This window comes from Centrocercus urophasianus, unplaced genomic scaffold (genome assembly GCF_019232065.1).
Source record: "Centrocercus urophasianus isolate 14NV4802_14NV808 unplaced genomic scaffold, USGS_Curo_1.0 seq_19, whole genome shotgun sequence".
Lineage (NCBI taxonomy): Eukaryota > Metazoa > Chordata > Aves > Galliformes > Phasianidae > Centrocercus > Centrocercus urophasianus.
In genome coordinates this window covers 6,673,372-6,745,460 of record NW_024884744.1, presented here as the reverse complement: position 1 = coordinate 6,745,460, position 72,089 = coordinate 6,673,372, and the positions used below count along the sequence as shown (strand labels likewise).

Below are 72,089 nucleotides of genomic sequence, written 5' to 3'. Positions count from 1 at the left end.
TAACCTAAATCCTTTCTATTTTTCAACATTAATGGAATCCTCTAGAGTCTTGCTGATATATATTAAAATATATTTATTGGTTAATTTGAATTCCAGCATTTTGTACCTCATTTCCCAGTACTTCTGTTATATCTGAACAGCTTGGAGCTTTAGCATTAGAAACTTACAAATTAAGATAAATACATCTGACAATTATCAGATCAAAACAACTTAACTTTCATTGGAATATATGATTGCAAATTTCCCTTCCTGATGAAAGAGAAAATGAGGACTGCCTGCTTGAAACAGTTAATTGGATTTGAAAGTACTGTACATTTCAGCAATCGGTGCAGCTTTTGGTTGGTCAATGACTACTTGACCTCCTGATTTTCCAACAGACAATTGGTTTTCATTTCTTGAGGGTCTTTTAAGTCCACAGTTCATGGTGACTTTAAGTTTAATTTTCTGTTAATGATATTATTTTGCTCTCTTAGGATAAAACTTTCTTGTGATGTGCTGAGCAGCAGTGGCAATCCCATTACCGGCTGAGGAAGGACGCCTCAAACCGCATCCTTCAGCATTGTCTACACTCTGTTCTAAATGTTATTTTAACATTTCTGCTTTGTAATTCTTGTGCATTTAAACTACTCGCTATTCCTCTCCTCGAAAAAACACAAATGCAAAAAAAAAACAAAACAGTCACAAAGCCTTTGTTGTCACCTGTCCAAAGCTCCCCTTTAAGTAACTGGGTCCTGATTCTAATCAGCTACTAGTTTAATGCCTTCCTCTGCTGTACTGACTGCTGATTAGTGGTGGTGTGGGTTTGTTTGGGCCAAGGACGTGCCCTACAGGTTTCAGGCTCAATCTCTCCATTTTCAAGCCCATTAAATTTGCATCCATACCATATAATAGTGCATTAAGCCCATCCACACAGCAGGCAATTTTCTAATGCTAACAACAATTTTGTCCATAGCTGACATCCACAGCACTTTGCTAAGCCCAGCCAATCAATGCTGGCACTGCTAAGAAGTCTCTGCAGCTCCTATACTAAAGCAGTTTTTCTGATGTTGAAGCAATTATTCTGCAGGAGTTTTTGACTACGTATATATAAAATGCATATTTATTTGTTATCAGATATAGGCATTGTTTTATTTCATGTCGTTCTCAGCAATGACAAGAGCCATACAGATGTGCCCACACCCTCGGGCTGCTCCTTCCCACCGGAGCTGTGCAGATCTGCCAGCCACCTGCCACGCTCCAAGCCAAGGGAAAATGTCCCAACTAACATGTAAGCTATAGTAGGGTAACAGCAGAACCGGGCTCTGAACTACTAAAATTTATCCATCATGTGTGCACTTCAGCGATGATGACAAAATATGCACACGTGCATCTTTTATTTCACAAAGGAAAACATTTTAAGCCCAACTGCCAACTGGCATTACCACTGTCACTCACTTGACTTTTAATGGAATAACAACTGCTGCCAGTGGACCTGGTATAAAGGAACTCTAAAAGGCAAAAAGTACAATTCAGGCAAAGAATTGCAAGGAACTGTTTCTGGGGTCTGTTCTTCATCTTGCCATTTTCTCACCCAGGGACCTTGGCCTACAATGGTCTCACCATTTCCCAAAGTAATCTTAGAATTATTGACATAAAAGTTGAATGCCTTTCTAATATGGAAAATGCTCAGATTCCCATCTCTACTCATTTTAGAGCATACACATTCTCTCTTATTTCCTACACTTCTGTTTGCTAAGCAAGAGGACAGGTGACCTGCAGGTTAAGTACCAGCTTTTACCCACACTGAAAACATTTTAAAACTCATTCAGCTCTTCCAAATATTGTTAAATTTGTCTCTAGTTCTGAAACTCTCAGACTGCATTTCCTTTCCTGTGTCCAGAATTACAACTTTGCATCCTTCTCTCTCTGCTTTTCAATGACAACTGAAATTATCAGAGGTGTGTGTATGCAGGAAGGTTCTCCAAATGAAAGTATATGTTGCAAAATCTTTGATAGGATGGGAAGAATAGTATGGTAGAGTGCCAGAGTGTAATACTGAGTTTCATGCATATTATTTGATTGTATGCTTCAGTAAAAGTGACGCAAGCTACAAAACATGACAGAAGGCTGTAGGGACGTAGTGCTCTCCACAACACCTTGTCTTCCCCTTCAGTTTCCTGTCCCTCCTGGCAACTTGCTGTCTGTGGGTCACACTGTGCATTCTGACACAACTCTTACCCTGAGCAGCTAAACTTCGTATTGAGGTCTTACCACGCACAAATGCAAAGGTTTTAGACAAAGCTATCTGACTAATCTGTGATGAATTACTTCAGTGTAACGTTTATATGATGGGAGGACGCAGGGATCCTTGTGCCACTACAGCAGATGGCAGACAAACAGAAAAAAATGCCACCCCTTCTGCAGAAAGTTTGCAATCTAGACATAAGTTGTAGATGCATCTCTGAATACTATAATGCACTATATAACTAGCTTATGAGAATTCCATAGACTGAAATAAATTCTCCTAATGCCAATGACAGGTAATTTTGAGCAATAATGAGCAATTATGTTTGTTTTGTTTGTTCAAATTGATCTGTTGGCAGCTCTTGAACAGTTCAAATATTCACTTTATGTAACTTAACCAGATGCAACAGGAAGAAATGAGTAAAAGCCTTTCATGAATTAAAAAAACGATATAAAACACATAAAGAACACCAAAAACTATGATTTATTTCTGTACCCTCTCAAGTACAGAGTGTCCTGTGCACCAGTAGAGGACATTCTATACTGTAAGACTGTTGAACTGCTATAATTAAAGGTCTGTCAGACTTTCCATTAAATCCCCGATTTTCAGGGTTTAATTAATAATAACAGTGAAAATTAATGTGAGTAGAATTAAAACCACTGTCACAGCCCTACTGCATATTAATTCGTGATTTTAAGTCTCTACAACATGTGGGACTGATCCAACTTTCCTTCTTCAGGCAGAGCTCCCATCACAGGGAAAACCTCTTTGAATGTAAAATTGCTCTTTGGAGACAGTGGATGTTTGTCTGAGCACAGACAGTGCGACTGGGTTCTGAAACACCTATGGCACTTTCATGGTAAGTCAGATGAACATTTCAGAAACTGGGGAGTTACAGAATTGAATAGAGACAAGGAAGAAAATTCCCTGAGAGTGCACTTGTTAAGCACGGTTCAAATTCATACACCACAAACATTCTAAATCCATCAGTTAAATCCTTCTCATCAATCAACTCAGTGTAAGCTTATGCATTTACTTTAAAAATATTTGCATTCTCAATTACTGCTAATTTTTCCTAAGCAAGAACCAAGGGATTTGTCCCATAATGGGAGATGTAGAATGTATGTAAATACTCGGAAATGGGCTTTCTCTGGAAGTATGAGAGCAAAACCAATGTTCTGGTACTGAAACAAAAGCTACTGCACTTCATCAGTTTGGAACACATAACAGAAGACAATTCCCTGAAAATAAGGGCTAGTAGCTTCCCATACAACACAAGGAAATTAAATCTTTGGCATAAAAAGATCAAATAAAACTACCTCAGTGTGGAACTGTGGAGAGGGACCTGGCAGAATACTAGAGGATATTCAGCTCTCTGAGAAGTAAATAGTATTACAGCTCAAAAATGGGAAAGCATGAAATTTTCTCAACACTACTGTGAGAAACAGACCCAGAAAGATCAGGGATATGCAAAATATTACAGCAAAGGGTGGAGAGACAGCACATTCAGGAATTGCTGAAAATGTTAAAATAGTTTGTTTCAGGTAAAAGCACCTATTATAAGACTTGTCCAGATTCCAAACAAATAGCTGCCATCATTTTCTCTTACATTAAAAACATACGTTGTAAAGTAAACCTCTATCTCATACTTTAATGGCCAATAGATAGAAAAGGGTTCAGAACTATTTGCTGCTAGAACTGTTAAGTAGGTCGAGGAAATTCACAATTCCATCTCATAAAGAAAAACTGATATTTGAAACGTAATATAATGAAACCTATGGCAACTCAGACAGAAGCACCACCAAAAACAAAGTCCACCTACAGAAAAATGGAAATTATGTCATAAAAAGTGAGCTGAAAGCAACAGCAGAGAACACGGTCTGTTTTCATTAAAGTTGGATACATCTGCAGCACAACACAAAAACTGTGATAGAATGTATGCAATCAAAATGCTTTAGCTACTCTGGTGTATCTACATTTTTGGCTTCACTTCTTCCTGCAGCTGGAGCATTTTGTTCCAACAGCTCTATGCTGTTTTGCGAGCAAAGCTGGCAAAATGCCACAAATTTATGAGAAAGTTTGCAAGAGTTTGGTATTAAAGACTTCTACTTTGCAATCAGTACAGCCTGAGCTGATAACACTGCTACTAAACGTAAACGGGGACATCTTACAAATATAAAAGCCAGGCAAATCTAAGTCTCTCTTTTCCATGCAGTTTGAGATAACACCGTGCTCTGTCAAAAAGGGAATGGAGAAGAGATGTAGGTACAGCTGGAAGATTGAACACGCATCCAGGTGTATGAAGTACTGGCTAATTCTGCAATAAGATTTTGATTCCATCAGAAATAATACATGGGAAGAGATCAGAAAACACATTTACACTGTAAAAGGAGGAAAGGAATTTCTAGCACATCGCATTTTAGCAGTCTGAACTTTTTTGGCTTGTTTACAGTACTCAGTTTACAGTACTTGTTTTACAGTATCTAATCCCTATTACTAATAAATAAATAAAAGACAAATTGCATTTTCTATTGCCTCTCAAGTGATACTTCAGCATGCCCCTACGAGCAGACATTCTACTCCTATAAGCCCATCTTCAGGTACATCCAGAGAACGATCAGTCACAAGCAGTGACTTCACACACTGCAAGGCCTTCCAAACACGTGTGAGCTGTCTCCAGGCAGTCAATGCTATGGAAGACGAAAGGCTCAGAAAGCACATCATGCTCATGGCTGCTCCAGGTGTGCAAGAGATACATACACTGACAGCAGCTGGTGAACAGCTACAAGCTGGTGAATGGCTACAAGTCAGAAGTTCAGCCCCGGTTTTAAGTCATTAAAAGGTTCATGGGTCAGGTCAAGCTACAGAAGCTGCAGCAGGCAACAAGGGGATCACTCATTTTTGTGACTCAAATTCTCATGTGATATATATATATATATATGTATGTAACAATTACAGAACTGCATAGCTTGCAGTTCCTCTCCTCTTACATTTAGGCTGTCTGTTCCTGACACAGCCACTCTCTCAGGCCTGTAGCTATGCTTTTGAATAGCAGAAGTAATTGGACACTGAGGCAGAGAACAGCTGCTTTTAACACAACTCTTGTAAAGAATTTGCTAGGAGTTTTCTTAAAAAAACTCTTCTTGGAACCAGAACTTTTCACAGGAATTTAGTAATTTTAGCAAAGCTTTTAGAGAGAGAAGTCTTTCACGTCAAAGATTTCTGACAAAGAGCAGCTTGATCAGCACCTCCATATAGTACATACAGGTACTAGCTTGAAGTGCCAAAGAGCATTCAAAGTTTACATTCAAGGAAGGGTTTGTAAAGTTGTACCGTATGTTCTGGAATACCTGCATTCTTCAGACTGTCACCAGACAAGAAGCTGCCTGGATGCATGAGACTGCTACATACCCTAGTCCTGGACAAAGATCCAAGCTACAACCTTTACAACATGAAAACCATTTCAAGGGCCATCTTTCTCATCAGGGCCAGGGGTACAGTGCTGTCTGCATGCTGAATGCACGTGTCTAGAAAACCTCGATGTAAGGGAGAGGTAAACAGAAGTTTACTGCGAGTCTGAGAAGCAACACCTGGAAAGTTGCCTAAGGACTCTCCAAGTGCTCCCTCAACACCCATTTGACAACAAAGTTCATCCAACGAGTTCAGTGAAATTACCTGTACGGAGGAGTCTGAGAAAAATGAAGCTGCTTAAATGGTAAAAAACCTTCCTTGAACACCTCATTGTGCAAACCAAATAAAAACACAAACACAGCAAGTGGAAAAGCAGTCCAAAGATTACTCACTGCCTGTAGGTGGAAGTCATTTATGTTACTCAGTGAGACACAATAATGGACATTATTTTTCACTTTGCCAGCTTAAATTGTGACACTGGGGGAAGGCCAGGCTGTCAAGTTTTTGGGCACAGTGCCTGATTTCTCACCACACTCCTCCTGCCCCCTCTCCATTGTGTCAGGGGTGCACAAGGTGTTGGAAGGGCAATGAGACTCAACCAGTGGGTGGAGAGGCTGCAGCAGGGGGACTGAATTACAGGCAGCCTGCTGAGTCTGGCTGAAAGGCTGTGCGTTCCTCTTTATGACTGATACACATCTATGTTCCCCATGCCATATTACATGGAAGGGATTAGAAATATTCTAATATTAATCTAATCTGAAATATGATATTTCAGCTGACATGTGAGGAGAGATCACTCCACGCAACTGTCTATCTTGCAACTTCAAATTCACATATTCTGCTTTCTAAAGGGATTGTATATACTCTCATCTGTACTCCTGGGCGCAGAATCTTACACGTATGACTGATTCTGCAATTAAATGTACTTCAGAGTGTCTAAATCATAGACAATCTTTTGTATCTGCAGGTGTACCTTACTCCCCAGAAACACAATTGGCTACGTGAAATAGAAATAAGTATTAAAATAGCTCCAAAATCTGGGTATATCACAGCTTGCAATAGTATGGAAGTTGTTTTGAAAAGCAAACATTAACATCTTTCTTCTGATGGCTTTTGTTTGTTTTTTAGCCAAGAGAAGAAAATAAAACAGGAAAAAAAAATACCTTAAACTTGCTGTAAGTGCCAGATATTGCTGCCTATAAATAATGCTGTCACATAAAACTTAAAAAACAGATTCCTGCAACTATCAATACAGCTTTACAGTATCTAAAAATTCGGTTTATTTTCAAAGAAAACTACAGGATCATATTAAAAATATTATACTATATAATATTTTACTGTACATATAGCAAACATGACATCAAATATACACTTTAGAAATATTAATTAACTATTGCATAAAGACTGTAACATTTCATGACAAAGAGTGCAATAACAAGACTTAGGACACCTGATCTCTCCATACAAAACATTCTTAAATTCTCAATAGTTTCATGGGAAATGTAACTTTTTTTTATGCTTCCCTGGAAATAGGCTTTGAGGATTCCAACTGTATTATAGAGATGTAAGATATTCTAACTTTCCTGTGTTCAGGCAGTCAAAATTCCAACTCTACTCCACACAAAAATTGCTTGGGTTCTGCCCTTGTGCTAGAATGGATGATGTAGATTATGGTCATTTCTAGCACTCCAGCAATGATGTTTTCCATGCTGAATTCATGCAGACCACTGTCCACAGCAGATACAATTTAACATAGTTCTGTTGGTTCAGATGAGGTACTAAGGATCTGTTTGACTGTTTTTAGTAAGTTTGTCCAGAGTGAGAAACAAAATCTCCCAGTGAAGAGTACTACCATAAGAACCCAGCTGGTAGCTTAGACCCAAGGAAGTCCTTCTTCTAGAGTACTGAATAGTATCAAAAATATTAATCAGAAAGTTCCAGTTGCTAAAAGTTCTATGTACTAAAGAAAGCCACGCTGACTTTCTGTCCCAACATTCGAAAATGTGATTTATGCCAATATTTTCTATGGATATGTACACAACAGAACAGATACATTGAAGAGAAGATCACTTTGAGCCCATAAGTATATACCTGAGAAAATATTAGGATGTTTTTGTCTGAAGCATGAGCTCCATCTCATTATGTTGCACTGTGTATAACTTATTATCCCTAATGCATAAATTGATACCATTTGAAGAAAAGGGACCACACACGTTTATAGGACGAACAACAAAAGACCTTGGTTCTCTGGAGGATGTTCCTGCCACATTTCCTTCTGCTGTTCTCCATCAAAAGCTGCCTTGTTGCCTTGACAACTGTGGGGCATTTTCTGGCTCTATGTATGCTGGTGGGAAGAAGGCCAATTTCTTCCCACAAAAAAACAAACAAACAAACAACAAAAAACCCAGAACTGATAAGAAATAAACAATAACTGTTCCAGTTCCCTCAATATTACAGAACGAGGAAGAAAAAAAGGAATTTTATTAGATGTAGGTTTTTAAGTCAGAAGAAAAAATATTCAAGCACTGAGGGACTCATAGATGAAAGTGGGGAATTGAAGAAATAGCAATTACTTGAGATTCTAGCAGTGCTGGGAATAGTTGTGGCTAAGGTCAGGGCTCAGTTCTTCTCTTTGACCAGATTCCTGCAACTGTAATGCCACTGGCCTTCCATGGCATTGCCCTGGCTTTACTGTAACTCTGTTTATAAAAAAACAGAAGTGATACTACACATATATACAGAAAGGATCTGTTTGTAATTTCCACTACTTCTGCATACAGCCTTTGAGAATACTAAATACAATTAACTTTATCTTGAATTCTGTGCCTCGTTTTTCTGAGTCCAAGTGTTCTTTGCTTGACGCGTCTCCAAAGCAAAAAGAAGAGTAAAGAGATGACAGTATCTGCATTTCACTAGAAAGAACAGGAGATGGACACAATTTATTTGCAGCACAGAAACAACTATCAGTGTGCTGCCTTGAAGCTCTGGCCCTTTCTGTTTCCTTTGACTGACATGGAGATTTTCAGCTATGGAACATTCATTTATGTGGCTGTTCTGTACCAAAAAATTTAACACATCCATGAGGAAAAAAATCACATGCCTTGAAAGTCAAGGCTTCTACAAAGAAACACAGATATGCTGTCATAATCTTTAAATTCTTAACTACTTTAATCATGTATCATGGCTTTTGCCATTTCTCTTGAGTTATCAAACCTTAACCTCCTTTAAGGGTTAGTGAAAACACAAGCTACCTATCTTGCCAGTAGATATTTAACAATTACATTACATGCATTCTTTCCTAAGATTAAATTATTTTGGAAAGTACTCATTAGTAATTAGAGCTCAATTTTCAGTCAAAAGAAGCTAAAATTGCCTGTAATAAAAAGCAGTGTACTCTGTATTGCACAGAAACTGCAGTATATCAAGAGACAAATCTGCCAAATGTACCTAACACCACTGAAGTTCTAGTCTAAGTTTATTTACTGCATTTTATTCAATGAAAGGAAAGACAAAGGCTGTTGCAGTAACACCTCTGCTAGCAGCATAAATTCAACATGCAAACATTTATGGTCAGGATTCAGAATACATCAGCCTGCTAGTCAAACTAATAGCGTTTTTAAGTTAAATGGAAAGGGATTAGGGCAAGAAAACATCCTTTATTGACCACTGAACACATGACACTTTATTACATAAGAGGCAATTGCTTAGTAAAGATTCCCTCTGCTTTTGCTGCAGAAAACGTCTTAGTTTGCCATTAACCCTTCTCCCCTTACAGGATGGTCACATATGTACCAGTGCTCACAGAAGCATAGGCAGCCTTCTGCATGATTGAGGGCAAGGACTTTGTAATGCACTACCTTTATCTGTCATATTTTGGTCTACAGCAGTAAATTCTGTATGCTTCTACAGACTACTCCCCAGAAATACGGTAAAGATGTGGCCTTTTGTACAAAGATAAGGTACACAAACGATATCCAGAGAAAATACGGTAATAGAAAATAACAGGCTCAAACAACAAAGAACAGCTCACAGTCAAATCCAAAAGCATTAGAAGATTTCAGGCTGTGTGGTAGAGTACAAATCCATCTTGGATCAAATTATTCACCCATTTTCTGTGGTCCCTTGCTTGGCCTGGCAATTAGTTCAACTGTGGAATGGTACTTACGGGTACATTCACAATCCCTACATATTCTCTACAGCACAAATGGACTTCGGAATGGAAGAACTGGATACAGGCTATCCCAAGTAACCAGAATAGCAATTACTTTTATACAGGATGTTATATTTGTGTCTGAAAACAAAATGCAAACATGCTGGGTCTATGTGGCAAGATTTTGGTAGCAGGGGGCTGCAGGGACACCATTTGTGAGAAGAGCTCAGGAACTGCCCCATGTCAGATCAGAGCCAGCTCCTAAAGGAACACAGCAATGGGCAGAGCTGAGCCAATGAGCAGTGCTGGCTGTGCCTCTGGGAAAGCAGATTTAGGGGAAAAAAAACACTACTGTGCAACAGCAGCTGAGGACAGCAGAATGAGAAAACGAGCGAGAAACAGCTATGCAGGGCAGTGGAGAAGGAGGGCAGGAGGTGCTCCAGGCAGTTCTTGAAGAGTTTCAGCCTGTGGGAAACCCATGCAGGATCAGTTTGAGAAGGACAGCATCCCATGGGAGGGACCCCATGCTGGAACAGGGAGTGGCCACGGAGGACCAGGAGGGAGGAAGTGTTGCAGACTGACCACAGTCCCCATTCCCTTGCACTGCTCAGGGAGAGGAGGTAGAACAGGGTGGATGGAGGAGAAAGGTGATTTTAGTTCGCTTTTAGACTTAGAGCAGTGAGAAACTGTCTGCAATAGGAAGTAAATTATATTAATCTCCCTGCCTTGAGTCTGTTTTGTCCATGACAGTTATTGGTGAGGGATCTTCCTGCCCTTATCTCAAACCTTGAAATCTTTTCCACTGTTTTTTTTTTCCCCTCATCTTTCTTTGAAGACGAGGAGTGAGAGAGTGGTTGTGGTGTAGTATGAGAGTGAAACCACCACAGCGAGGAAATAATTCCCATCCCTTGCTTGGTGTTGCAGGCAATCTGAGGCAAGTTAGTTGACCTCTTTGTGCCTCTGTTTCTCCATCTTTGTATCAATTATCATACAACTGCCTTTGTGAGATTCACTGTTTTTGGCTCTAACAGAGTTAACTTTCCTGTCATGTGTAACATACATGTATGTTTAGCAATACAGATAGAGTTTAGCAATTCTACATGCTACTGTAAAACATTGTTCCCTTGTTAGGCCATCTTAACATGGAGAAAACTCTTCTACTAAGCAAAAAGTTACGTTAAGAAACTCACTTGAGCAGACTGAAAGTAGAAATGAATGCTACTGGACAGGCCTGATCTGCAGAAATGGACTTTTTCCATTCTTTCCAAGAAACAAAAAATCAGGAAATGCTATTTCTGGAATTACCAGTTCTGATTTACCATTGCATGACACCATTTCTACAATAATTTGCAGGGAAATGTTGCAATTAGTCTAATCCTGTAGTGATGTAAGCTACTTTATGAATGTGTAAATAAAACCATTTCAGTCTAAGCAGCAAAGCCTCAGTCTCTTCTCCAAACAGTCTAAAGTAATTTTGGTATAATTAGCCACCCCTCCAAATGTAATTATTCTGACAGACAATTCTGCAGTAAAGCTTCCCTTCCCCTCAGATGGGTTTTAATCAGAAAGGTCACTTTGGCTAATAATTTCTATGACCTTTTCTTCCCATCCTCCATAAAGTTGAAAGCTTGAGTTAACATATGATGTCTTTAAGGGGAAGGAACATCCTGTCTTCTTTGGACTGAGAAGCATGCTATAACTCTGACCTACAGGAATAACTTCTGGGAGAAGAAATACAATGCAGTCTCCTAAAGCAAGTCTTTGGCTTTACTCCCAAATTCCGGAAAAGGCTACTCTAATCACAGCATCAAACAAAAGGGTGATTTTTTAATTAGTTTTGTGCTTATCTAAAGCAGAGTGCTGCTTATTCTTTGACATTTGCTGACTTCCACCCAGTTTAAGCAGTTCCTTAGCTGCCTTTCAGCTGACCAGTGTCAACAATAACAACAATACTTTTTTTATACACTTGAATCTAAATGCAAGTTAGCACTGCACATGTATGCATGTGCACACAAATGTAAGTAAGATCTGAACATTTCCAAAGGCAACAAGTCTCTTTGGAATAGTAATGAATAGAGAAATCATCTTGTGCCCTGCATGAGATAGGTGCACTTCAAGATTTTCCTATATAGCTTCCATGAAAATTGGCCCCTAAGCAAGGGTGTGAGTCATTGATGAATGCAGCTCTAAGGCTTCACGCTGTGCAGCAAGAGCTGTAAAAGGCATTAGAGGAACACAGGGGAGGAGGAGGAGAGAGAGAGAGAGAGGTTAGGAGGTTGTTAAATAAAACCTAGTAATGGTTTTACATGGACATTTTCTGAACAGTGTTTTGAAAACCTAAGTCCAAACCACTGGGCACTGACCAGATTACCAGCTGCAGCGCCCTCTGCTGGCGGGCGCTCACGGGGGGCCGTGCAAACCCTTCGCTGCCATAGAACAAGTTGTGCCGACACTTGCAAGGATTTGTTGTCCCAGCTACACTCGTAATGCCTCCCAGTAGAAAACTCCACTTGTAAAGGGAAAACTACCCTATGCCACTGGGTAAAAACCATGCTGGAATATTGATTTCTCCTCTGCACCCATATCCACAATATGAAAGTCCACAACTACAGCACTGTAACAGCAAAGTCACTCTTTACCAGCGTAGTTGTGCAAAAAGTATGGAGCAGGTCAAAGAGAATCTATTGCTGACTGATCTGAACTTCAAATTTCAGAGGTATTTGGCTTACACTTGTCTTTCTTTCCTTAAGATCAACAAATTAAAGCTGCTGTCAATTCATCTCATTCACAGGTTAGGAAAGGACTATACATAACTGATAACACATCTGTCTTGAATTATGAGCAATTCAGCTTTTTATATATCTGTGTTTTGCCTATCCAAGTTAGAAGATCCAAGTGTCAATACAGACATAACATTTTTAGTCAACATGCAAGACACTGTCATGCCAGATTCCCCATCCTTCATGCTTTCAACACATTCCGTCTTCTACTCACCGCTGCTGTTTCCTCAATCTCTTCCCATTTTTGCTTCTTCCCTTGTGTTACCAGTCTTGGGATATCCATCTGAAAGAAGAGATCCAATACATCCCATTGAAAACATCTTGAGACTTACAGATGAAAAGACTTCAATGTGAAATTTAGCATAAGCACTGTCTAAATGACAGCAGCTGGCTGTGCTGAAGTTTTAAACAATCTAACAGACCTTTAAATGGGTCTTTTTCTTTTTTTCCAGGAGACACTCAGCCAACAGACCTTCCTGTATTTTAGATAACAAAAATGCCTTGTTGGAAAACAAATCATAAGAACTTGAGAATTTAAAAAAAACCTTAGGAACAAACAAAAAATGAAACTTTTTTTCTCCCTCCATAAGACATAAAAGAGGAACAACACATTTTAAATGCAGTAAAACAGTGATTTTACACTTATATCTTTTGAAGAAATAGGTGTAGTGGTCTACATCACTGAAAACTCAATCCAAAAGGAATGCTGAAACAGGAAAATAGTGTGCCACATTGCAATTATTTTTGTTTTTCCAGACAGCCTTAACACCTATACATTTTAAAAGAAAAGAAAAACCTTGGTGTACTTACTGATTTATTTTTTTTTTTTAGGACAGAAATTACATTTCCCTTTTTAACTAAAGAGTTTGATAACTGTTAAAAAAAAAAAACCAACAAACACAAACCAAACACAAAACCGTCACCCTGAAATACACAGACGTGCAGCACCATCTGCTGGATCAGCATCCCTGCCAAAAATTTCTGCACTTAGCAGAAGATAATTCCACGGGCTAAAAAGAAAAAAAGCCATACAAACAAAAGTATGTAGTACATCACAGACAGTAATTTAGCCAGTAACCAGCAAGCAAAGGGAAGGAGCACGGAATTTCCATGAAAACTGCAAAATAATACTCTACTCATACAGCGCTTTCCACATCTCAGACGCTATTTATAAAGTGCTGTGCTTAAATATAAACACACCACACGTGGGTGCAAGAATTCAGAAGTTTGGGATGCATTTTAACTGCATTAAGATGATTTTGGTCTGGCTTCTTAACTGTACACGTCACATTACGTGGTTATAAACTAACGTTTCTCCGCTGAACGTTTGTGAACAGAACTGCTCCCTTAATGATAATCCAGTAATTTGCTTTCCTGTGGTCAAGCGCTGTGTGGTCTCACATTAGTAGTACAGAAGCTCTTTTAGGATGACAGCAGATCATCACTACAATATCACATTTCATCACAGATGTTGATTTAAAATCCCTGCGAGACAAGTTGTGAGATGAATTGATCCTGGGTATGGGGAGAAGGGGCCCTTAAACATATCACATACCACAGCAAAGCTCTTTCATAGCTTCTACCGTCAACCCTTCCCTTCTATCAGGCCATCTAACTGCAATCTGTGAATCCAGCTCTTGGTGCACTACTTGCAGCAGGTAAAAAAGTACAGCCCTCAGCTGGCACTCCTTTCACCCAGCACCTTCCCAACAGCTGTGGATTCTGCCTTTTGTTCACAGCAGCAAATCACACTTTATACTGATTTGTTTTCTGATCATCTTCATTTCTGATACAGAACTGACACTTGTTTGTCCTAAGAATTTATTCTGAAAAGCCAGCTGCCTTCACATCATTTTTCAAGTCTTTTCCACATATGCTAGAACCAAGAATGCAAGGCCTTAAGAAGCCTGAGTTCAAAACAAAGGCAACCACAACTTCATACATTCAGAGGGCAGACAGAACTGTGACAGGAAGCTGTGTGCAGTTAATTTCTGTCCCAAGCCACAGACAACCTTTGCCTGCTGCACATTGGCGCTGCTAAGCTTGCTTCTTCAAAAACACATTTCAGCACAACTCAGAACCACTCACTGTGCCACATAAGACAACAGAGATCCTCCTAGTGGCATATTTGTTTCAGTTAGCTTGCATGCTAGATTTCCTGCAGCATTCCTCTTTGTAAAAACCCAAGTTGCCTCCTAGCACTGTTTTTCTGTTTTCTTCTGGTGCTGTAAAGAACTTGAGTGACTTTTCTCAGGGGTGAAGTAACCAACAACGGAATACCCACAATAATCCCCCAAACATAGCATGTTGCCATTTTAATATATTCACAGCAGGCCTGACTTCCACTGTTTTTCAGTGATCTTTTCTTCTCCAGAAGCATTACATACAGCTGTCTACTAACATCATTGCTTCTCAATACGGTCACTGTTGCTACCATGCCACAGAACCATGTTCTGTTTTCAAACTCACTGCAAACCCCTTCCCCAAACCTTCTCCAACAAGCACGTTTTAATTGTGCTCCGATTAATTTATTTCATGCCTTTTCACCTATTAAGCCTTCAAAGACGTAACAGTACTTATTTAACCTTCTAAGGATATCTTCTCCTAAGGATACAAAGTCATCTTTCTTTAAGCTGGACTCCTAGCAGCTACTTCTACATAGTTTCATCTCTCCTTTTTGAGAGTAAATGTTACGCTGCTGCAGGAGAAGATGAGTTAATGCTTCAAGCAGACAACAAGACAGTTACCAACAGAAGGCTTCTGCAGCAAGATTATATTTCCTTCAAAGTCTGGAATGCCTTTCTTCATCCAGGAACAACCAAATTCAGTGGTAGGGGATGCTTCCCAACCCAGAAATATAAATAAATTCAGGTTCAAGACACCTGTTAAGAGATATCACTAGCAGCCCGTTCAGAAACAGGACGTGCAGCAGGCGCTCTATGGCAATCTATTCTTTGGCATTACCAGTAACAGGCGAGCTGAGCACTCACACCGGCCCAGCTGTGATGGAGCATGCTGGGGCACAGAGCACTGAACCAGGTGGGATTCTGACGGGCTGTGAGCAGCCTGTCTGCTGAAGGCATTTCAGCCTGAGGAGTTCAAGTTCAGTGAGGTTACAAGCAGTTACAGGTAAAGTTGCCTTCAAATAATTCTACAAACAGCCCTGCTCGTGCCTTGCTGCAAGCTCTTAGAACTTTCTGGATTTCGCACCAGTGGACAGCAAGCTTCTCCCTTACCTTCCTACCGACCAAGGAAGGACTCACCTTGCAGCCCTCGCTTTTCCCGCACCACAAACATACAAGCTCAAACCAGAACATAAACCTTTGCTCTCCACCTACACTCACTTCACCTCGTGCTGCCCAGGAGGTACCGCGGCCACAGCCTTGTGATGCCTGGAAACGCAGGAATAAAGGGCACCGGGAGCCAGAGGGGCACAAAAGGAGACAAAGGAGGGAGGAACAGCCTGGAGGCGCTTCTGGTATCAGAGCTCACCCAAGGCGAGGGGAAATGCTGAACTGCTGCGTTAAGAGGCAGGCGGATTTTTGCTCACCAATCTAACGAGCTAAACAGCTCTTTTCCTCTTAGGAGTCGGGCTGCCTGTGGTACCAACCGTGCAGCAAGAACCCCTGGTGAGCAACCAGAATCCCTCCGCTCAGTAAAAAGCAGCCCGCTCTGCCTGTTAGAGCCAAGGAGGCAGAGAGAACTGCAAAATAAATAAATAAACGTGAAATTGAGAAAGACCTGCTGTGTTTTTGAGGTCTCATTACACAGAACATAAGCTCCGGTGCCGACGAGCCGACGCTCTCGGCCAGGGAGGCGCGAAGAGCGCCGCGCGCGCAGTCGTTCTCCCCGCGGGGCGGGGCGGGAGGCGGCTCCCGGCTCTGCACTTCCCGTTTGGTTACCAGGGCCGCGGTTGCTAAGGCGCTCGGTCGCCTTCCTCCTCGTACCCGAGGCCATGCAGAGCACCGGCGGCCGCTCCACCGCCTCGGTGCTGGCCGAGCTCCAGTGGGACGATGGCTACGCCGTGCCCATGGCCGACGCGGAGAACAGGGCGCTGGAGGACGACGTGAGCGCGGGCTGCGGCCGCGGGGCTGTGGGGCGGAGCCGAGGTTCACACACGGCGGAGGGGCGAGGGAGGCTCCGGCAGGTCGGCCCGCGGAGCTCGGGAGCGCTTGGGACACGTCTGTGTGCTGGCCGCTGCTGGGTGCCGGCAGCTTCGGTCACCTTGATCCGCAGCAGCACTTAACGGCTGCTTTTGCCGCTTGTTTAAAATGTTTAAACATTTCACTTGGCTTCTTTGAGCAAGAAGTTGCAGGTAAAAAGCACTGCCCTCCAACGGCTTTATTGACAGTTCTAACTCTTAAACAGCTACAGAAGATGGAGAGAGAAAAAACGAACCTGCAAAATCAGCTGACTGACTTTGAAGAGCGTGTGGAAGCGATGACATCTCACTTGAAGAACGTGAGGCAGGAGTTCAGCTTCACCCAGGTAAACTGGCCACCCGGCAGGCCTGTCACTGACACTCTGGCAGCGCTGTGATCTGAGCACCTGTCTGTGGTTGGAGTCCCTGTGTGGCAGCTTTGCAGGAGTTCCTCTGGCCTTTCATCTGGGACTTTCACAAGAAACACAACTCAAACTGTGGCCTCCAGTGATGGCAGTTGATGGTCCATAAAAAGATCCTTCCTGGATCAAATGATGGTACCTAGAAAAAAAGCCAAAAAGGACACAGTTTAGATGTCTTTACTTGTAGATTTTAGGAAAAAAAAAAAAGAAAAAAGAAAGAAAAAAAGAAAAAAAAAGAAAAAAAAAAGTCAAAGAAGAAAATGAGTGTTAGGGAAAAGCATTTCTAACCTTTTTAACAGTCAAGAGTTAATTGTCAGATTCTAAAGAAGAATGAGATGGTAAAGGTGCAAGACTGCACTTTTGTTGTGAGTTAATTGGCTAAAATGGGCTGCTTAGCTTTCTAAAGAGTTCCAAGTCACAGCTGCACACCTCTAAAGTTGAGAAACTGTCCTGCAGCTGAACAACTTTCCTGTCACTGTGCTAGCTGCACACTTTAACTGGCGAGTGAGGAAAGAGGCAGCACATACCATGCAAGAGAAGCCTCTAGAAAGTGACAGATTTGTATTATGTAGGGGAAAAATCCTGTCAAATCACTTTGTCAGAAAGATTAGACATGATACTGCTGTAGGCCAGCCTGGTGGTCTCTCTCAACACAAAATAATAAAAGCATTTAATTCCCTGTACCTTATGAATCTTACTTAAAGCTGCTGTGAGATTAAGATTTTTATTCTAAGACACTAAGATTTAGACTACTTAGACTTCGGAAGATCAGTGTCCTGAATTTAGGGTGAAATATCTTTGACTTGGGTTCCTAGGGCTATACATGGTTGATCTGGGGTATCTGATACAATGTGTATTATAAATATATATATAATATTTACATAAAAATGCATTTACATGACAAAATCATGTCCTCTCTTTTGGTTGATTGGTGATGAGGGCCTGTTGTCTGTTGTAAAATGCTGAACTCTGTTATTCTCTAGTCTCTTTACAAAGCCAGAGAGAATGAAATTGAAACTGAACAACACTTTAAAGCCCTTGCTGAAAGAGAACATGGACGTCTTAAAAGTGAGATCAAACGTCTGGAAGATGAGACTGTTTCCTTAAGAGAAAAGAAAAACAGTCAAGAAGTAAGTTTCAAAACTTTTGTAGAAGAACTTCAGTATTGCAGTTAAATTTTATTACTTTTGTCCTCACTTGCAGTTAAAGAAATAATATTATGAGATTCAAGAGAGCTGTCTATAATTAAAATTTTTAAACCATAATAAGGTAAATAAAATGACACTTAGGTTCTCCTTGCACAAACTGGTTGAAACTTAGCAAATATTAACTAGATATTGAAAGATTTCAATTCTTAATGCCAGATACACAGCCACACATCTGTGCCCCTATCTTGATAACTCTGGAAGTTGTTTTCTTTATGGTTCACAGATTAGATTGTTGGTGGCAAGTCTTCTTTCCCCCCTACAGTAAATTCAGGGTATGATTTTGAAATGCAAAGGTTGCTTTACATAAAGAAAAAAAAAGATTAAAATTGTATGCAGTATAACTACAGCATCTTCATATTTTACGGCACAGTCTCTTATTTTTCTACAAATTATTTACATTTTTATTTTCCACAGTCTCTTTCTTCTTGTTATGTCACTTTGTACTCTCCACTCTCTCAGACAAGGTAGCAGAATGAAGACATCTTTGCTATTCAGCTGCATCCAGATACTATCATATTTATATCAGGAAGTCTCTTCACAGTCATACGGGACCATTTGTAAATTCATACACAGGATAAGGATCTAAGAACGAGGCGCTGAATGTGTGAGAGAGAAACTTCCCTGTGTTGCCTCAGATCAGTTTATTATGTGGTGCAAACATGTTGCACATGGGTGTCACTTGCAAAGAACTGACTTTTCTGGTTAAAATCGTTTGCATTTTAGGTTTCTGATAACTTATTGCCTTGTTTCTTCTTTAGGACATATATTAGCACTTCTCAATTATTGGACACAATCAAAAAACAAACAAAACCAACTCAAACTACTTATCGATTCTATTGACAACAATATGTGTGTAAACTTGCTACAGTGCTTGAAGCAGTTGTTTCAATTACTAATCAAAGAAAATATTAGCTATTTAATATCAACCCTTAAATTTATTTCATGTTTTATTAGAATACCATAAATAAAACCACGAAGAAGTTGGAAAGCTTAAAACAACAGATGAATTGCGATGAGGAAGTTTTGGAGAGTTGGATAAAGGAATCAAATCGCAAAGATAATGATATTATCACAATCCAGAAATATGCACAACAAGATGAAGGGAAACTAGGAGTAAGTAGAAATGACTGCAATTTTCAGAAACAAAACCAGGAAAACATATTTCTTTTTTTAGCAGCTAAAGACTTTGTTATGTTGTCAGATCAGGTAAGACTGAGATTTTGTACAGTTTAAACTCATGATTTCTAATTAGCACAAGAGTGCTTGAAGAAGGCTCATTTCAAAGATAAGAGAGAACATGTTTGACAAAAGATGAAATGCATTACTGAAGACAATAACTTCTTTCTCTATAAGGGTAACATTTAAGTTTGAAATTTTCTGAGAAAAAGCACAAATAGCTAGTAAAAAAAAATTAGACAGCTGACAATTACACTTAATTCAGCGGGAAGTTTGTTCAATATGTGAGTCAAATTTGGAGAAGTAACGTAGATTTTCTCATTAGAACTAAAATTTTTAATATTACTTAGTATAAAAGACGGCTATTTCATGCAAGAGTAATGAATATTATACATGCATATAAATAGACACTCCCATCACAAGTTCAGACTTCCTAATGGTTCGTTCCCAACTACAATATTAATTTATAAGTATCCCTTCTTTTTAGCTTTGAAATACAGTAGGGAGAAACCTGCTTTTTAGTCATTAAATATTTAACCACAAAACTTCAATTTAGACTAATAGTCTCACTGATAACATCTCCATTAGCAAGTCACATGGTATGCTAAGAAGAGTTGGGTGAAACAGCTGGTGGCGAGGAGTCCTCACGCACATTATGCACGTGGTGAAAAGGTTCCTTTGGCCTAGCTCCAGTCTGGGCCTAGGGACATAAGATTATGGCCTCTTGTACGAAGAAAAATTTGGGTTCTTAGTTCTTTGTTCTGTAAAATACAATAAAATGGATGCCTCAATAACTCCATCCTCAGTTGCTGCAGAGTTTTAGAAATTTAAGATTTTAAATATAGTTACTTTTAAATACAGACTATTTTCATATCATTTTATTTCAGGCACTAATCCTTCAGGTAGAAAAGTTGACCATGCAAGCAAATCAGAAACGCAGAGCTCTTGATAATGAGCTTACAGAAACCATAACTGCTCAGGTTTGTCCATGAGGTTCTTGAAGTATCTTTTTATATACAATTTTTTTAAAACAAGAAATCATAGGAATGCTTTTACTAAGCAGATGGAGCTCGACAAGACAGCTGAAGATTTTCGCAGAGTTCACCATGAAAGGCAAGAAGTCATCAGGCAGTGGGAGAACGCAATACAGCAGATGCAAAAAAGAGATCAACAGATCGATCACTGTGCTTTGGTAAAACTGCTTTGCCTGATTTGTATCACTATGTCAGCCTACTTTTCTATCTGCGAGATTGAGAGAAATTTTGCCACTTCCTCATGAGAACAATTGTTTGGTTTTTTTAGATGCTTAGTGTTCTTTTTGTTGACCTCTGTATTTTATTAAGGTGTTTTCAAAGTCCATCTATTTGTGAAACGTAGTCAGAATTTATTTTGAAAGCATTCTCTCTCAGTGTAAATAATAGTGCTCTGCTTGATGCTGGATCAGGTTTAATTTTCAGTCTGAAAATGCAATGCATGCCAGTTTCAGTACTGCTCTTTTGTATGACCTAAGAATCTAAGAAGCGACAAGATGGAGTGTTATTTATTTCTTAGAGTGCAAAGACAGCAGCGGTGAGGGGATTATGTCTGGGCTGTGATACAAAGAAAGGAAAAGAAAATAGTGAACCTTTAGAATTGGAAGGAGTTAGCATTTCTACATCTGTGAACAAATGTACAAGAAGTCTTAACAGTAATCTGTCTTTTGGTTTTGCTCTAATCTAACACATTACATAATGTAAGAAAACCTAAAATGTTTTTCTCCCAATAGCTACTAGCAGAGTTAAAACAGGAGATGCGAAAGAAAGAAAGTGTGCTGAAAGAGAAGGCTTCCTTTTTAGTGAATGAAACTATTAATAATATGGAATATGAAAAACGAATTTCTGTTGCTGAGCGAGAAGCAACCAGTCTCCGGAGAGAGTATCAAACTCAGGATGCTTACAGAGTTCAGCTGGAGAACGAGGTGAGGATGTCCAGTCAGTGCAGAAAACCAAACTGAAGCTATAATTTCTTAATTTTGATTAGATGGAGGAAATACATGAATAGCATTTACTTTTCTGTTCACATACTATGCTCTTCAATAGTTCAACAAAACATCTGTTCTTCCCAGTTTGCTCTTGATTATTTAGATCTTAAGCCTGAATTTAAACCCCTCAACGACAGCACTGAAGAAAAGCAAGCATACAGCCATTGAAATGAGCTTGTATTCTCTGTGGTGATGGAATTAAATGAATTCATTTGCTTTTAAATGATATAACACTATTAGATGCTTCAGATGGATCTTGCCTTTACTGTACCTAGACTCCAGTATTGTATACAGATCAGAGAAATGTCTTCCGAACAATTCCTGTCCTGTACTGCCAGAAATGAGCATTGATTGCCCAGGGAGTCAGATTAAAATTCTTGAAAAACACTTTCTCATAGCTTTCTAATCAAAGGCAACTCTCCTGTGAATAGGAAATGTTTGATGCTGTTTATACTTATATTAAATCTGCATTTAGAAACAGAAATGAGCCACATTGCTTCATTACTTAAACATCTGTAGTAGTTGTTCCAGGAGGTAGTTCATGAATCTGTGCAGGAGGGATACACTTAGATTACCTGAGTAAGTTTTCTCTCAGCAAGAAAATGGTTTTACTGGGCTACTCTGCAATCTTGGCAACTTAAAAGTTTAATAATTTAAAAATTTAATAAAATACAGTTGAATTAAGTTTGGACAGGTTTTCCATACCAGGTGGTTCATGTACTGATTTCCTAATTAATTTATTAGCTGGACATTTTGAAATCCACTGTGAACAGAACTGCTTCTCATCTGGAGTCTTTAAGAATACAGGTAACTAATATGAAGAAAGAAATTGAGAAAAAAAAAGCCAGGTAAGAAACAGACTTTTAAAAATACAGTTTGTAAGAATTACAGATATACTCAGATCCTTCTTCTAGCAAAGAATCTTAAATAATGTTAATTATTAAAGCCTCCCAGCTTCTGGTTATTTCATGTCTACTTTACTACTGTGTACAGTAATTTCTTAAGTTAGAAAATATTCCTGGTAACCACTGTTCATTAAAGGGAGTGAAACAGCCAGCTAGGACCGTGGTTATCACAGCTTCCAGTTCAGTCTGTGTTATTAGGCAGCTGCTCAGTAAGATACTTGATATTTGATTTCAGAGGTGTTTTAAGTGCAACATGCATGCAACTTGTTAAATCATCTATTTTTGTTTAGACTGAGCTTTCTTAAAGAAAGAAATGCAGGTCTTTCCAACAAGTTGAAGCTTGTAACTGAGAAGACGCTCAGTTCAGAAGACAATGCTTTGAGAATGGAAGAAATGCTAAAGGAAGAAGAGAAAACATTCAAGGTAAAAATGTTTTTATGGCTTCTACAAACGAAGGTTCATTTGAATTTGCAAGCTCTTTCTAGAACAAACACTTAAGTTGGAATAATAAAACACTCCATTAAAATGAAAAACCTACTTACTGCTACTTAAAACTATTACCAGGGTGGCTAAACCATTAGCAGGGTTTCTCTACTCGCGTCTGTGGCGGATAACCTAAGATGACACTGAGCTTGGCAGCTCTGGAGCTTCAGGGTAGTATTTTAACTTGGATGCGCTATTCTTGAAGAGTATTTTAATGTATTAGTCAGAAAGATGCTTTCCATCAACATTAGCTACACATGACTTTTTGTGGCATCTATTAATTTGCTGTGAAGAGATACTTACAGGAACAATGTGGATGAAATCTCGCCATTTTACGCTTTAGTGCTCTGATACTTCTTCTTCTGTCTCTGCCAATACACTGTTGTGCCACCAAGCTTACTGAATATCCTTGTGCTATTGACAACCACATTTAAAGAGAGGGGGGAAAAATTCTACTAAATCATTTAGATATGCAAGAGAGACTACGAAAATAAGGTCAAATCTTGATCCAGTTTCAGTTGATGAATCAGTAATTATTTCCACTAGGTTCAGAAATATACCTCAAAATCAGACACAGGAAATTAAAAAGCTTACTTCTTCAGTTCCTCTGCTTGAGTATGATCCAGGGTCTGCTGAAGTCAGTGCAAAATACTATAGTCCTTAATAGATTCAATACTAAACTCGCCTTGCTTTTTCCATCCTGAGTTTTTGATTAGGAATTACACTTGCTGTCAAGTTCAGCTACAAAAAAATCTGATGGGTGAATCTGGTAATGAACTTCTAAAGGATCTAACTCATCTTACAACGTTACTAAAGCCAGCAAGATCATTCACAAGCAAAATTCACAATGCATACTTATAAAATCAAAAATAAGTGCACTTTTAATCAATTTGAAGAGTGAATTCTGTAGTGTTTTGCTTTATTAATTAGAATGTGCGTATTCAGACTCTGTAATGGAGCTGTACTAAAGGTAGTTGAGCCTTTCAGAACAGGACTCTCAAAGGCAGCAATGCCACTTACCTCATTTTTGCAGTGTACCTTACAAGAAACAAGTATACAGACCTGCCTGAGCTTTGGAAGGTCTTTTGTCATTTGGGGTGGTGGTGGGGAGTAGTGGAAGGATGGGAAGGAAGAGAGCTGCCTTCTTGTTAGGGTTACTCAAAAAACAAATTCTATTCTGTTTCATAACATTCCTGGTTCCCTGAAATGTTCAGCACTGTCTTTGTCCTAGCAAACCCTCCTCAGACCTCGTTTACTGGACCGATTCATGTGTCAGTGGTAACTTACCTCTGTGGATAAGGAAGTGATTAAAAAATGTGTACTTAAGTTCATATAATAGCAAGATAAGATCAAAGTTAAGGCAAAAAACCTTTCCTCTTGAGTCAGTTTTTTTCATTGACAGCCATTTTGAAGACCTGTGAAATTCCATATTCTTATTAATGGATATAGTATTGAAATTTTTTATCTCCCTACATACGATTAATAAATCTTCCCAACTTACTTAACGATTAATTTGTCACTAGGAAAAAGAAGCAGAACTGGACCACCTAAAAGAAATATTTTTCAAGAAAACTCAGGAGCTAAAGGTGCAGATGGATAAGGAGAAATGTGTTCTGGCAGAAGTTGAGGGAAGTCGAGCATCACTTAAAAATCTTAATAGCCGTCTGCGCAGACTTGATGCAGATGCATTAAAACAACAGGAATTGATATATAACCAGGTAAAACTGATATATAACCAGGTAAAATGTCAACACACTTTTCTATTCTGATTGTTCCCAGGTATAATGAGAGTAAATTGCTCAAGTTCTGTAATCCCTGTCCGTCCTTTGAAATTCTTGCAGTGCTGTGCAGTGTTAATCTGAAGTCTGCATTTCTGTCTCTAAATGTATCAGTAAAATTGAAATAACTGAAACTTGCTGTGTATCACCTATGTTATGTTCATATGTATCTTGTTACTTTCTGGATCTGGTACTTTTCCCACTAATTTCTCAAATCAGTTCTTTTCTTTGATCCCTGTGAACCATGGACACCTCAGGGTAAATTTTTAAAGCAATACAAGAGGTACATGCCAAAATCCTTTTATTTACTAATTGGATTTTGTGCAAATTTCTTACGCACTACTTTGAAAATTTGCTCTTTTATATTGGCATCCACTGGTAACAGCAAGATGGCAACTATGCTGTAAGCCTCCCTTAGAGCAGACTGCTGAGCGTGCTTTGTTATTCTTCTAGCAGATTACTTCTGAGCCATCTCTGCACATCAGTCATCTAAGAATATTCTGATAATGTTTTACATTTATGAGGTCTATAAGCCATAAATTATTATAAAACAATAGCTTAATTAGGTGACTATCCTAAAGCAACATTTAGATCCAGCATTCTAGCTTTATAGGAAGGCTAGAATTGCTTATCTCAGACTATGAATTCACTTTCAAATATTTTAACAGGATTTTTATATTCAGCAAGTACAGAGACGTCTGTCACGGTTAGAAGGGGAGGTTAATGCAGATGAAAAACAAGTTTTGGAAGAAAAAGTTACTGAACTTAAGAAAGCCTTGGAAGAAAAGAAAAGTGCATATGATGTTTTAAATGCACAGCACAAGAAACTTCAGGTATCTTCCTTAGAACATGAGGTTGACTGTGTTATATGTTTATAGCCTGCAGTATTATTGGAGTCAGATAGTTTTATGAAGATGAACTAAGAATATCAAAGTCATGGCCAGACATGACTGCAGATCTTTCAATTTTTTTTAATGGACCAAAATACAAGATTATATTAGTACTGCCTTATTGGCTGAAGTATGTATGTTGTTTAAATAAGAATTAAGTACTAGACTCCAAATGAAGCAATGACATCAATACTGCAACAGCACTCTCCATCAGGACTGCAGTGCTCTAGGCACTGCTTATGTGGCAGAATACAGACACATGGACAAAAGATGGTTAAGGCACCTGGCTCCAGCACTTAATTCTTTTCATTTAAATATACTAGTAGTTTTTTGTGCAACTTTCATTAACAGAAATAAATTAAATATAACTGAATTACATATAACTACATATAATTACATAAAATTGAATTAAACAGAGTGATGTCCATTTCATCAAAAGAGCAATGGATAAGACAGGAGAAGAAGCAAGTGGTCTGATGATCAAGATAAACGAACTAAATCTTTTCAATGAGAAATCAGATCAAGAGTTAAAAAAAGCTAAAGCCATTAAGCAGGTACTGTATTATTTTGCATTTTTTCTAATACAAGGCACTATTTTTCCCCCTAATGTACAGAAATTCATGTGAAGGTTGGTTGTCTATTTTATCCATAACAAACCCCTATTTTATAACGTTACACCTTCCATCCCCAATTTTTATTTGAAGTCATTTTCATCACTGCAATCTTACCTAAAAATGATACTTTCTTAGTTTGAGACCTTTCTGGCATTTGACAGGAGATGATGATTGAAGATAATCTCCTAAAACTGGAATTGAAGCGTCTTCAAGATACACTCTGTAATAAGACAGAGAAGGTTTTAACACTGGAAAAGCAGAAGTTGGAGTTAAAGAAAGCCATAGCAGGAAGGACTGAGGAAATTAAGATCCACAAGGCAATGCTGGATTCCCAGATCAGACTCGTGGATCAGGAACGGCAACGCATAAGGTAATGCTGATTTTCAAAATCCCCGGTGCAGCAACTCCAAAACAACATTACAATGTAAAACTTCATTTAAAAATACAAAAGTCCTAACCGATCGTCCAACGGTTCCTTCAGTTCTTTCATCTGAAAGTAATTGAGAAAAAAAAACAAAGTAAAAAATTTTCTCAAGTACCTTTTCCATGAGCTTGCTTGAAAAAAAGGCATTTTAACCAATTTTACCAGTTGGAGGAAGTGAGAACAAAGTACATCTTGCTGTTAGTCATGTACTGCCACAGCTGAGGCTAACAAGCAATCTTCTCTGAAAACTGGAGCATTAACCACTAGACAGATCTCTGTCTTTGCTGTCCATTCTCACTGATTAGTGAGAGACTACAACTCATTCTGTTACTGAAGATCCCCTACAGTATTGAGAAGCCTCAGTCGCAGGCATTTTGTCTGAAGCACATGTTGTGTGTGCAACCCTGCATTTTTCAAAATAATCAGGAAATGTGCAGTCAGTGGCTGGAGCACGAGAAAGTACTCAAAGAGTTTAAAACTCATATAGTATGGGTGTTCTTTTATTTTTACATTAAAAAAACAGTACTTAGTTATCTGCTCTATATAGCAAAAAATAAAATCTCAGCTATGTGGTTCTTACTTCTTGCCAATGTACTGTAATACAGAAGATGCCATCTGACAAAGCAAAGACATAAAAAAACCTTTTCCCTTCTACAATAATCACTCTGAAGCATTTGGAACAGGCTTTAACTCTTAAATGCCAGTATCTGTATCTAGTAAAAAAAATCAATGCTTTAGCAGCTGAACTCTGAAGTGTGGCAGGGTTTTTATTCACTCCTCTGCTAACCCCACCCCTCACAATAGGAAATTAGAATGAATTGGTGTGACTAAAACTTAACTGCTCACCAAGAGCGCAGAATGGGTGTTTTTTTCCTTTGGTAATTATGCAGCTAATTGATACTTCCATGTAATTTGATTTGAGGTGTTTGCTTGCTGTTGCTTGCTGTCATCTCGAAGTGGCAATATTAAGATAGGATCAGGAGGGGGCAGCTTGCACAGCTGCAGGATTTAAATGCCAAACCTTTAAACGTTTTCAGGGAGGACTGTGGCACAGCCCTTCATGTTATGATCTGAAATGTGAAAATAAATCTGACTCATTTTAGAACTGAAAACAGTAAATAACCAGAAAAACAGGTGACTGTGGCTGGGAGAATACAGAAAGCATCAAAAACCAGGAACAGCACAAATGCTGCCTTACCCGCATCCTCATAGAGAGGCAGGCTGCAGGTCTAACAATAATTTAAGCTGCTGCAGCAAACTGCACACAGAATGCTGCTAGACAAACATTTGCTCATCTCATTTGTTTTTCCCCCATAAAATTCAGTGCTGAATTTCAAGATCGCCTAAATAAAATTGATAAACTGAGATGCAGATATGAAATTCTTACTGTTATCATGATGCCACCTGAAGGAGAAGAGGAGAAAACTCAGGCCTACTATGTAATAAAGGTATTTTATTATGTTTATGTTCAACTTAGAATCACAGGATCACCAAGGCTGGAAAAGACCTCCAAGATCATCCACTCCAACCGCCCACCTATCACCAATATCTCCCACTAAACCACATCCCTCAGTACAACATGTATGCATTTCTTGATTTCTTAGCTGAAATCCAAAAAGATTTTATCTGCTGGCCTCTCTTGGTCAACTGGATAGGTGACCTTGTCACAAAAGGAAATTAAGTTAGTTAAGCAGAACTTTTCCTTTGTGAATCTATGTTGGCTGTAACCAATGACTATGTTGTTTCTGATGTGTTTTTCAGTAACTCCCAGAATAATCTCCATAATTTTATCAGGCAGCAAAGTGAGACTGTCAGGCCTGTAGTTACCAGGATCTTCTTTCTTTTCTTGAAAATTAAGACTCTTCCCAGCTTCCCATCAGCTGGGACCCCTCCTGATTCCCAAGACTGTTGAAAAATGATTGTGAGAGTTCTCACAAAATCATCAACCCTTCTTTCAGTAACTTGGAATGAATCCCATTGGGTCCCACTGACTTATGTGCATCCAGCTTCTAGTGTTGTAAATACCTACTTCTTCCAGTAACTCAAATTTCAGTCCAATCCTCACAAAGATAACCTCAGGATATACCTAGGATTTTAACCCCCTACATATCCAACATAATTCTTCTCTGTGTAATTGTCCTAATGTTTTTAGTATGCATTCAGTCACCTAAGATACCAGTTTTATTTTCAGGCTGCACAGGAAAAGGAAGCACTTAAGCGTGAAGGTGATGATTTAGATTCAAAGATCAGTAAAGCTGAAAATGAAATTGTTGCTCTTGAAAACACCCTGCAAATACTTAATAACTGCAACAGCAATTACCGAAACTCTTTCAAGGAAGTCACTGAGACAAGTATGTAAAATGTAAATTACTGTTTGCTGTGAGTTACAGATGATGGTATAACTGCTATACAGTGGGGAAATTCAGTGGCACGAAAGAATGAATCACAGCCAGACTAAACTTGTAGTAGCAAAAGGGAGTGAAATTGACACACTACTATTATTAGTTCAGCAAGGCTGAGCAGAGTAACCACAGAAAACGTTCACATTCTTCCATCTGATTTATGTGAACATCCTCTAGGCCTATATAAATACTGCAAAGGTACATTTGGAGGAAGCAGAGCATAAAGATAATTACTGGGAAAATCATTAATGGGAGAAAGGAATGACAAATGAAGTATGTAGATAGAGTTGCACAACACAAGAAGCACTACTTTCCCTGCAGTGCTGCATCTCACACTGTAACCAGCTCAAATTGCAGATACAAAACAAACTATGCCACTGATCAGCTTCTGGTGTCAACTGAACTAGCTGGGTCACAAGATACCCAGAGCAACTGGACTGCAACTCTAGCTCAGGTACAGCCAGCTTAGGTACATGCACTCCTAGTGAATGCAGATCCTTTAGCTAAACTATCATATATGGTTCTCACATGGAAGGGGAGAGGAAAAAGTAGTAACCTCTCATCCAGGAAAATGATTAAGAAAAGCAAGAGAAACTGCACTGTTTTAAGGTAGTGTCAGCTAAAATAATAAACTATAAACTCTTTTGGATATTGGAAATCTCAGAATTCTGAAACTTATCTTCACCTATTATTTCTGTCATAATCTTGTATTATTTTCAGTGGAACTTCCTTTATTTAGCTTATAAAAAGCATCATTATGAGCAATTATATAAATTTAATCCTAGAAGATATTTAACTTATGTCTTCTCCTGGCTCTGGGAACACTGGATTTAAAATCACTATCTTCCATAAAGCTAGTAAGTAATTTGGAACAAGTAAGGGAATGTAACAAAAATATCTTAAATCTTGAGGTATCTGTAACATTTTAACTAACAAAGTCATATTCAACTTATTTTGAAATGGAAACTGTGTTGTGTACAACTCTGCCTCATTGTTTGGGATCACAGGTGAGGAGTATGAGGAAAAACTGAAACTAGAAGAAGAGAAAAGGGTTGCTGATGAAAAATACAGATACAAACGAAGACAAGTCCGGGAACTTCAGGAATATCTGAAGGTAAAGTACAAGCAAAAGTTCCAGTCAGACATGGCTGCAGCATGTAGTTCAATCCATACAAACCATCTCATCAAAAGAATAGCAAATTCTGGAACAACTTTTGCCTCATTCTCTTTTACAACTTATACTTTGTATCAATATATGCAAATTTTTATGTAAGGCTCTACATATCCTTTAAAAACTGCTTATCTGCATTTCCTTGAGTCACAACTGAACAGCAGGCTTTTTAGTGACGTATGCCTTACAGATCCAAAATCCCAAATCCATGGTGAATAATGCTCTGCACTGGCATCCAAGAAAGCAGTTACATCTTTGTAGCACATTGTATCAACTTGTCCAGTATTGCAGGTTTTAAAATTGACCCATCTTGCCTCCTCTGGCACTTTTTTGTCTATCAAAGGTGCTCCAGTTTGTCTACACAGCATTACAGTTTAGCTTGAGGAAGCTAGGTGATTCTTCTAAGGAAAAGGATAATCTGTGTTCAGGCTCCACAATGGAGACTTCTCTTGGCTCCAGTTATAATTAGAAAGCATCCCAGACCCTTAAGAAATAGCATAACTTAATTAAGACTTCACACATTGAAATTAATATATCCTCAAACAGAAGAAACCTAAGGCATGCTGTTATACCCTACACAACTGTTCTAAGCCTGTAGGTCAACATTCTTTTTGCTTATTTTACCTCCACATAACATAGCTGTCGTCCCTCTTCTTTGATGTCAGAAATGTTTTCTTAAGCTAGGTTTGTCTTCATTGGGCATTAAATTCTAGGGAGCTCTTAAAGAATATACTTTCCTGCCTTTTTATTAGTTAACTGAAAACAGAGCCACTCTTATAGAGCTGGTTTTGCTCACTCCAGCTGCTGCATCCCATCTCTTTTCTTGGGAAACAAATGAATGTTATTTTTCTTGGGACAGCTCGCAAGGGAAAGTATGGCTCTGCAATGTTTGGTACTACACTGCATAAATCATTTGTAGATGCAACTCACAGCCACATCTGGAAACACATGCCTGTGATTTCATTATTCATACCTTTAAAGTCAGTGGGAATTTACTAAATTAATTAGTGGTCCTTTGTGCAAGTATTCATCCATTGAATAGTCTGAGAGAGCTGCAGTACCATTACTACTATTTGCTTGAGCAATATTTAGAAACAAGTAGTAGCAATAACAGATCCTCTGACAAAAACTGAAAGGACATCAGAACTGCTTTACAACTTAAAACTACTCTTCAAATGCATTTGCAGAGCATGGAAAAAAACTTGGATTCACTACTGAAGCAGGAGGCCATCTTTCAGGAGCAAAATAAGGAAAAACAAAGTGTTATATTGCAGCTGAACAAAGACATAGAAGAACAGAAGCCAAAACTAGAAAGGGTTATCAAACAGGTCTGTATGTTGGTTAACAACTTGTAACATTAGTGGTCAACAGCTGTACTGTGTTAAGACCCCAGCACTTGAACTCAGCAGGTTTCTACAAGGAAACTGCATCTCCATCACAGCATGTTTTAAACTTACTTATGTTAGTGTTCCAGACTCTCCAGAGAGATTCAGTCCCTAAGGAAAACTAAAACAGAAACACAGGAAGAGAAAGACATTGATCTCCGTGCACTGAAGAACTTCAGCAAAACCATCAACAAATTGCTAGCCGATGTTCTAAATGCAAATCCTGATTTAACTACATCCTTTCAGAAGTACTTTCACCAGGTGAGCTTTCCAGTTAACCTGCCAGTAAAATCCTGATTTATATCGAGGCCTACTGACAAGGTGTCTTTCAAGTGCAACTGCCTAATTCAGCAATGAAGTACAGTACTTACAGTACAACAGCAAAAAATGTGCTCATCGGCTTTCAATATACACTTAAATACAAAGCATTATAAACTCTCCTGCTGTGCTGTATCCTATTACACAACTTTTTTTTCTCCTCCACATTTTCTAGTTCAATCTAGAGCTGCCAACAGTTGTTTCTGTTGGAGGTAGTCAAAGTTCTCCATCGCCATCCACACAAAGCTCACTGTCTTCTAGCAGGTAAGTGCTAACAGTGTTCTTTTGTGGGGGGTGGGGAGGTGCTCATTTATTTTAAACTAAAAGCTAAAACATCAAAATTATTCCCTACACGATAAAATTCCTTACTCTTGCAGGTTTTCTCAGTCTTGCCTCTGCTTACGCTTACTATGAAAGCTTCTCCCTCCTTTCGGTCTACTAGATTATTTTTAGCACAGAATTAAGTTTAAAATTCACAGTTGAAAATCAATTGATTTTTCTGCAGTTATTGTTCTGTTCTTCTAATTGTGCTGTCACTTACAAGTGGTCTCACATACAACGTGGTCTTACAAGCACATATTGGAGCTCAACCAGACTTGGCTCTTAAGTTTGTAAGCTCCCTTTCATAATTAATCAGGAAAGACAGGCCTATACTATTTAATTGATATCTTTCTCCTCTCTCCAACGGACATTTGATTAACAATGCATGAAACATACTGAATCAGGTGTGATCTAACAGCATTTCCACAGGTTACTTAAGCCGTTAGTGTCAATGTCTACCAAACTTCCGTAGTGCATTTCCCTAGAACAGACACTGATTTTGTACACTGATGAATAAATTTTTGTTTTTCAGGTCCTCCAGAAGCACAAATTCAGCCTCTAGTCAGACTTCGTTGCTCAAAGTCATAGACTTGAACTTATCTGTCAACATTCCTGCAGAAGCAGCTGCTGCCAGTTCACCACCATCCAGCAGAACTAGCAGCTCTGACAGTCCAAATCACTACTCTTAAATAATCTTTTGAAGGCCACGATGAAGGCTTCTAAATTGCTTAAGCTGAAACTTAATTTATGCAGGTCTGCTGGCAATTAGACCACTATAACTTTAAAATAAAACTTAAAGTAAGCAATATATTATTTACTATAATGGATGTTTTGCATAAGTTAACCTTTAAATATCTTCCTGATTCTGCTGTTGAAGAACAAAAGACCTGCAAGACCTTTTAGAAACCAGTAATTCACATGCTCAATGAAAATAGCTTTAACATAACTAACATCAGTTTTAGTTAATTGGTATCTCACAATTACTGCAGTCTGCACAACTCAGAACTCCAGGTAGTCAGCTGACTGCATTATGCCTATTCTGTGCTTGCAAAAGCTGCAGCAGGGGCAATAAATCTGTAAAAAGGATCAAGCTTAATCTTAATTACAAAGATGTCACATATTTCTGTAACTGTCTTTCTTACCTTAACAGCAATGCGGAACATTTGCAACAACCCAGACAGTAGTTGTGCACTGTTTCCAGGTCACTCTTGACTTCTTACAGCCATCTTACCATAATCAAAAGATGATGGCATACAATAGTGCAGTTGAAGTCAGTAAAACACTGCTTTGCAAAATTACATGCTACCTTTTGGCAACTGACATATTAAGAATTACTCTGCAGAGGTACAGATGAAATGAAATACAACTGGTATTATACATCATTAGCCAGATGTTAGCTAGTCCTTCAGTACTAATAAATAATAATCAATTTCTTTTTACAGAAACATTAGAGAATGTGTTTGATATACCTAAAGAGCACAAGGCATTTGTCTTCTCCCAGACACTGGAGGGTTCAATTCACTAGAGCTGCACATAAAATAACCACTGCACCTCTATCAAATAGCCCAGCAACAGTAACAAAAAACCAAGACACAAAATTAAGAAAATTTATTGATCAAACGAGTTATATATGTTGATGGCATATGAATTTAATTTAGTATTCCACCTTCAATGGCTGGAAGTTAAAGCTTGAAGCAATAGTCAGTTGTATCCCAGGGGAAGAAAAACAAAAAACAAATTCCTGCTGTTAAAGTGTATTTGATGGAAGTTCCACAGCCACAGTCCAAGAGAATCAAATGATTTCATTCCATCACACAAAGCATACTGTACAGGAACATCTTGAGAGGATAAGAAAATTTGATTCTAAATAATAATCAATATCTTATGTAAGGTATCACTGCATCTCTTTCCACCACAAAAATCTTTACCTTAAGAACTCTTTGACATTCTGCAAGACAAGAAATTCTGCTTGTCATTTTTCATGTGTGTGTTCCCTTCAAAGAAGCCCAGATAAAAATGCATAACTACATCCAACAGAAAGCATTTTCTTATGTATTTTGCTGTTTCTTCTGCTTACTTCCTTTTTCCCGCTCAAACTCAGCAATCTGATTGAATATGTTAACTAAGTTCTGGGGCAGGTTTCTTTTAGTGCCGCCTTCTGTTTGTCCTGTATCATTTAAAGTAGATTCCCTGTCTGGTTCCTTTGTTTTATTCATCTCCTCATAACTTCTTTCCCTGTTCTTACGCCCACTTTCATTTCTATGCTGAGTTAACTCCTGCCTATCACTGTCATAACGTTTATCACCTTCGTGTAAAGGAGTGCCAGAATATGATCTGTACTTTCCCATTGACTTGCCAGAATAGTCAGACCCTGCTGGTGACATGTAATACCTGTCCTGACCCCAGCCGTGCTTTTTATAGTGTTCTCTTCTCCCTTCTGCATCCCATTCCGACCTCCTAAAGTAATGCATCCTGCTTTTATCATCTGACTTATAACATGAACCTGAATATCCCCTTCTACTGGAGAAAAATCTGTCTGTTTTATGGTATCTTTCGGTTTTGCTAGTACTTGCCTGAGTTTTGGAACTACAAAAATCTCTTGAATCTTCAGACCTACCTCCAAAAGTGTCTTCATCATCACCTGAAGTCCTCGACAGAGAACAGTGTCTGTCTTTCTCTCTTACCTCTGTTTTTGGACATACTAAGCTGTCCTGCCTTTCCAGCAGTTTCTCCATTTCAAAATTTTGGTTAAGGAAGGAGGCGGAGGTATCAGCTGGAGGTGAATACCACTCCTCTTTCCTAATCTGATCTTTATAATGTGAGGAAGCTCTGGAAGAGCGTTTTTTGGAGCTATGGGATGACTCTGATCTATTCCGATGCTTTTTCTTGCGTTTCTTGTGATCAGAGGAAGAGGAGGAAGAAATTGATGCATCGGATGAAGAATCGGTTGAGGATGAAGAAGAGGATGAAGAGGAGGAGGAGGAGGAGGAAGCTGATCTTTTCCTTTTCTTCTTCAACCTAAAAATACAATTAACCTGTGAGGTAATCTTCAGCATTAGGCAAAGATTTTATCTAGAAAACAGTTCTGCACTCCCCATAGTCTGGCTGAGATTGGACTGTAAGGCATGAACAGAAACTGGGCCTGTCTTAGCAAGAGACTTTAAAACGTCATTTCTTTACCAAAAGAATTAAGATTAAATCCACTGAACAATGTATCACAAAGTGTGTCCTGTTCAATACAGCACTGCGCTTCAATACTTTACAAAGTCTTACAAAGTATTTGTAAACATCTGTTCAATAAAAGGCTGTGTAACTAACAAATGCTACCATTACATAGCTCATTTGAAAATCGATTATACATGGACTTACATGCACTTGCTGCCCTTCTTTTTAAAATCGTAAGGCCTATTCAATGGCTAATGTTGAAATAATAACAGGATGCAGATAATGACTCAAAATTTGGTAGACTGCTCATGTCAGAGCTCATTTTTCATCAGCCCATGTTAAAAGCATGTGGTTGGGACACAACCATGGAGCTGTGTTGCTTTATGTATTGTGATTTTTCTTCATTTAGCTCGTGCTGTCAGAAACTCTAGAATTTACAGTGGGCCCCTTAACAGTTTGTAACTTACTGGTTTGGGATGCTTTCTCTAATAGAAAAAAAGAGCTCACATTCTGGCTTAATATGCTCAAGAATCAGTACTGAATCAACAAAGGTTACCTTTTTTCCTCTTTTAAAAGCTTACGCAATTTTTCTGCACTTGTTTCTACTTGCTTTTCTTTCTCTCTCTCTTCTTTTGCAGCTTGTTTCTCCCTCAATTCCAAAGATTTCTTTTTTGAACCCAAACATCATAAAAAAAAAATTCATTAAAAGTGTTAATTAAAAGTTAAAGTTTTCCCCATGCCCCCAACGCCATTCAAATATATAGTTACAGCACGGATGTTTTACCAGGATTCCCAGATTGACAGTTAATAAGAAGTTTGGCATTGGCCATTGTTATGATCAGGTTTTTGTTAATGACCATATCGCAGTTTTTGATCCATTGGGAATGTATTTGACCAACCATTGCAGTGGACCCGTGATCCAGCACACCACGAAACACGTGGTCCAAAGGGTATAGAGAGCATATGCAAGAAGAACACAGTGTTAGCAGTGTGGAGGAAGAGAGCAGGAAAATTTGAAAAAAAAAAAAAAAAAAAAAAAAAGAAAGAAAGAAAATATTAAAATAAAAAAAAAGATTGGAGGGGAAATATTGTTATTGCAGTTTACAAGTAAAGTATGGCAGAGCCCATTGTAAAATGTGTTGAAGTTGGCCATGTTTGCATACAAACCATTTTGTAACAATTTCACAGACCAGTTTGATGCATAGTTTACGTAAGAAATCATGTTCCAAGGGTTTGTTGGTGATGAGCAGCACCAGATGTCAGATACAGCAACAATGGTCCAATTCAGAAGAAAATGCATTGAAGAAAAACACATAATCAGTATTACAGGAAAACACACTTGGTGTTGTTTCAGCCATTCTAACACAACAGTGACAGTACCAGACTTGCATATTCAAATGCATATAAATGCAAGATTGTGATTATCAGACGAATAAGATAAGCCTATTAAAATCTAGTAAGGATCAGACTTCTGCAATCTACACCCCTAAAGAGCAGCTCTATTCAGAAACAGAAGCAAGTCTGGTGATTTTCAAAACTTAGCAGTAGTCATAACAGATACAATAAAGGAAACCCTTAATAGAAGATACGGCTATGCAAGCGAAAGAAACAGCCCACGTTATGTTTACCTGCTGCATCAATGACCATAATACCAGAATTACAAAACGCTGAAAGAAAATGAAGTATTTCCTACTTTTACAAATATTCTTCATTTTAACCAAGGCTTTAAGATCTTTCTACTGCAGCCAAACATAGATAGTGCTCAAATACCATACAACAGTTTATCTATAATGCAGCTCAGTTTTATTAAAAAGGTTGTCGTAGATCCTCTTTCCCTTCTCTCAAAGCAACCTGTCAGCATTATGGCTTCACCAACTGAAGAAGCGTCAACTGAGGCCACCTGCCTTAGTCTCTTTACTTCATAATATGCAAAGCATAGAACACACCAAGCCTGCCCCTCAGTGCTTTATCTTACTATGATCCTCCCTGGAAGACAATACAAGTAAAGGAGTTAAATAAAAGGAAAATGGGGAAGAAGAAAAAAAAAAAAAAAAAAAAAAAAAGACAACAGATTAGCAAAAAGATTAACCAGGGCTCACCTGGGAAACATGCTGTGTGCAAGGGAAGGGAGGAAAAAGATGGCTAAGATTTTCAAAATCATCTGCCCACCCTCCCAGCCCACTCTTTTCCTTTTAATCACCTACAGATTCCCCCCTTGAAATCTTCCTGCACTTTGGCTGGTTTTACCTAAGGTTAATGGTTTTATCCTCTTTTCCCATCTCCACTGTTTGGCATTTTTTCACTACTCTGCTCAAAACAGTGGAGTCATCAAGAGGTACCTCTCTTCTGGTAGGTACAGCCATAATGCTCACTATAAAAGATTTACTATGGAGAAGGGAAGCAGAGAGCAAGACAAAGCATCACTGTCGAGCCTCTCTGTTCAGAAGACTTAAAATGATTTTTATTTATAATTATTATGATGATTTATTATATTGCTATTTATAATATTTTAATTGAGTTATATGAAGAGAAAGTAAAGAATCACCTGTATACGCTTACGGACTTTTGTTAAGGCCTCTTCTGCTTCTTGAAAAGTCTCATCCAAACTTAAGGCTTTTTTATAGTAACTCTCAGCATTTATTAGTTTGTCTTCCTCTTCCAACCTAACGTTTAAATGATAAAGCACATACAGTTAATTTGTATCTCCTCATGTCCTGGTCATCATCAGAAATAATACTCTGTATAATTTCAATTCCAGTTTCAAAAATAATGTGTCTCTTCTTAATGCAGATGCTAAGAAACCTATTCCCGAGTACTCCAAAGTTAATTCTTCTGATGCAGAGGGTAACAAATATGTCACAGAAGTGACAAAACATGATTTTGTTACAAATAATTTCATAAAAATATATACAGACATATATGAGAATATATATTCCTCTATACATAAGAGAGTCAACATTCCTATACACATGGGAATGTCTTCAGCCATTTCACAGCACTTTAAACGAGCTTGGCACCCTCCTGTGGAAAGATATCAAGAATTAAATCTTAACTATTTTGCAAAAGTTATAAGTAGGACAGAGCAGAAAATGTAAACCCACAGCAGATGTATTTCCAACATATAAATACCCAGGAAGGTCAGGTGCCAATCTGTGCCCCAACTAGGGCCATATTAAAAAATACTGTAAGAAAATTATTCTCAGCCAAACAGAAATATAATGCTAACTACACTTACTGCTCGCCTCTTTCCACAAGTGTCTGACAGAGATACTTCCTTGCATTCCTGTGTGTAGGACAGTTTTCTAAAGCAATTTCAAAATCACTTATGGCTTTGTTCAGACTTCCTTTAGTTGCGTACCTACAGCAACACAAAAGTTGCACAGGCTTTAACAATGTTTTTCTTTCACAAAGTAGGAAATCCAATGAGACAAGCAGACTTACAGAGCCCCACGAGCTACCAAAGCTTCAACATTCTGTGGATCTATTTCCAAAGCCTTGTTGTACTCATTCATGGCTTCCACGTGGCGCCCATCCTTGAAGCAATCAACCCCTGCCTTCACGCTAGAGAAAAGTATTTATAAAAACATCATTATGGTAAGGCTACAAATATTTTACTGCCAATAATTCAGGAATTAGTGCTCCATGCAAGCAGTTAACTTATTAGAAGGTAAATTACATGAATTAAATTTCAGAACTTTCTTTAGACACTATTATTTGTAATTTAAGATAAGATCTGTCATGGTAAATAATCTTTCATGTATTTAATTGAAGCTGCTACATACTACTGTTTTAAGAAAAAATGTTTTGCTAGCATAGAATTCAGAAATAGTAAATACTCATCCCCATTTCCCCCCCTCCCCCCCCCCACACCTAGTAACTCAAAAGAAGTATTTCAACAAAAAATTGAAGTGTGTGCTGTGGAAAAACTGGTTCAATGGGTGTTTTCCTTCAGGAAATAGAGCTGTAGCCTAACCTAATCTTACAACAGCCTCTGAAAAGAAATCAGCATACTGCATACCAATTCAGGGCCCAAGATTCAGACTGCTTTTTCCTCAATGCAGGGGCAAAATCTTCTTCATCAATATTTTTCCTTTAAAATAACAAAAATAAAAGTTAAAGTTGCCTTTTAACTCTGTAACATTAAAATTATAATACGTAGTGCATTTGAAATAAGCTAAAATATTACTTTTACAATGCATTGCTTCCCTCCCTCAGTCACGACTTATTTTTTCTGGATCCGCTTTTCCCAAACTGTTCTAACACTGCAACATGGCTACAGCACATTTAAAAAAAAATATATATCATATTCACATCTACCTTGGGGTGCATGATACCAATACATACATACACATGTCTTAAGTTTATTTTACTTACTAACAATCATCATGCATTTCAATCCAAAGACATTAACGAGATTGAAATAACAACCCACTACAGCCTTGGCATCAAACATGCTTGGGGACACGTCTCACTCAAACAATTTTAAACACTAATTTCTTACTCCAGAGGAGTTTGCCTTTAAAATATTAAAGGACACAGAAGCTGCAGTCATGGAAACTGAAATAAGAATGGTTGAAGTACCAGCGTCTATGACTTCCACTCATATCTACATTGGGATTAGAATAACAAAGTGACAGGGTAGGAACAACGTAAAAATCACTTACATTTGTAGACTTCTCATCAAAGATGGTGGATTTGATTCACTTATTCCTAGTTTTTCTGTTAAATATTCAATTAATGACGGATTTGCAAATCCCGGGGAACGATGCAACACCTCTTCAAATGTCTCTCCTGTTTTTGCAACTTCCAAGCTTCGCCTTCAGAAAGCACCAGCATACACAGAACAACACGGATGGACACGACACTGAATGTTATGCTCAGAAGATGTAAGCAGCACTGTCAGTATGGGCATACAAGCCACTTATTTCTACAGGCATAAGTTTTCCTACTGTTTAGCTATACTGAAAGTGGCAGAGACAGCAATGAGCTTCCCGCCAAAGTAAATTTTAAGGAGTTTAATATTTCAGTCCCAGAGTCACGATAACAACAAAAACAGTAAAAAGGAAAGCAGTTTTACAATGGCAGATACCTTCAGTTCTGCATTTAGCAAACGTAACTTCATTTGCTTTTTGCTTTTCTTGCATTCTGGGACAGACTGTGAAAAATCAACTACAGCTGATAAATCTAGAAAAATGTAAGTGACAGCAAAGACCAACAAAAAGACTGCAGTTACCAAATTAAATTGGAAACAATCCTGACAAGTTTCAAGGACATTCTATCAAAGACACTCTTCAGACAAGCTGAATATCTTTAGTTAGAAAGCCTGGACAGCATATTCTTACCTATAATGTAAGGGCAAGTCCTCAGTGGCAATTACTCCTAGTTTTGTACTAGAAAGATTGGGTGGAAGAGCTGAGCTGTAGAGTGATAACGTGATCTTCTCGTGGTATCGATCGACATCCTTAACAGCCGCTACAGAAACAATTCAAGTTAGGACACAGCACAAAGATCCCAAAAGTGAAACTGATTCCTAATTACACTCGCAGCTACTTGCCTCGAATAAGATCTCCAGCTTGATAATAAGATAAAGGATCTCCATGGTTGGTTTGAGAAGGCACATCTCTCAGTGGACAAAGAGCCTACAATACAGGAAAGTAGGAATAAAAAAAAGGAGGTTTAATTACAGAGCTAAATTGGCTGCATTACAGAATTTTCCATGTTACTGCCATTGACTCACAACTTCATCTGCTCAACAATCTTTCAACACACATTATATATAAGTAAGAACACTCCATGTGTACATGAACTTTTTTAAAAATGGAAACTCTTATCTCCCTGAAGTAAAACATGTGCTAACAACATCAAAGCCACCACACATGCTTACATAAAAGCATTTGAACAAAACCAGGCATTTTAGCTCCGCAAAATTAAGATGGAGGAATGTAAGTTTAATCTTCCCCCACATGAAAGTCATAATAATTGAATGCATGGCTTGGCTCAAAATACAATTTATGAATCCACAGATAATGAACATTTCCACTCTCAAGTAACACATTTTGAGCATGGAGTATAATGAAAGTGCTTGTTGACTCAGCCAAAGCATCATAAAATCATGAGTTGTCCACAAATTCAATTACCACTCCCTGTCCCAAAGCTCAGATTCACCTTTACTTGTACCACTGCATTATGACATACAATGTAAACCCGTAAAACGATCACAGTCAAATCTTACACTGATTTGTAAGTCATCAATCTGCCGTATGAAACCACTTCCCAGACACATCAACACCATGAAAAAGCCAAATTCACGAATGGAAGTAATCCTCCCAATCACGATGTCTCCACGTTCGATGTCTCGAAAAAATAACTCTCTCCTGATTTCCCCAGGAACCTCCATGAACTGCTCCAGGGGAGGCATCACAGCGTAATACTCTGCAACACAGAAGACATTCACAGTTCCAAAATGACCAAATTACAGCCTGAAAGCACAAAATGCTTCAAAACAGCAGAATGCTTTAAAACCTGGTTCATTTATAGCAGCAAAAGTTTATGCACAGACCAGAAAATGTAAAAGCAAAAAATTTTATCTGGGCTTCTAAATATACCTGGAGCACAGTGAGCAGTTTAGGGCACCACAATACAGGAAGGGCATAAATCTGTTAGAGAGAGTTCAAGGAAGGACTACAAAGAGGAGGAAGGGCCTAGAGAACAAGATGTATAATGAATGACTGAGGTGCCTTGGGTTTTTTGGCCCAGAGCAGAAGAAAGGCCTCAATGCAGCCCACAGTTCCTGAAAGGGTGTGGAGGGGCAGTGCTGAACTCTGCTGTCTGGTGACAGCAACAGAACCCGAGGGAACAGCAACGAGCTGTGTGAGGGGAGGGGAATTAAGGGAAGGTTCCTCACCGGAGGGTGGTGGGCACAGAACAGACTGCCAGGCCAGGGGCACAGCCCCGAGCTGCTGCAGTTCAGCAGGTGTTTGGACAACGCTCGCAGATGTAAGGTTCGGGTGGTGCTGCATGGTGCCAGGAACTGGCCCTCACCTTCATTTTCTTCAATGTTGTCGGCAATAGGACCATTGGGTTTCCACGACTGAGCAAAGAGTAGGTCCGCCTTTTTGGCGATGAAGCGCTGTATCTCGGCGTCGAGCTCCGCGTCTTCCTCGGCCCTGAGGGAGGAGAGCGAGCTGAGAACGGCCCCGCGCCCCTCCAGGCTCTCCCGCCGCCCCTAACCGCCCCTGCGATCCCTCACCAGGCGGACGGAGAGCGGGGGGCTCCGCGGGGCGGCTCGAAGACGGTCCCCGGGGGCGGCAGCAGCCCGCGGAAGTCGGGGTTATCGTGCTGCTCGGAGCGAAGTAAGGCGAGGAGCGAGGGGCCATGGTAGCTCAGCACCTGGCGCAGCAGCTCCCGCTCCATACCGCCGCCCCCGCCAGGACCGGAAGCGGAAGGGAGAGCACAGGGCAACGCGCACGCGTAGTGCCGGGCAGGAGAGGCCGGGGCGAAGAGCGGGACGGGGCAGCATCAGCGCCCCCTGGCGGGCGGGAGGACTCCGGGGGCCGCTCTGAGCGAAGCGGTGCGGCGGGCCGGGGGCCTTACGTTGGGTGCCCCGGCAGCAGGACGGAAAATAGAAACAAACGTGCCGAAAAGGCAGGGGCTTCGTGCGCTCCGCCCGAGCCGGCAGCGCTCAGGGAGCGGCGGCAGCAGCGGCGGGCCGCCAGGGGCCGCTGCCGGGCCGGGCTCGGGGGGCTGCATGGGAACAGCGGCTGCACGTGGGCTGCAGCCTGAGCGGGGCTGCTGTCGGGGCGGGGCTCAGCTCCGCTGTCCGGGAAGTTGATCTGTGCTTCTTAGCAAATGCAAAGAGCGAGCAATAAAAACTGTTTGCAACACAAACTTTGCTTTCGTAAGCGTTTCTCCTGTGCGGTATGCAGATATACATAGGTGTAAAAGTGTGGTGCACGGCTAGAGCTGAACCCCATGTGTGACGGACTTTTCCTACAGACCTTTTCTTCTGTGAGCAGAAATCAATTGCAGTTTAGGAAATTGAGCAATTCAAACTCTGCCGATGCACAGACTGCATCTGGTTGCCCCTCAACGTGAGGGTTAATTTCGTATTTAAGCAGTCCATTTTGTCTCCATGCTACCATCATTGCACAGGGACATCTGCCTTAGAGACAGCGTGTCAACAAAACAACGCAGCCCAGTGTATAATTAGCTATACTAGATTTTACCTGGGCCCAACAAATTCTTAAATTACCTTAATCAGATGTGCAAAACACGCACTGTATAATTCCACCTTTGGAAATAGCTTTGCAATAGCAGGCTGTAGGAGCATGAACTCATCATTTTCTTTCTTCATTTTCAGATTATAGGAATGAAATCCAAAGCAAAGCATGGCTACCAAGAACCTTCTGTGCACAGTTCCGTCACACTCAGGATGTACGCAAGCCCGTGCTGTCCTTTCTTGTCATGGGCTATTGCCTGGATATTTGCTGTGCTATTAAAAATCTCTGTATGTTCTTAGAGGTGGGTCTTTTCCCCCCCATATTTTGCTTGTTTTTCTTCAGTTAGCTGATAGGAAATGCTTGGGATAGGAGGATACAGCAGCCATCACATTTCAGTTAGGTTAACATTAAATGGGACAGTATGGAACAAATGTGGGTATGCACACAGCGTAAGAGATTCCAGGGCCCAGGGCTGGGGCAATCCTCAGTTCTGTTGACTTCTAGAACTGCCTGAATAAGTAGTGCTTCCTCCCTTGCTGAACAAAGGCAGAGTTGTGCACGACATCCCTGCTCCTGCAGGAACAAGTTACAGACATGACAGAGCAGCATTCCAGGCACTCTGAAACCAGCCTTGGCCAAACGAGTTAGATGTAAATTTTCTGACAGCTTAGCTCACTGCACGGTAAAAGGCTGCTTCTAAGATCATGTACCCTGCAGCTCTTTCAACACAGAGCTTATATTTTCACACCAGGCTACCTTTGAACCTAGCGTCCAGCTTACAGTGAACAACCCAAAACCTGATCAGCATGAAAGAATTTTAAAGCGGATATGTGAAACACTAAGCAGATTTTCATCAAACTCCAGTAAGCACAGCTTGAATGCAACAAGGTCAAGCTGCTTTTTCGTGTTCCCAGGTATAGCAGTGGTAAAGCTTACAAGAAAATTGCAGAGAAGAAAGGATTTTGTGTCAAGAAGCACATTTTATCATGACAGAAAGATCTCCCAAGATCATGCTTTTCAAAGTGTTATTTTCTGCAAAGTTTGAGCAGATTTAAGGTAAATTTTAGCCTTCTCCAAATGGGAGTGAAATGTTCAGCTAAATTTATTCTTTCAACTAAAGAAAATGAAATTAATGTTATTGATGACAACTAACATGAAGAGCTATGCTCCCAAATGTTTTCTTGGAGTTGTTTTTGGGAAGGCTCTGCCTGAAGTAGTCCTGCTGCCCAACCTTTCTGATCATTTATGAGACAGCAAAGGGTTTGTTCAAAGCTGATGTGATAGCCGAGATACTATTTTAGTTCAAGAATGGGGGAGGGATGTTCAGTGCAAAATAATTGCTAGCCAGCTAGCAGCTCTCCTTTGTGAAAAACACAATGTCTGCAGACAGAACCACCAAATTATGATGGAGGCGGTGTGAAAACAACACCACAGTGAGTGGCTGTGCAACCCAGGCTGTGCACATTCAAGCATTTCCCTTTTTAATATGTTCATCCTAAATCCAACTTTGGCGTGGTCTGTGAGAGATAGTAAGGTTTCAGTGGAGACTCACGGAGGTATGCTGGGCACCTGGCTGTGGTGTCCCGGTCTTTGCACATCTCAGATGTGTGGAACTGTGCAGGCAAAGAATACTTGGTCGCATGTCACAGTTATGCAGAGATGGACCCTGAAAACTGCTCAGGCTCTGAATGAGCAATTAGGCGCTGCTGGAGTACAGAAGAAATAATAGTTAAGAAATGTCAACTGAGCACCCCCTGCGACTTTCAGCAATTTCTGTCAAACTTGCAGGCAGAGGCACTGCTGAGCCTTTGTGAGGCTGCAGGGATTACTGCTCGTGCTGTTGGTGCAGCACTGTGTCTGCAGATCACTGAGGAGTGTTGGCAGGCTTCAGGTGAAACTGAAAATGTTGCTGAAGGAAACACCGACACTGATATTTTTTCACTTGCATGTGGAAAAGCAGGCTGTTGTGAGTGAAGATTGACTTATTTAACGGGAACGCCAATTAAGCAATTTAGTGATAACCATGACACAGACAATATGTGCACACCCACCTGTGCAGTTTGCAGTGTATCTGGAAATACTGCCTACAGAGCAAATTCCCATGGTACACGAGGAACACGAGTACATGAGGGACTTGGCGGAAGGCAAGCTGAGCAGGCTGATCACTGTGCTTCCTATGAACTCCCCAGCCTCTCAGAGTCCGCACGCTGGTGGTATCCGCTGCTTTGAAGCAAGGGAGTCATTCTGGCTTCAGAGTTTTAGAGTAAATCATTACAGCTCTGCAGCTTTCCACTCAGCAGAGTAGATCATTCCTTACAACCCACAACTTTAGTTCCAGCACATAGCAAAATACAGTGCCAATATTTGACTTCCAGTCAGCAATCACCACAAGACTTTTAACTTCAAGCATACAACTCTCAATTCTTATCCTCCTCTCATCCACAGTAGAACAGTGTTCATATTTTCATTGTAAAGTTATTCCACCAGCAGTTCTCATCTTTCAAAATTGCTGTATGCCATATCTGAATTTTTCAAAGAAGTTCAAGAAAAGTCCATAAAGTATTCTGAAAATGTGAATCCCATGGAATTTTCCTGTTCCTCTTGAAACTACCCATTTCTTTTTGTATCTCACAGGCGGTTGCCCTAACCCTCCATGTGTGCAGCATCTCTAATACTGGCTAAAGAGCAACTGACAAATGTTGGAAGTTATGTTCTTAATTGCTCACAATGAAGGGAGTTGTACCATTGCTGCAAACTAATCAGCAGCCTCTTTACGTTGTCACTCGTATTTCTCACTGTTTAAAATACACTAAATTTAAAAATAAATTAACTGTTTCAACTCATGAAAAGTTAAGCAGTCGGCAGCTTCTCACCACAGATTAATTATCTCCATGTTTGCTCGCATTTAATGCATGAGCATAGCTATATTTAAAGCAAACAAACAAAATGTACCTAAAATTGAATGTTGTCATACATAGGTGAAACTTTGATTGAAATTGATAAGCTGAGTTGGTTTGATATGATGTCCAATTAATTTTCATTTCCTATAAGAATTGTTTGAAGATAGAATGACTAACAAATAGCTTTGCAAAAAGAAAGAGAAGTTAATTCCCATATATTCTGGATGATGCATATCCAAAATTAATAGCCATGAACAGTGAGTTTCATGTGCAGCAAAGACATCCATTGGTCTTCTGACAGAAGGTTTGGTGTTCCCCTCACCTGGGAAAAGCTGAGACCAAACCCACAACACAGAAGATCAAACTGCCAAATTGATGTATGCATATTATGTTTGTTTCTTTAAACACTTGGCAAATCCCTCACAGCATTAAATCCAGAAAGCTGAATTGATTTGCAAGTAAATTCACATTCCATTAAAAAGAAAAAGCGTATCTGCTCTGAAATTTAGAAACATCATTTGGTTTGTAACTTAAGGAGAGGTTTCCAATTTGTATCAGCATTTTGAAATATCAACAGTTTTAATAGCAGGCAGCAAATGAAGTCTGTTGTTGTTTTGCTCATGGGAGAATTTAGAAAGGCTGTGACAGCCACAACTGCCACTGATTTTAATGGGAAATTTTGTGCTTCTGATGGATTTTGGATGAAGATTTTGAGGGCTGGCTTTGACTTCAGCAGGTTTTGGGTCAGCCACGGGAGTCAGAAATCTATCATTAAAATGTCTGTGCTTGCATTGCTGTCTGCAATTAGGAAAGCATTAATGACAACACATCCGTGCAATTGAGTGTCAGTGTGCAGGCATTTTGGCTGGAGCTGCTGAAATGTAAATAATATACATCTGCTGATTTTCTCCAGCTATGTGTCTTATTAAGGCAGTTCAACTCAAATACATGTTCACAGAAAACAGAAGGTCTTCAACAAATGAAATCTAATGGAGAAACAAGGAAACAACAACAAAAAATGAACAACAATATAAACAACAAATGTGAAAGAAAGCTGTATGCACAAGCAGGTAAAATCACTGAAGTAAGAGATCTATGTCGAAGCACAGCAAGAGGCAGAATTCATCTTTTTTTTTTTAAAATATATATTCCAAATCTAATGACAGGATATTGAGACAAGATATTGAAATGAAAATCATGTGTTCTGTTCATCTTTTTTCCTCCTATTTGTTATATTTTCTGTGAAACTGAAAAAAAATAAATTGTTTTTAAGGTATTTGGCAGCTAAAGGCACAGGATGGTGCCAAGCACTGTTTCCAAAAACAAACAAGTAGGTTAAGCTTGTAAATACCTTTGAAAATTCTGCCCTAAGAAAGAATGATAATTCAAGCCACAAAGTTCCTACATATGTAAATGGCATTGTTTGCTGTCACAGCTAATTACAGATGTAACTCTGTGCTTGGTTGATTGTGAGTGCAGAATAAACATACAAATGTAAAACACTGGGCTTTAAAACTCCCCTCTTGTATTGGTGGTGATGCGATCTTCCTGAAACTGACAGCTCTATACATGAGGGACTGTGGGTACATGTGTAGGAGCACAGCAAGTGGGAGAAAGGAATCTAAATTTCCCATCTGCACAAAATGTCAACACACTCTCTATAAAAAGCCATCACCAAAATCTTGATAAGCAGAATTCAGTCTGGTCAAGTTCTAATTTGCATCTTCACTGACAACGAGAGTTAATGAGAACTTCAGCACAACGTTTCATTTAGTTGAAAATTTAGAAGAAAACGGTGCTTTCAAAAAATGCAGTAGGACTTGGTTTATGCTGGACAGCACAACTACAACTACAGTTTAAACAAAAGCTCAGTAATCCAGGAGCAGGTTGGCCCAGCAAACATCTCAAGCCCATGTGGCTGAATTGCCATGTCAGCTCTCAAAGACACGAGGAACATTTTTTTCTACAAAAGCAGCAAATTCAAATGCATCCAAACAGCCCTTTGGGTCCCTGCAACCCAGAACAGGTGTGGACATTTCAAAGTGTGAGAAGGGTTTCTCCCATACATTTCTCCTTTAGAAACTGGGCTCCAATAAGAAGGGGAAAGTCTTCCCGAGCTGAAGCCAACAGTTCCTGCTTGTGAGTGATGGGCTGCAGAGAAACAGTTACAGCATCACGTGCTCAGAAACTGCCTACAGTCTGAGAAATCACTTGTAATAAACTGCTGTCCAAGACAACAGTAAGATAAACCTAGCCAAAAAACAAACAAGGGTGGGATGTAGGACAGGGAAAAGAGAGGTTAAAATACATAGTGTCTACAGTAGGGCCAAATGGAAATATTAAAAATAATGAGGTATTAAAATAAAAACAACTTACTAAAATAAAACAAGAGGGCTATAGTGAGAAGTCTAAGATAGTCTGTAATTGCAGACTTGGAGCAGTAGCATATTCCTGTTAGTAGCTAAAACGGGCCATAATCCTTTCTATTCTGCTTCAGAAGTTGTGTCTCACGCAGCTGAGAGATGAAACGGACATTTGGTCTCTTTAGTGGCTATGTTAGAAGCCACAAAAAATGGGGAATAGTGGCAGCTTGCATTGTGCCATTTACAAATCCTTTTCTTTTAACATTGACATCTTATTGCCTTCATACTTTAAAATAACTATCAGAGAGAGGAAAAAATATTATAAAGTAAGATAGAGTACAAAAGTTACTGAGCTTCACTGCTAGTGGAACTGCGTTATTTAGCTTGAGAAAAGGAAAGCCATCACTGGAGAAAATCTTAAAACGGAAAAATATACAGCATAAATATTTTGCATTTTCTGAGGGGAGCATCCTTTGGTATATCAAGCTCTCATGCAGCTTAGCAGCATGACACATCTTAGTGATTAAATGCCAGCTCCATGGCAAAACCCAAAAAACAAAACAAACAAATTTTTCAGTGGAAAAAGCCACTGTTCTCTAATCCTGCACCTCAGCTCTCACAACTGTAAAGGCACAGTGGCAGGATGGCAGAAATTAAATGCTATCAGCAGGTGAACTGCAGTCTGAACTTCACAGTCTGCCTCTATCTACCTTCAGTCTCATGTGGCTCCATGAAAAGCCCTGGCTCAAAGGAGCACCAAAGGAACAGGAGGGGCAGAACTTCGCCATCTGAAAAGTCACCTTAGGTTTGTTCCAAATGGTACAAAACAGTAACATGTTTTGGTGAGTTAGCAGTGTTTATCCATCTTTGTTTTCCTCACACTGCTTGTAGCTCAGTCATATTTGGCAGCTGACCATGAAGGATATTCTCCATAGATCAGACAGCTCCACGGGTGCAGCAGTCAGATGGGGGCTGATGAAAGGCACGCGCTGACACTTGACAGGATGATGATTGTCCCATAGTTTAATAATAACATGTTAATCATCTTAGAGTCATTATTCACTCTCAGGCACACTGTACTCCCATACTGACATTAAAAAAGGATCCACTAGAGAGAAACAACAAACAGGACATTTCTACAGGGCAAAACACACAGGAAATTTAAAAGGATCCTGTCAGTGTAAATCATCTCCTCACCTGCCCTAGGACACAAAACCAACAGAAAGGTGGTGTAGCTTTGTGCTACCTCCTGGTACTCACCCCAAATGATTTGGGTTATAAATACATAGCATTAGGGTGCTCCCACAGAGGAGATTCATACCAGAGCAGAGAGTAATTGAGTTGGAAAAAATTAAATCTGGAAAGAAAGTCACACTCTGCAAATGCACAAACAACAAAGGATGACAGATTACCTTTAAGATTTGTGCTCATTTAGAGTTGGCTATTGATAAAGTGAATTGAGTTAGTTCATATTCTAATTTGAGCTGATCTATGAGTTTAAAGGACTCTGGGGATACTCACAACTCATATGAAGGGTGGGCTGGTATGAGGTCCTGTCATGGGTCTGAATGGCAGTTGTTTGGGGTTTGCTGCGCCCCAAGCCAGGCAGTGACTGGCAGCCCAGTCCCTGCTGTCGCTTCATAAGGTAAATACAAAATTAATGGGAGTTTGTGTGAAGGTCATGTCCTGATGCTAATAGAAATAAATTACTTGCTGAAATACATTTAATCAAGACACTGTCCAAGTCTTCAAACAAAGAGGCTTAAATAGTTTCCTGGGAGAATTTTACACTGTCTAGTTCATTTCTGTATCAGAGTTTTAATCTTTGAGTTCAGAATATTTTCATCTCTTCTTTTCAGCACTCATCTGCCCCAGAACATCCCAAATAATTCCTCTTCCTTCTTATTGCTCATCCCACTGATAGACCATTGGCAAGTTCTGAAGTTCTCAGCCACTTGATCCTCCTTTCGCCAAGCTATATATATAGATCCACTTCAATCTTCCCCTCTATGTCTATTCAAAAATCCCTACTATTCTTTCTGCCCTGCACTGAATGACCTTCAGCTTGTTTGTTGTAATGTGCTACCTGGACAAGCACACGTTCTCCTAGCAGTCGTACAGAGATTAACAATTACCTCCTGTCTGATGCTGTGTGAGCACAGGCAATCCAACCATTTCTCTGCCCTTCACATCACTGCTCTACAGATTTGTCCCTCAAAAAAGTAAATACGTAAATCTTGAATGTTATTTTCTTTTAGATAGAATGGCTGTCATTTTCCCCAGTTGAATTTAATTTTTCTCGTATTTAATGAATTTTTTAAGAACTGCAAGAAACAGATTGATTCCCAGTTGCTTGCTTTCCTTTTTTTGTCACAACTCATCCAGAGTACAGCCAAAGCACAATCAAAAGGTTTCATTAATATGTGAGTTACTTCTTTCCCTAGATTATCAAGGAAATATTCTGGGAGGACCCACCAGTGATCTCTACAGTCAGTTGCATTATTCCATGTCAACATTTGTCCATTTATCAACCTGGATCTAGATTTCACTCTTGATTCATCACTAGCTTTAGGAAACAAACAACTGCCTGGCTTATTTAAAAGTTGCCATATCAGTTGGGAGTCTTCCAGAAATAGAGACATCTGCAATTTTGGTGTTATATATGCACAGATACACATGAAAATCCCTGTCATTCACTGCAAAGATTACAATTTTATATTTCATAGTCAAAACCATTTCATTTTGTTTCTACTAATACAGCAGGTACTGCAGCTGCTGCTGCCAGCAGCAATAGCTCATGCAAGTTTGCAGCCTTGAATATTGTTGTAAATTGCAGCCATAATATAAACTACCCTGGACAGTGAAGCAAGAACCTTCCACAAATGTCTAATAACAGAATTTGTCTTAGTAGCCATAGAATTACTTCTGCTTAATATCTATCTACAAAAGAACCTTGAAAGCCTGTTTGAGGGAGTTATTTTTAGATCAGTTGTCTGCTGGTAAGAAATTCTTTCCTTCTGCATCCCAGCCAGAGCATATGAGAAAGCACTGAGTGTTGGGAAGCACAGCCACCTGCATCTCTCTGGCCTCAGACCGAGTCGCTGTTTTGATTCCGACAAATGAGACATCATGTAGCAAAATCTCACTGTTTGGGCTTACAGCACCTGCTAACAACATCTGGTTATTGCTATTTAACTAGAGCTCAGATCCTTTTCTTTTCTGCCTCATGTGTTTCCCCACGCTCGTCCTCATAAAAGGTCATGGAACAGAATGAAGTCGTCCCTTTTTGTGATCCCTGTATAATCCTATTGGTTTGCCTGTTGTTCAGCTCAGTTAATTTCAATTTGCCTACTTATGACTATTTTCTCTCAAAGTTTATAAGCCTAATGCTAACCATTTTAGTTCCAGCTATCATTTATTTGTGCCAAACCGCAGGGGTGAATAACGAACGATGAACTCCGGTGCTGTGCCTCAGGGATGCAGCACAGAAATCCCAGCCCATAGCACAGCACGCCCAGATGGCTTCAACAGTGCTGGAGGCAGCTGCGGCGATGCTGGAGGACTGTGCAGCTGCTCCCAGGACGTGAGCACACTGGCTGACACCCGTGGTGGGTTCCTGCTGTTCTGTCCCCTTGGGAACACCTGCCTTGACTTAGGGCTTGATTTAGCTGATGTTTGACGAGTTCCCTGGGCTCTGACATAATTCAAAACGCACAGCCTGATCTGTGATGTGTCTCTCAATGCTGAAACGCCTTTTACATGCAAATCCTGCAGGCAGCTTGGCACGGCAGCATGGGGAGAGTCCATCAGCAGTGCTGACCAGCAGCAGCACATTCACATTCTGCGCAGTGCTGAGGCCCTGACAGCAGCGTGGCTGCTCTGATGTGGTGCCAAGGCTGAGGTCATTATACAGCTTCACGGGAGGAGACGCATTAGTTCAGGAACATTGCATTAAAGAAGTTACACTGCGCTCCGTTTCATTGTGTGGGGGAGATGTGCCCTTCATGGGAAGGGCTCTGCTGGCTGGCGCCCTCTGCTGCTATCAAGCTTCTGTTGGCTGAAACAGAACTGACTGCATCAGGTATGCAACAAAGGAGAGATCAGAATATATGGCGGTATAATCACAAGCCTCCGAGTCAGACTTATATTTAAGTGATATCTTAACAGAGCTGTACTGATAAGGAATGGCCTCTGCATTCTCTTGTGACCATCCTCTGAACGTATTCTGTCATGTTCCAGGGCTTCTGAAACATGATGAAAGCCCCACAGATTCTGAACCTCTGTCCCTCCCTCCCTATCTGGTAATACTGATACCGGAAGGTCAGCATTCCATGATAGCACAACACTGACAGAATCATCAATTTAGTCCAAATGCAGTAGTCCACAATTATATTTTCCAAAACTTTTTCAGGAAACTGTTTTCACACCCAAGAAAGATTATTCAGTATTTCTTTCTGTAGAACCTGAATGTTCTCTCTAAAATCCTCTTCCAGTGGATATCTGTACCAGCTGTAACATTTTTTGTTAGCAACTCTTTCAGCTCATCTCTGGATCTGAGACCTGGAGCTTAGAGGAAAAGAAACATTTGCAAAACAGCAGTCTCAGAAGCACAGTGTTAGATGACAAAGCAGGACTGAAACCTATCACACCGTTGCCTCCACTTTCAGTTAGGGCAAGCATTTTTCCAAGAAAAACAAATAGTTAACAATAGATCCCATACCAGCGTTGCTTAATTAGATCAGTAGCAAAGAGAAAACACAAAATATAATTGCTGACTGACTCAAAAATAGCTCCGGCTACAAGTAACAAGACACAGGTTAGAGCAAGGCACAGTGCCTGGAGATTTTGCCAGGCAGCAGAGCAAACAGCCAAACTCCTGACAGCCTCTGCAGCTCCCCTTCACCTGCTGCTTCCCAGAACGGCAGAGTCATGGGCCATTTGTGAGTCACCGGTCGGTTCATCTTTGCAAACCATTAATGGCACATCTGAACTACTTTCAAATGTCACAATGGAAACAGCTGTCATGAAAAGAGAAGGGAAGAGGAAGAGGAGGAGGATGAGGAGGAGAAGAAAAAGAAGGAGAAGGGGAAATGGGAGGGGAGGGAAGGGATTCACTGTACTTTTTGGAAAGGTTTTAGGAAAATGTCTTTCAAGTGATTGACAGGCCTACGTGTGGAAAAAGTTTGAGTGGAAATAATCTGTATAAAAGCCCTCCATATGTTCATGTAGAGTTATTTTGCCACTGACTAAACATTTTCAATATGATTGAGCATCAAATGCAACATGCCATTTTTTCTATGCTTGCTTTTAAATGTCTTCTATGAAGAAAATCAGCCTAGCAGTTGTAATTTCACTCAGTTCCCTGGGGAACTAATGCATGTTACTCCAAAGAGAAGCATGTGGACCTCAAACCCTACAGATGTATTTTTTGTACAACTTTACTTGCTGATTTTGTGCCTCAAGAAATAGAGTTCACAACAACCTTCTGTGTGCCACAATAATGAAGAAGCTGACCAGTGACTGCTGTAAAGGTACTGCTAATTGCACATGCCTGGCTGTCTGGGCTGTAATGCTTTGACTCACACATCTAATGAGGCCAAAGCTAAAGCATGCAGAGCTGAGGAGGAGTAGGGAATCATCATGTAGGGATGAAGGGCCAGACCCTCTCCTGGCTGCCAGCCCTCTGTGCTCTGCTGCACAGCCCTGAGCTCAGAAGTGTTCCTGGCAGTGATGTGGTGCTGTTTTCTCCCCCCCCCAGTGTCACCAGGGCACTATTTATCTCCAGCACAGCCTTGTTAGTGCGGGCTCCCCAGCTGGGAAATGCAAGCAAGGATGCAACAACAAAAGCTCACCTCTCTTGCTCATGAGCAAACCCTTAACTCAGCTCCTCAGATCTAATTATAGCCAAAAGTTCCCTCTCTGCTGACTGTGAAGAAGGATGGAGTAAATCTTACCTGACTCAGAGTTACAGCTGGACTGAAATTACTGCCTGCTGGAGACGTACAATAATATTTTTCTTAAGATACTTTAATCTCTATTTTCGTTTTGTGGATTTTTTGTTTGTTTGTTTGTCTGCAGCTTTTAAAATATTAAAAATATCATTAATGCTCTGAAATGATTAAAAACAGGCTACTAAGAAAATCACTGGAAGTTTCTCAGGGTAACACACAGTCTGACCTATTGCAGATAGCAATAATTTACAATCAAGGGCGGTGAGAACTTTACAAGAAGATTTTGTATACAATAAATCCCAAAATAAATCTATACATCCATATGGGAAATCATACAATCACAGAATCATTGAGGTTGGAAAAGACCTCATAATGAAGTCCAAATCCAACCCAGCCCCACCACAGCCACTGACCACGTCCCTCAGTGCCACATCTCCACAGATCTCAAACACCTCCAGGGACAGTGACCACCACTCCCTGAGCAGCTGTGCCATTGCATTTCCACTGTTTCTGATAAGAAATTTTCCCTAATATCCAACCCAAACCTCCCCTGGCACAACTAAAAGCCATTGCATCTTGTTCTATTGATAAAATAATTAACTACAGCAAAGAATGAATCTTGTATATCCACCAACTGCCCTATGTTTTGCCTAAAACTCTGCTTATCGCTTTCAATTAAAACCAAATTTTCCTCATTGTTAAGATGGATGCAGTGCACAAAGCAAATTCTGATAAAAGTCATATTGTTCTCTCGCACTTGCTATCTGTAGATCTCAAAGTAATCTATAAAAAAGAACAGTGTGATTATCTTCAATTTCTGTATGGGAAAATGGAGGCATACAGAGGTGAGGTCACTTGCCTGGAATCCTCCTGTGGGTCTGAAGTTTTTGTGCTGAAAGCAGATCTCAAAACTTTTGCAATAGATTTATGTGTAAAGAATTCCAGAGGAAAGACCTTCTATTCAGGTCAACTCATAGCCTACAAGTTAAAAGTTCTTGAAGTTCCCAAGTACTCAAAACAAGCACCTGATGTTCTCACTGCATGTTATCCTCCTTAACTAGGTAGAGGAACCTACTGTGCTAGGTATGTTATACAAAATCAGTAAGAATTAGTATCTGCCTTGAAGAGCTAAAATTATAATCCTTCGGTTATCAAACACTCTTCGTTACATGTTAAGAGTTTCACAATTTTGGCTCCCTTGCTGTTAATTACGTATCTCTTTCTTCAAATTTTCAAAGAACAGCTGCCTCAGAGATCAAAGCTGAACGACCTAAGAGGGGGTGCAGGGAAGGAGTTGCATTCACCTTAATACATTCATGGGGGTTTGATCAAAGTGGGAAGAGAATCACATTAAGAGGAGATTGAATTCAGTGGGATGCATCTATATTCAGCTGACAAATGGAAAAATAATCTCTTCTAGTTTATTGGATACAGAAGTCTGTGTTTATCCTTTCTGTCTCTCATCTTCATTTTTTCCCACGTAGTATTCATTATATATGTGTGAACTGAATGATTCAGTGGTGTTCAATGCGAGAGTCTGGGGTCACGACTGCCTGAACTTAATCTTCTCCGTTATGTTCTCGATTGCCAAACTCTGCCACCCACAAGGCAGAGCTGGAACAACAGCACAGTAATGAGCTGCATCAGAGGTCCTCAGCAAATATTGGAGAGCGATTGTTACTTCAGATAGCCCCAGGCTTTGCTTTTGTGAGCAGCAGTATTGCCCCTATGCACAGATCCACAGCTTTGAAGGCAGAATGCAGTGCTACAGATATTCTGCCTTGCTTAGGAAAGGGTCCAGAGGGTCAGTGTTGTGTATATATGAGACAGGAAAAAACAGCCTTTGTATACCAGAGAAGCAAGGAAATCTTTACATATCTTTAAATTTTTTGGTATACATAGGAAATTTGTATGAGAAAGTAGCATTCATTTAATTGAAGTCAGATTCCGGATCAGTGTAATTAGACTGACACAAAAGATTTTCCATATCCTATTATTTTAATGTGTAGTTTGTTGCTAACTAGAGTAAGAAGTTTCTAAAGCAGAGTAATTTGTTTCTAAAAATGTAATGTAAAATGGAAAAAAGAAATCAATCAAGTTGAAATAAAAGAAACCCATTTTTTTTTCTGCACTAGCTCAGACATCTTAGATTAAACTCAGACATCAAATGATACCAGTGCAGTTCTGATGTGAAGGTATGGATGTACATAAGTATGCTCATTAAAGACACAGCAAACTGAAAGGAATAACAATGACGTGAAACACGTGGTCACGAGGAAAGGTTGTGAATCTATCAGGCCTCATAAAACCCCTGATCTGTTCCTAAAGAAAGCCTAAAGCACGTGCATGGTAAAAATCTCTGACATTTTTGTAAAATTCTGTTGAACTCCTATTAAGTGCCCAGATTGCAATGCCTGAACAGCCAAGCAGTGTTCAAATTTCATTTTGCCCAGGCACCTACATTCTCCCTTTTCCATTTGGATCTCCTCTTCCTGTCCTGAACTCTGCTGTGACAGTTATTACACAACACTGCAGAGCTCTACTGCCCTCTCCAAAGCTTTGCCAAGAGGTAGATTATTATTCATTTACAGACAGATAGCTGCTCACTTATAAAGGGGCTCATTCTGCTTTTACACTCCCTGTAATTGTGTGAAACTGTATAGAAAATATATAACTGGTGAACAAATGGGGAGAAAGATAAGGTCATACCCGAACTGATGAGGTTCTCAAGAACAAAAAGGTCTTATATAAATAGCAACTTATATTTTCTCATTAATAAGAGTGTTTCTTCATCTTCTCCCTGGGGTCATGATTCTGCTGTTCCAGTCCTTGAGAACTTTTGTTTTCAGTGCCTAACTACGGTGTTTCTCAAAAGGTTTTAATAAACAGCAGAGATTGCAATTCATTCACTGGTAGATGGAGTGCTCGGGTGAATTCAGTGGGCCAGGGCTGAGCCCAGAACTCAGGCTGAAGAGCTGTGTGCTGAAAAGTGCTTTCATCTTAATGACCAGTGGCCAAATTCTGACTGCAGATTCCTCCCACATAAATCAAAAGTGGCACTGCCACAGTCGGGGATTAGAAACATAAAATGCCAATAAGCGAGATGAAAACAAAGCCTTGGTGGGGGAACTGTTAAGAAAGTGGCTTACGTAACTTTGAGCAACTATTCTCAAGGAAGCACTTGGGGACAATTACGTTTAATTAGGCTATGGCTCGTTCTTGTGTGGGAAGTTTTGTTTCAGCCCCAAACCTCTTTTCCTCTCACTGCACCAAGGAGAACCACAGCAAGCAAATACAGCTGTTAGGAGAAAACCCAACTGCAGGAAGAAAACTTCAGCAAGTGCACGAGGCTTAGGAAGAGGTTCAATTTGCTGAGAGATTTTTTCCAATTATTTTTCATTTATTTGGGTTAAATTTGAATCAGACAGAAAAAAATGGGAGTCTAAGAGCTGTCTCAGTTATATTTTGCCTTTTCCATATTCACCCAATTTTTTTAAATGTAGTATCCTTTACATGTTGTATCTGTGACAACAAAGTGCTGGAATGACTTCATATATAATTTAATGAAAATTTTTAAACTGTGCATTTTTTGAGTCATTTTCATGTATTTGATTGAGTTTAGCTTGCTTTTGGCTTATACTAAATTAAGAAATCTTGTACTGGATCAGGTCAGATTTGTATTTGCGGTGTGTCAATAAGAAGCCAACTAAGTTGTTACTAATTTTTGAAACATTCCTGAATTTCATTAAAATGAAATTGAATTATGGTGGTTTAAAAATCTAAACTTGCTGTTAGAATATTGATTTTTAGCCATGTTCTTACTGTCTCTTGATACAGAAAGTTCTCCCCAAAACTTTCTAGAAATATAGTTTGGTTTTGGAGTATTTATGCTGGTTTTTAAGAAACAACAGAAAAACAGTAAACTAGTAAAAGCAAAAAAAGGCTTAAATGTAACCCTGATCCTATTAGATGCGCTGAAGGATTCCATCTGGATACTTAGAGATTCTACAATCCATAACACTGCATGTGTACAGATAGTACCTTCCTTTATAGCCTTGCAAGGGCAGCTGGTCTTGCACAAAATGGCACAGAGAGCAGAAAAATGGGTGCATTGAGGTTGCTAATTTGGGAAGATGTGAATTTGCCTTCCCAGTCTTACTTATCACACAGACTTTTACAGTAGTCACCAACATATCCAAAAATAGGAGTTTGCAGCCCTAACTATAGCCTTGTGAAACAACTAGAAAGCAAATCACTTGGCACAGCACATTTCACCTGATTGCAATCAGTTACCAGAATGTTTCAAAGAACACAGAGCTTATTCCCATTATTTTAATTGTAATTAATCTCACGGTTTTACCACCTTGAATCCTTTTGGCCCAATTTTGATTCACGCTGACATACTAACAGGAAGCAGAGACGATGGGGAGAGTAAAATGAGAAAGGAGGCCATGCAAGATGTGAATATTCACACCAACAACAATTCCAAACATCATGCTAGTGTACGGTGGGACCCTGTACCACTGAACTGTAAATACAAGGAAAAAGAAAAATATTAATTACAAAGGCAACACTTGGGATATCTCCACATTTACAACAATTATATAGATTGTTGTTATATATATATTTATATATTATATATATATTTATAACGGAATTCCTGTAGGACATTACAGTGTTAAAATGCTGATATCCAAGTTTTGCAGATTTCTCTGCAATATCACTTTACTTTTTTTTTTTTTAATTATATTAGAAATTCAAAATTCCTGAAAAAGTACACATCGTAATGATGGTGAATTTTCAGAAGCTGTATGTATTCAGGATGCTCAGGAAAGAGCATTGAAATCTGGACACTGCTGTCGCGGGATAGCTGAGAATTTGGCCCTACTTGAGCTCTGCAGAGCATTTATGTGTTTAAAGATGAAGAGAAATGTCTAGGGAGATTTATAGAAGCACCTGAACGTTGCTTGTTAGTCAATGAAAATTAAGTATTGAAGCCAGTCAGATGCTTCTGTAAATCCCACCAGATGTCCAGCTGCATATTTAAAAATAGAAAACATTTATAAATCAAGTCCTTTGATGCTATCTGGCATCTCAATATCCTGAGATGGACTGCTCTCAGCCTGGATCCTAATTTAAAGATGTCCTTTATCGATATGATGGACTAGTGAAACACAGGACAAATCATAAAAAGTCAGTTTCTGTAGCTTTTTAATTGATTTGCCCCAGAACAAATATATACTGTTTACCATCATGTTCTGTAAATCCTATGAAGGTATTTCTCCGAAGGGATAGTACATGGGCTACAAAACTAATGTGTTATTGAAATGCAGTCAAGTGTTTTGAGCTATTCTCTCCACTGAGGTTTTCTCAAGCAAAAGTAAGAGTGATTTGCTATTAATTTCTCCATAATATAGAAAGTTCTTTTTCCTGTCTCACTTTCAGCTTTCTCATGTGTTGTTTAATATAGCCTTGCTAGGAATATACAGAGAGACAGCACGTGTTTTGCTTGGAACAGATGCAAACTGGGGTCTAAAATGAGAGGTGTGTTTTGTAAGTTGTTACTGATGACATATGGGCACAACAAATTCAGGACAGATTGTCATTTAACACCACCAAGAACCTTACCCTTCAAATCAGGCTGGATGTGACCCTGATTCCATCCCTGCCTGAGCTCATGTCTTTGTTTCCAGGAGAAACTGTTTCAACTCTCTTAGCACTGTGACAAATTCACAAAATCACATATGTCATTTAAAAGAATAATTTTGCTGATCCTGCTCTTTTGATGCATTTCTTTGTGGTCAGTCACACCTGCATTCGTACAGCACAGAGCATGCATGCAGCGATCAGGAAGGAGAGAGCATGAGACCCATCCTCTGTGTACTGACTCGAGTCATTCTGACATGGAACACCCTGATGCTGACATCTCATTCCCCACTATTTCATTTCCAATTTTATGTGATATAAAGCAAGTGAGAGCCACTCTACTCTGACACTGCCAAATAATGACAGGAAACCTCACATGGGCAATATTTTGATCAGTAATAAGCGACTTGCTATTCTGCTCCTCAGACAAACAGAAATTTAAAGAGATGGGCACAGAACTGCATGGGTTGTTGAGTTGCCAGAGGAGACAGAGCCTTCTCCAGTGTCTGACCCTGCCTGGGATACCAGGCTCCATGCAAATGTGTATCTTGCTGAAGTGTGAGACTGGGCTTTAGTGATATTCTCAATTTCCATATTAATTCAAGGACTGCAGCCAAAGGTAACAACCCAAAGTCCCCTGGGAAGGGAAATAAATTACTGGCTTGTGAAGGAAATCAATATTAGAGTCTGCATTGATTAAAGTGTGGAAGCCCGTGGATTGGTTCCAGATACTGAGAAGAAATCCCTTAGGAATCCTAGAATAGATCTGCATTACATTCAGCTTAGAAGCCCTTCAAGCAGGAGGTGAAGTTAAGCTGGACAATTCTGCAATAGGTTGTCTTTGGCTTAGAAAACAAAACATATTTTTGTGTAATTTACAGCAATCTGCTAAACCTGTGAGCTCTGCCAGCAAACCCACTGCTCTGCCTACATCATCTCCTACCTGTGAAAACAGTGAGGGAATGAACAGATCTCCAAAGTTATCAGGTTGCACCTCCCAGGGAAAGGTTATAAGGCAGTTGGATAATAGGATAATAGAATCATAAAAATCATAGAATTATCATAGAATCAGAGACTGTCCCAAGTCGGAAGGGCCCCATAACAATCACTGAGTCCAACTCCTGGCGATAGGAGAATTTAGATAAAGTGAGAATGGAGAAGACTCTCTGTGATTACATTCCAGCTTACACATCTGGACCATAGAAGACCACTCAGTGGTCTCATGAAATAACATGAAAGTAGAAGCAGGTGAGTTACAAGAAGATGAGGCAGAAGACACTGCATCAGGTTAACCATTCTTAGGCAGCCAAAGAACATTCTGTTCTGGTTCCAGTTGTGCTCATGCAATATTCTCCTACCCTCCATCTAATCCACAGTGCAAATCATCGTTTCCTGTGGTAGAAATTATGCTGCTTCGGATATGCTGCCAAAGCTGCTCACATGACTTTTCCTTAACCTGCATAAGCCTAAATGAGGCACATAAGCTGAAATATTTGCACAGTATGTTCTTTTCCACTAATACATCTAATTTTGAATAACTGGGTTAGGAAGCACATGCACCAGCCGTCATGCTGGCAGGTGTGAGAAGGCTGTACCTTCAGCCCAGGAATGGTAAGTAGGCGCTGGGAGATGTGCTCAGCTCAGCAGAGCTGTTTGCAGAGTGAACCTCACATCTCACTCTTCTTCAGTTACCTCTTGGCTTTTTGTCAGTTTTACTGAAATCTTACTGCTTCTGGGCAGAAAGAAAAGTTAGGTCTAATAGACTAGAAGCCAAAAAAATTAAGAACTATCATGAAACCTTGCTTTGTCCAGTCCTACATTCACTGATTGCTGCTGCTCCCATTTAATTAAAAATCAGCAGCAAAGAAAGCCTTTTACAAAGATAGCATTTGTTCCAGAAATCTGCAAACAAATGATATTTTCAAGAGCTTCCCAAATCTTTAAACATTCAGTAAAATCCATGTTATCACCGTGACACATGGTTTCATAATTAAACACTTATTAAAACCTAAAAGCACACATACAGACTCTCAAAGTCAAAAAGCATGCAGTGATCCATGCCACACTCCATTTACACAAAAGCCTGGTTAAAAAAAGGAGCAAGCCACCATCTGCTGAGCCATCTGCTTCACCCAAGTCCTGTTCTTCCTTCACGGTCACTGGGATAGGAGCTTCCATGGGAAAAAATGTTTAGCATCATCAGAATCCCCGAATAAATATTTAATACCTTCTAATACCACCCTCAGCTTAGTCACAATAGCTGTTTCAGGGCAAAATTCTGGCTCAGGACACAGATCAGACATAGCTGGACGTATACTTGAGGATTGAGGACATGCTTTTAAATAGAGCTTCAAGTGCTAACGAGCTGATCTGAGTGGTTCTGCTACTCCTACTTTAGTGCTTGCCGTGAAATGAGTAGGCCACAGCCCTTGGCAGAGAGCCACTATGTGAACAGAATGCAGTGCTTGAGCCTGCGGGATTGTGGCCATTCGCAAAATCTGTTTCACCTGTTGATCCTGGTGTGCTTTCAGCTTTGAAAGAAGAGAAAAACTTCCAAGCCAGATGTTTTATACGGCATTTCTATCCTGTATAACCTGCCAACTGCATAGTTTTTTCCATGTAAAACAATTTCAATCTAAGTATGTTTCAACTGCTTAATGTGCAGCCTACCAAAATATGTGAGGACTTCCTACCCTTATGCTCTGAGAGCACCTAGAGGACAGCTGGGAGCGTGCATGACTTACAGTGCAAACACCAAAGGGTCAACAGACAGCCTTCATCTGCGAGCAGTCAGGGAAACTTTTAATCCAAAGCAGGCCTGTTTGATGCTGACCAAAACAGCGCATCCCTAAATGCAGGGTACAGATGTTAGTGCCCTGGTCAGAAACGAGTGCAGGTGGCAATGGGCAGAGTGAAGGGCATGCAGCTGATGGTGGCCAGATGTATTTTTGTTTGTGTCGCTGAAGCTGCTTAAAAGGTTACTGCTCCTAGCTCTGTGCTTTGCCCTCTGTTGGACTTTGTGACAGCAAAGGAGCAAAATGGATCAACTGAGCACTGCGTATCTGTTTCAGTGTAAAACAATGACTTACATTTGCCTGACCTGTCATGAGGCACTTTGGCTTCCTGCTGCTCACTGCATGTCCTATACAGCCTTTCTTTTTTCGCTCCAAGTTACATTTTTTCACTTTCCAAACTCTTTTTAGTTTAACTAAGCTTATCTTGCCTTCAAACACCTAAGAAGAGAATACCCGCGTTCTTATATCCTCTTCTACCTCAAAATTTTCTCCCTCTTCCTTTTGGCTAATTCTTTTCTGAATCCATTTCAGTGGATTCTCCCAGAGGGATGGACTGCAACAGACTTTTAGCCCACTTACCATTTTTCTGTGTAAATATGTGTATTTGTTACAGACTTGAAAATGACACTTGAATGAAAGGAAATCTTGGGTCCTTCCACGGGTTCCTATAGCAACTCAGCACTCCAAGCTGCACTCAAGCATGTACAGCTCAGGGTAAAGTAAAATGGCCATAAACTATCGCTGTGCACTCTGCCTTCTGTCTCCAGCTAGGGATTGGCGGGGTTTCATGGCACTAGGCCATCTGATAGAAGTTGCTCTGGTACATCATGAGCTGGCACAGCTCCAAAGGGATATTCTTGTAGAAAAGAATACACTGTGGTGGACAGGCATTTCCCTGATCATTTTTCAAGGACAGAATCCAGAAGAAGGCTAAAATTGTGCTGCTGCTTTGGCACTCTCCCATCTCAAATTCCCACTCACTGTGAAGAAATTCCGAAGATAATTTTGGAGTGGCAGAATGGACCCTTTCTAAATGGTCATTATCTACCTCTGGGGGTTTTGTTTCCCAGGGTTTTGTAAGCTTCTCCCTAGCACTGTGCAAAGCCAAGGTAACATGGTTGGAAACCATTTACCATCATACTTATAAAAGCATCACAACAAAACACTAACAAATTGTAAGTTCATGTAGATAATCCCAGTACAAAAGACAGTCATTTACATAACTGCAAGACACTGTTTATATAAATATTGCACAAATTTATAATAAGCTCCCAGTCTTGAGGAATGATGAGCTATGATAGAGAGTATTGTTGAAGAATTCTCAAGGTACCTATTTACAAGAAAGAAAAGCAAGACCTAGAGTGAGCAAAATGTTTTTTTTTAAAGGAGCCCAAATCAGCGTGCCCATTTGAAACAGCAAGGGTGAATGCTAATTGCAGCTAATAGCCAAAGCAGGCTCACTTCCCCGAGCAAAATTATTTAGTGCATCCATCAGAATTTCCACAAAGACCCAACCAAGCTTGAAAGCGAGACTGAAAACAGGCATGGAGCTGTGCAACAGTGTAGGAAAATACAGCTCTGCTTTGAGTGTAGGAACCTGCAGAGATAACAGTAAGCGGATAATGGCCAGGATTATGTCAAAACCCACTACCCACTAGTATCATTCAAAAGCACAGCTGATTCTTCCCTTGAGGAAGAGGGAAATGTATCCGAGCTGCATCACAAGAGAAGTTATGAGGCTTGCTCTGACTGTCTGCTCTTAGGAGTGAAATTCTACATAACAACTTGGTAACTTCTTGTTTGCTCCTGTTGTGACTGGCACATTTGGGATGCTGCTGTGCCAGAACATGAATTTGAATTGAAATTGAATATTTATTCAGAGTCCATATGGAAATAGCCCACGATTACTTTTTGCTTCACAGTGCACAGGCTTGCCTCATTCTGGACCTTCGTGCAAATGAGGCAGGACTGTTGTAATGAGTAGTAGTCAGGCCATAGAAACGGACCACATGTCTTTCTCACTTTTTAAATCCCAGATGGAAAAGGCAAACATGATCAATACTTCCCATGGTTTATTATCTCTCTCAGTCTTGGATTCTTGTGAAAACACATTACCTCGTCCAGCATTGGTTGCTGCATTTCGTTTACATGGCGTAGAGAATGAGACTATTTGGAGACAACAGTTTAGGTGAGCAGCTCCTCTGAAAGCTTTGCAGTTGGAAACATTTTCAGAAAATCGTGTCTTTGCATAACTCTGTTTTATATTGCCTTGAGCACATTCCCAAAGACATGATTATATGCAGCCCCTGGGCCTTTTCACAGGTTCATCACTGCTTGCTTGTTATATCACTGATTATCTTCACATTCAAATGCTACCAAAATAAATTCATATAATTCTACTCTAAAATTAGATATTTAAAAATGGTAACTTTGCACACCATGATTTGCTGCTGCAGGTTTTCCAGATCATGGCTTGTTTCTTCTCTGACCAAACCAAGCTTTTACTTGCAGCAGACAGACAGGGAGCCGATTGCTGATCCAAATTTGCTTTCTCATCAGATTTGTTTCCCAAATTTAAGCCAATTGTTTCAAATTAGTGACAATGAAATCCCAAAAGTATAAAAAAAGGTGCCATCTGGCCATTACGTACAGTTCCAATGAGGAAAACTGAGTCAGATTCACTGGCAACACCTAAATACTGCAGTGTAGTTGCACTTATTTGGCAGGGGTAATGGGAAGAAGTAACATATTGAGATGAAGTTCAAATTTTATTCCTTCTACAAAATAAGAGAAGATTAAGCCTGTATTTCTTAAGCTTCATAAGTTCATTAGTGATCTAATAAGTAATGTCTTATCTTTTAACCAATCCCATTTCAGAGACAGTTTCTCCATAAGAAGTCTTAATTTTGAAAAGCAGGCTCCTTGGCAGGGATTAAAATAAACATTTTCACTAAGCCATTATGAAATAACTTCATGCTTATTCAACTGCTACATTCATTAAGTTTTGAAAATTCTGGTTGTAGAGATCATAAGTCTTGGCAAAACTAAAGACCAAAGAACTTTCTGCACCCCATCAAAATCACGTTGGACCACATGTCCAATCTCATTTCCCATCATCAGCAAAGGTGATATTGCTTCCTATGTGATGAAACTATTTAAAAAAATCAAAATTCTATACCACCAATTCTGAAAATGTGTGGATCCTTAAGTAAAATGCCTGTGTCTTTCACTTCTTAAATTTAACGTAGCAGAGGGCTTGAATTGGATGCCTCGGTGATTTCTTACCACCTCAACTGCTGTGATTCTATTTAATCACTGTGTTACAACAGAAGTATAAATGCGACTGTACAAAAGATTTCACACTCAAGTGGAAAAGGGTATAAGACCATCAAATTTTTCATTTGAAAGTTCGAATTGATTGAGTTGTTTTTGCCAGGGACCAGGAACATTTCAGCTTTTATCTGGGTTGCCTTGGTTCCAGAGTCTCAATTCGCAGGGTTCGCTTTGGTGGTGCTGCTGTTGTGACATCTCCAGGATGATGCCTGTTCATTACAGCTTTGTACAGGATGCCACTGTACAGGACCCAGAGCTCAGGCAGGGCCCACAGAGGCTACTGAAATAAATGACAGCAGTTACTGCACTCACCAGTGCAATGCACAGCTGTGGGAGAGAGCATCCAGCTGCACTTAGCAATGCTGCACACCAGATAAAGAAGAGTTGATCCAAGTGCAGCTGCCAAGAGAATTTATGAAACCATCGTATTGCACAAGAGATTGGCTTTGAAACTTCATGGAATCCTTGCTGACTTTAAATGTAACTGAGCTTTGATGTATACCAGGCATGCTAACTTGACAGATCCTATAGCTGTAACCTTACAGAGAGTTCTTTGATTGCTTTGGTGGTCATAAACTGTTCAGATCTAGCCTGAAAAATTCTTCCTGCATTGACTCAGAATGTGCCCTTATTAGTAAATTTCAAAGCTGCCATTCCCTATGGCCACAGAAGTACAGGTCTGTAAAAGCTGTATTGCAGTTGGGAAGTGAGGGTTTTTGCTTCTTGCTGTCTTGCCTTTTTCATATTGCAGTCAGCTGTGTGACTGAGGTGCTTAAAGAAATTTTTACAGATGCCACAGAGAAAATATTTCAGTCATTGTCGAATGCCAAGGTCATTCGACAATGACTGAAATATTTTCTCTGTCTTTGCCACTGATTGTACCACTGCTACCAAGAGCTGACGATTACAGGCATGAAGTCTGTGTCAGTGCAGGTTCTTGTACAGCTAACTGCTTTTCCTTGGACTTCTCAATCCAAACACGAGCTGTGCATGTCACCTTAATGTGAGGAGGCTGAGATTTCATTATTGGCAGCAGCACAATTCAGACTGCTTTCTTAAAACCCTTCCATTTCTTGAAATTAAAGCAAACAGCAAGCATCAGTAGAACTATCTTTATGAGTCCTGACTTATTGCTACAGTTATCTACCACTGTTACTGAACTACAGCACTGCCCATACCCCAAGCTGAGAACAAAATATACAGAAAGACAATAAAAGTTGTTACCCTCAAGAAATTACAGTTTAAGTAGATAAAATCAACAATGTAATTAAAGAAAACACAAATATGAAGAACAGCCAATGCTTCTGCTCAGCAACATTATGCTTTGATAATAAATGTATCGCTTTCTTATGTGATATGACAGGCATTCCATATTTAAGAGGGGCTCCCAAGATCTAGGAGTATTTCATAATACCTATCTCTAACATGCAAAAGTTTTGTGTGTGTTTTTTTAAATAATAACTCAATCATTAAATCCACAGGGAAGTTATTTATATCAACAGCAAAACAGAAAGAGAAGGGAAGGCACTAATACGTTTTGCAGAGCTGTTGTGTGTTATAAAGATTATATATGAACTACCCAGACAGGAAAATAATAAACCACAGGGCATCTGCCTTCAGCTCCTGTCTGTTGCCAAACTACAGTGATGGAAATGGTCTGTCTTTTGTATCTTTCATTTCCAGTGGCGCTGACCTTTTCCTTTTTCCCTGAACATTCTTTCAATTAATAGGTTGAAAATGGGACTTCCCTGCATAGAACTCATTTTCTTATGAATTTTTCTGTGGTATTTATGCTGCATGTGATTGCAGAGATTGCAAGCAAAGCCTGTAATTCAAAGTACTGTACTCACACTACTGTTTTTTATTGCTCCAGCAACACAAAGGACCATAAAGAAGGCGAGATTAATTTGTTGAAGTATCAGCACACGGATCTCTTCTTTTGCCTGCAGTGTGCAGAGAACTGGAAGAGGCTGCTCATGGTGACATAAGCATGGCCATACTCCACAGTGCTGCATGCTCCTCTATCTCCTGCAGCCCACAAGGACTCTGGTGTCAAGAAGTAAGTGGTTGCACCTCCAGATCAGATCAATACATACAGAGACAAGCAGATTCCCCAAGCTTTCCAGAGCAAGGGAATATTAAGGACGCCTGGAGTTCAGCCTCTCCTTCTGCCCTTTGTTTGCAAAAGATGTCAAGAGTTGATACTAATTTTCTAACTGTAATCCCACCAATTTCTATGAAATCATTTCTTCCTTCAAATGAAAATTGGGACTGAAAACTCAAACTGAGAGAAAAGTGTCCTAAAATATGCCGGTAGGCCATCCCCATGGTGCCTGCAGTGCTTTTGATGGAAATTTGCATGTGCATACAAAAGTGGATTTAGAAGTTATTAGTTAGATTTGAGGCTAAATGTAAAACATCTGATTTAACATCACGCATTCCCATGAGTTTTGTTTGTTTGCTTATGTGCACAAGCAAAATTCAATGATTGCCTGTTAACAGATTATTCAAGACATAAAAATCAATTAAAATAATTTTCTACAATTCACTCATAACCAAATGCTGACATGGTTTAAACGGGCTCACTGCTTCCCTGAGAAGCAATTGGAAAACCAACCTAAAGACAAATATGGTTTTAGCCACTTAAGAAAACACTTCCAGTGTTCTTCCTCCCACATTTCAAAGCAGCTGAAAACAATGAAAAATCAAAAAGATTGGTCAGCTTTTAAATGACCTTTGTTCATATTTGGTCTAGATTAAGAAAAGCGATTGTGACCATTTAACAAAAACAAATGCAGTTTTTGGAGGACTTAGACCAACATAAGTGGTAATTAAATAAACAGCAGATCTAGTTGTCTAGTTGCTCTTTCTTGTATTTTCTCATAGGCAATTACACAATTTCTTACAGGCCAAGCACTGCAGACGTTTATGATCCTAAAGGGGTACTTCAGTTGGAGGGGACCCAAATTCAGGACTCAGCTGTTGAAGATGGGCTGCCCAGGGAGGTGGTGCAGTCACCATCCCTGGTGGCGTTCAGGAAACATTAAGATGCTGTAGTAAGGGACATGGTCTAGTGGGGAAATATTGGTGGTATGTGGATGGTTGGACTGGATGATCTTGGAGGTCTTTTCCAACCTTGGTGACTCTGTAATTGTAAGACAAAATAAAATCATTCACTGCATCCCGTGGCAACCTTCAGAGATATGAGAAGAAAATTAATGTGTCCAAAGGCTAAGTCTGTTAATGTTGTGCAGTGGTGACTGGTATGGTTTGGAAAACACTGTCACTACAGCTACAGAGAAACCTGATGGTAGAATGGGGGACATCAGAATGGGGGGGACATGATGCAACATTTCATGGAGATAACTGTGTTTTCCCAGGATTCTCATGATTTTTTTCAGATACTCCATGTAATTTGTAGGCTCTGTTTTCTCCTTCTCCATGGGTGACAAGCATACCATATCACTCACCTTCTTCCCGATGGCTTCTCAATCTATCTGCACTACAGCAGAATGTAAGTCTGTGGAGCAGGTGTGATGTGGTAAAGCCTGAGTTAGGTCTCAGATTTCCAGATTTAGCCTTATTTGTTATAATTCTCACAGGACATGCTCTGCTCCTTTTGTGTTAGGATGATAGATGTTAAAAAGCAGTGAACTCTGCACTGATCCTACATTCAGAAGCCAGTGAGAGCTCATTATAAAGTAGGAATTCAGTAACAAAATAATTTTCCTTCTCATGACTTAACTCATTATTTTAAGTAGCAACTAACTCCTTTCATTAGCCAAGGAAAATGAGATGGTTGGAACTCCACAGCAGATTTTCAAAGGGTTTTGTTAACAACAGGAATTAAGCACTTCTGTATCCTTATAAATCTGCCCTACAGTATATTTCCTACTTAGAAAAGAACTGTTATTATGCTGACCTGAGTTGGAAATGGGGAACATAGGCAACTCTTCTCTCTGGTGCTCCTTAGGTATGTCCCAGCCATTTCCATCTCCCCTGATCTTTTGAAAGATTAAGTGAAAGAGCTTTTTATGCCTAATAAACTCCTTTTAAGCTCTCAGACTTTTCCAGGTCATTAATTCTTTAGTTATTTACTTAAAAATATGCAGCCAAAGAAATTCCCCAGCATGATGAACTTCATTCCCAAAGCAACTCTGCACAAGCAGAGGCACTGTAAGAGATCAGACATTATGTAGCTCATATTCAGCCATGTAGAATGTAATTTAAAAGTTATAAATATTTGATGGTCTTTTTTTAACTCAAACCGCACTGAAATTTTACATCACTGCAACTTCTTACACACTTAGACAGTACATTACTTAAACTTGGATACATTTGAAATGAATTAGATGTTATGTTTTCTGTTGTCTACTTATGGGTTTTCCTGATCCTGGACCATGACTGGTGTCTCTGTTACCAAGCTAGGAGGGTATGCTAGCCTCTGCTAATGGCTTTAGTGTCTGGAGTACTTCTGAAGTCTGAAGCTATCATTTCGCCATTCACCTCAATGATCAGAGTTGCTTAGGGCTGCTTGAGCATAGTTTACCCTCTCTCTAACACCAGCCAGCACCTGTCCATGCCAGCAGAGGTATTTTTGCAGCAGTACAAAATTCCACAGGGAATGTGCATGGGGGGAGGTAAAGATTCATTTCTCTGCTGCCTTTCTCCGTGTAGCCAAACACAGAGAGACAGGTTCTGGTGAAGGTACATACCACTGTTTTTGCTTCTGACTAAAAACTTCGAGCTTTCTCATATTAAGAATATTTATCCAGATCCATGATGTAAATCATTTTTACTCAGTACATCCCAATGTTACAATAAAAATATGCAACAAGTTATTAAATGCCACCCTTGGTGCTATAGGCCCGCAGCTGTAAGATGAGCAAGGAGAAGTTTAAGCTTATCTTTAGCTGTGTGCTTATTCACAAGGGCAATGGGACTGACAAACACGTGTAGGTGTTTTGGCGAAGCATGGCTTAATGGAAAGTCAGCTCTGATCTTCCTTTGTCACTGCTCTCTGAAGTAAGTTATGCAGATTAAAATGCTGTACAAGAGCTTAGGCAAAACCAGAGAAAAGCCAGCAGTTAAATACCTTGTTATGGGTTTCCATCTTTTTGCAGAGTGGAATTAACTTAAGCAATTTCCGCGCTTCTCGTAGAACACTCACTGAACAATCCCTTTAGAGAAACAGAAATTGAATGGGCAGCCAGTCGTAAAAATAATTGCTCAACCTTTATCCTTTCTGGATGATTTTTAAGAATCGGAACTCAAGAGCCCTCCTTACTCTAAACATGAATTGTCTAAAATTGAATTAATTTCATTTGGTAACAGTAGTGTTTGAAGGCAAAATATTGCTTGACCAGAATTTATTATTTTGGCATCTGTTTCCTATGCAAGTACAATTTTTAAAAATTACATATTTTGAGGATGACTGTGTCTACACCTGAGACTGTAACTCTTTTATAACACCAGCAGCAGGAGCAGGCTGCAT

The 72,089-nt window shown here is 39.7% G+C and overlaps 2 protein-coding genes across 2 annotated transcripts; one reads left to right on the top strand and one right to left on the bottom strand.

Annotated features, from left to right (window-relative positions):
- Positions 1–16,939: 16,939 nt before the first annotated feature.
- Positions 16,940–34,280, top strand: CCDC39 (coiled-coil domain containing 39). The gene is made up of 19 exons (XM_042820682.1): positions 16,940–17,053; positions 18,112–18,258; positions 19,291–19,449; positions 20,400–20,492; positions 20,576–20,704; positions 21,278–21,469; positions 22,277–22,380; positions 22,728–22,860; positions 24,444–24,638; positions 25,367–25,531; positions 26,005–26,142; positions 26,364–26,572; positions 27,951–28,074; positions 28,818–28,977; positions 30,036–30,142; positions 31,387–31,527; positions 31,666–31,845; positions 32,078–32,166; positions 32,756–34,280. Exons 1-19 carry the CDS (start codon positions 16,943–16,945, stop codon positions 32,910–32,912), a joined length of 2,733 nt encoding a protein of 910 aa, XP_042676616.1. The 5' UTR covers positions 16,940–16,942; the 3' UTR covers positions 32,913–34,280.
- TTC14 (tetratricopeptide repeat domain 14) lies at positions 33,817–42,818 on the bottom strand. The gene is made up of 12 exons (XM_042820683.1): positions 42,638–42,818; positions 42,430–42,554; positions 41,621–41,820; positions 40,943–41,027; positions 40,731–40,860; positions 40,053–40,205; positions 39,407–39,478; positions 38,830–38,949; positions 38,624–38,746; positions 37,934–38,051; positions 35,945–36,054; positions 33,817–35,241 (listed from the first exon to the last, which is right to left on the bottom strand). The coding sequence occupies exons 1-12, from the start codon at positions 42,799–42,801 to the stop codon at positions 34,272–34,274; spliced, it is 2,370 nt and encodes a 789-aa protein (XP_042676617.1). The 5' UTR covers positions 42,802–42,818; the 3' UTR covers positions 33,817–34,271.
- Positions 42,819–72,089: the final 29,271 nt, after the last annotated feature.

Excerpts from the sequence above, each read along its gene's own strand:
- TTC14 (XM_042820683.1), bottom strand. The coding sequence starts at position 42,801 with ATGGAGCGGGAGCTGCTGCGCCAGGTGCTGAGCTACCATGGCCCCTCG. Across the intron at positions 41,821-42,429 it reads CAACATTGAAGAAAATGAAG|AGTATTACGCTGTGATGCCT; the intron begins GTGAGGGCCAGT and ends TCTGTGTTGCAG. Across the intron at positions 39,479-40,052 it reads TTGATGAGAAGTCTACAAAT|GAAAAATATTGATGAAGAAG; the intron begins GTAAGTGATTTT and ends GTTATTTTAAAG.
- CCDC39 (XM_042820682.1), top strand. The coding sequence starts at position 16,943 with ATGGAGAGAGAAAAAACGAACCTGCAAAATCAGCTGACTGACTTTGAA. Across the intron at positions 21,470-22,276 it reads GAGTTCAGCTGGAGAACGAG|CTGGACATTTTGAAATCCAC; the intron begins GTGAGGATGTCC and ends TTAATTTATTAG. Across the intron at positions 22,381-22,727 it reads ATTGAGAAAAAAAAAGCCAG|ACTGAGCTTTCTTAAAGAAA; the intron begins GTAAGAAACAGA and ends ATTTTTGTTTAG.